This window comes from Lactuca saligna, chromosome 2 (assembly GCF_052625555.1).
Source record: "Lactuca saligna cultivar CGN05327 chromosome 2, ASM5262555v1, whole genome shotgun sequence".
Taxonomy (NCBI): domain Eukaryota; kingdom Viridiplantae; phylum Streptophyta; class Magnoliopsida; order Asterales; family Asteraceae; genus Lactuca; species Lactuca saligna.
The window spans coordinates 150071487-150143575 of NC_136418.1; the positions used below are offsets into that span (position 1 = coordinate 150071487).

The 72089-nt window shown below is 37.5% G+C and overlaps 4 protein-coding genes across 4 annotated transcripts; 2 read left to right on the forward strand and 2 right to left on the reverse strand.

Moving 5' to 3' along the window:
* Positions 1-22002: 22002 nt before the first annotated feature.
* LOC145032052 (uncharacterized) lies at positions 22003-24281 on the reverse strand. The gene is made up of 4 exons (XM_078980720.1): positions 24058-24281; positions 22689-23572; positions 22478-22559; positions 22003-22384 (listed from the first exon to the last, which is right to left on the reverse strand). The coding sequence occupies exons 2-4, from the start codon at positions 23489-23491 to the stop codon at positions 22196-22198; spliced, it is 1074 nt and encodes a 357-aa protein (XP_078836846.1). The 5' UTR covers positions 23492-23572; positions 24058-24281; the 3' UTR covers positions 22003-22195.
* Positions 24282-25980: 1699 nt separating this feature from the next.
* Positions 25981-29981, reverse strand: LOC145032053 (CLK4-associating serine/arginine-rich protein). Its single transcript, XM_078980721.1, has 13 exons — positions 29675-29981; positions 29080-29118; positions 28837-28985; positions 28581-28656; positions 27972-28260; positions 27764-27873; positions 27606-27653; positions 27318-27524; positions 27051-27152; positions 26831-26961; positions 26600-26741; positions 26375-26503; positions 25981-26287 (listed from the first exon to the last, which is right to left on the reverse strand). Exons 1-13 carry the CDS (start codon positions 29869-29871, stop codon positions 26263-26265), a joined length of 1644 nt encoding a protein of 547 aa, XP_078836847.1. The 5' UTR covers positions 29872-29981; the 3' UTR covers positions 25981-26262.
* Positions 29982-46248: 16267 nt separating this feature from the next.
* LOC145032054 (uncharacterized) lies at positions 46249-47424 on the forward strand. The gene is made up of 2 exons (XM_078980722.1): positions 46249-46736; positions 46975-47424. Exons 1-2 carry the CDS (start codon positions 46322-46324, stop codon positions 47067-47069), a joined length of 510 nt encoding a protein of 169 aa, XP_078836848.1. The 5' UTR covers positions 46249-46321; the 3' UTR covers positions 47070-47424.
* Positions 47425-58078: 10654 nt separating this feature from the next.
* Positions 58079-59572, forward strand: ACD2 (accelerated cell death 2 (ACD2)). Its single transcript, XM_078980723.1, has 2 exons — positions 58079-58458; positions 58908-59572. Exons 1-2 carry the CDS (start codon positions 58108-58110, stop codon positions 59496-59498), a joined length of 942 nt encoding a protein of 313 aa, XP_078836849.1. The 5' UTR covers positions 58079-58107; the 3' UTR covers positions 59499-59572.
* The last annotated feature ends 12517 nt before the right edge of the window (positions 59573-72089 follow it).

A 72089-nucleotide genomic window follows, 5' to 3' on the forward strand; every position in this document is an offset into this window, starting at 1 on the left:
TGGGGACCTGAGCAGCAGGCAGCTTTTGAGATGCTCAGGCAACGGTTGTGCGAGGCACCAATTCTCACTCTATCAAAGGGTGTAGATGATTTCGTAGTTTACTGTGATGCTTCGATCATAGGCATGGGAGCAGTGTTGATGCAACGGGGTCATGTGATAGCTTATGCTTCGAGGTAGCTGAAGCCTCATAAGGCTAACTATCCGACGCACGATTTAGAGTTGGGGGCTATGGTGTTCACCCTCAAGACTTGGAGATATTACCTCTACGGGGCCCACTGTACCATTTACACGAACCACAAGAGTTTGAGGTACCTCATGGATGTGTTTTGGATTTTGGTGGCAGTTGGGATACGTATCTTCCGTTAGCGGAATTTTCGTATAACAACAGTTACCACACCAGTATAGATCGGCCTCCTTTCGAGATGCTCTACGGGAGGAAGTGTAGGACCCCAATTTTGTGGGATGAGGTTGCTCATAGGAACATGGGGAGTAAGGAGGTAGTACTCGAGACCACATAGTGGATTCAGTAGGTTTGGAACAGGCTCCAGACTGCTCCGAGTCGGAAGAAGAGCTAAGCCGACAAGCGACATTCAGACTTGGAGTTTCAGGTGGGCGATATGGTCCTTCTGAAGGTGTCACCCTGGAAGGGATTTATCAGGTTCCGGAAGCGGGGCAGGTTGGGCCCCAAGTATATTGGCCCTTTCAGAGTCATTGCCCATGTGGGCAGGGTAGCATATTAATTGGATCTTCTCACAAGCTCAACCATATTCACATCACTTTCCATGTTTCCTAATTATGGAAGTGCTTAGTGAATGACACAGCAGTTATACCTTTAGAGGATATCCAGGTTGATGACAACTAGAATTACATTAAGAGACCGGTGTCGATTCTCGATTGCAAGACGAAGGAGTTGAGGAACAACAGGGTTGAGCTAGTGAAGGTACACTGGCAGCACCGTAAGAGTTCGGAGTGGACACGGGATCCCTAGGAGGAGATAACAGAACACTACTCGAAGTTGTTTCCAGATGCAGTAGAATTCAAGGATGAAGTCTAAGACAATTGGGGGAGAATTGTAACGTCTGGTTCCCTGGTACGAATTTAATTTAATTATTTATGTATTTTGAGAGAAGGACTCGACGAGTTGGTGGCTTCAAGTTATCGACTCGGCGAGGATCCCGGCCAGGGTGAAACCCTAATTTCGGGGTTTTACACTATATTTAAGCATCCTAATTCCCACCCCTTTGTCGTATTTACAGCCTCCTTGTCCTAAACTCTAATCCATGAAACCCTAGAGTGTTCTTTTAGTGTGAGAGCCACTTTTGCGTGGTTTTGTGTGTTTTGAACCCTAGTAGAAGAAGAAGAAGCTTGGAGGTTCAAGGAGAAGGTTATAGATCCATGGATTTCATTCCACCCTCTTCACTTTCTGATAATCAAGCTCTCAACTTGCCTTATAGTTAATTAGATCTCCTTGTGGTCACTTTTATGGGGTTTTTGTCCAAGTAGTATGATTTATGAGACATGGATGTCCCAAGTGGATTATACTTTCAGATCTGGAGTCATTAAGGGTTGTAAAGGCATAAAGGTGCAAAATTTATGCCATTTGAGCCTCATGAAAACCCTAAGGATGTTGTTATGGCCTTTTAAACCCCAAATGGGCCATGCATGGAAGCAAGCTCGAAACTCTACGTGATTATCTGGTATCTAGGACCTAGATCTAGGTTTTCATGCTTTAGTTTGGGATACTAAAGCTGTTTGGACAAGATCTATGTCCTAAAGGAATTAGTGTTTTAGCTAAACCCTTCAAAAAGGGCTATCAACAGGTAAAGTTGGAAACTTTACCATTAGAAAGGTCATTTCCAGTAAACAATCGAAGTATGGGCTTTAGATCTATAGAAAAAGGGCTTAATCTATTAAGATGGCCAAACAGATAGAAGGACTCGTTAAGTCCATGAGGGAACTCGACGAGTCGGGTCGTGTTGTCCCGTTTCAGTTTACATTGGAACTCGACGAGTCTGTAGAGGGACTCGATGAGCTGATTCGCCAATTCGCGACTATGAGCAGCTCGATAGGACTCGACGAGTCGGAGGACGACTCGGCGAGTTGAGTCGCGATTCCAGGATTTCTGAGTTATAGAACTCAACGAGTTGAAAGGTTGACTCGGCGAGTTGGTCAACCCAGAATGTGGACTTTGACTAGCTATAAAATGGTCATTTTACCCTTAGATGGATTTTCAGTTTTCTGACTAAATATTGTTGTATAGAGTTAGTCGGGGAGTCGTGGGAGCAACCAGCAAAGATTCCTCATGCACAAGATCAGCATCCAGTTTGAGAGGTGAGTTTTCCTCCAGTAAGAGCGGGTCGAAGGCACCAATGTTGGCCCGTTCATGAATGTTAGTATACATCGGACTTAGGTTCGATGCCATGGATAGCCCGATGCAGCATCTATGTTCCGGACTTCGGTCTGATGCCAAGCCAAGCCCGTGGAATGTTGTATGCTTGATGTCTTCGTGATTCTTGCATGTGTTTTGTTGTATGTTCCAGACTTTGGTCCGATGTCGTGGCAATACCGAGGAAGCTTTATATGTTTATATGGTATATGTTTATGTGTTATGTGCTTGTTGCTATGATATATGTATTCCGGATTTCGGTCCAATGTCGGGCGAGGCCCGATGCTGGATTTGTCCGATACCGAGCGAGGCCCAATGCAGTGGGCAAGGCCCAGTATGTGTTATTGTATGGTATGTGGTAGTTTGGGGGAGCTCACTAAGCTTCGTCCTTATAGTTTTCAGTTTTGGTTTCAGGTACTTCTGCTAGTTAAGGAAAGGGCTCGAGATGATCGCATGGCACACACCACAGTCTTCAGCCTGGGAGATTTTAGACTCTGATATTAGATACATTATTTTGATACAATATTTTTGATATGATGATTGAGATACAAGATATGTGATTTTATTATGTTGTTTTATGAGTTATGGGTTTTTCTTTAATGATTTAAAACGAAAATTTTGGACTATATTTTTGGAATGTTTCAAAGTTGACATTTTTATGAACATGGGGACTAAATGGAACCAAGATCTAGCATCGGTAACTTCTGGAGTAGATCAAAAGCTCACCTTTAAATCAAAAGTCTCCAAAGTCAACAAAATACACCATAAACTAGATCTAACACCAAAGACCATCAAGGTGAGATCTTTTTACCTCAAAATGCTTGCAAATTAAAAGAAGATCCTGGATCTACAAGCTCAAGTTATTCCTTTAAGTGATCCTCTTATTTTTCTTCTTCACAAACCACTAATAACCACTCTTTCAAGCTCAAAACTCACCAAATCACTTTAGGGTTTCGATTTTAGGGTAAAGGGAGATGGAGGCTGGTCTAAAATTTCCAAGAGATGATATAATGAAGCTTAATTAGGGTGTATACCCTAAAAATTAGGATTTTCATATGGTTGGAGTACGCCCCACGTACTCCAAAAGTGTCTGGGTCCTTTTAGCCTAGCACATCCAGCGTACAAGGCTTAGCCCTTGAACCACCAAATTTCTGGAGGCCATAACCTTTTCATTCTAAGCCCGATTTTTACGATCCTAATATCCACAAAAAGGTAAGAATAAGATCTATACTTCTATCAACTCATCTTTGTCTTAAAACTTCCCGAACTAAAATCCAAAATTCATAAAAACCCAAACGGACACTTTACATATCCTTGGGCTCCAAATAACAAAATGGGCTCCCGGATCATCTAACTTACATTACCCACACCTAAATGGGTCCAAATCCCTCTTTTCCAAAGGCCCTAAGTGTAACATCCCAAAAATACAGGCCAAAAATTTCATTTTTAATTACATTATTTTAAACCAACAGTATAATAAATCATCCATAATATCATGTCATGTCAAAACCAAGTAGAAGTAATCAAAACATGTTATCATAAAACAATACCAGAGTGTAATCCCAAAGATCTCATGTGTGGAAAACCATAGTGTGATGCTCTGCGATCGAGCCGACTCCTTTCCTTTAAAATGAGTACCTGAAACCAAAACTGAAAACCGTAAGCACAAAGCTTAGTAAGTTCCCCCATCGTACCACATACCATATAATCACATAGCATAAATATTGTCGGACAATTCTGTGGAGCACGACCTACCCGGTCTGGCCATTCTGGAGTACCGACCTACCCATGTCAAGCCATTTTAGGGTGTTGACCTACGCGTTTCAAGTCATTCTAGGGTGCTAACCTACCCTTCGGTCCTAACAACCGAACTCCGGGGAACATTTCACCCCTACTACTACTACCACACATATCATAACATAATCAAATTGTTAGGCATATCTGAGCTGCCCGACCTACCCTTCGGTCCTTACGACCAAGATACGACGACTATTTCACCTCCTACTACTACCACATAATATCATAGAATGAACATACTGTCATACATATCTGGGGTGCCCGACCTACCCTTCGGTCCTAACAACCGAACTTGGGGACTATTCCCCTCCTACGACCACTATCACATATAACATATCATGGTAGCACATAAACATATCAGGTAGTAGCAAACCTAGATGAATATCACAAAGACAATCATCTAACATACAACTCCTACTGGTGGGCCGGCATTGTGGTCGTAAACCCACCACTACTGGAAGGTAACTCACCTCACACTACTGAAGTCCCGTAGACACAACCCCACACTGTTGAAGTCCCGCAGACTCAACCCCAGCTGTTAGAAGACAGATTCCCAAACTGTCAATACCAAAATAACACCCAATTAATAATTGGGTCCCAACACATAATCATAAATACATACTTGGATAATTACTACGTTACAGCTTGGCTTATTCAAGCCCAAGACCCAATCCATAGGCCCAAAGTCAACTAAGAATCAAAGCCCAACATATGGCCTAATTTTCCAAAATTGGGCCCAAGTCTATACATGGTCTTATTCTGAGGCCCAACTGTTGGGTTTTAGCCATAAGAACTTTCCTATGTGCGCATGCAAAACCCTAATGCTTGGATCTAGGCTTTCTAATAAACATGCTTTTGAATCCAAGACTTCTAATAGCTAATTAGGCTAAATAACAATGATGAAACAGATCTAGAATCATACCTTTGAATCCCTTGTTGATCTTGTTTGTCTTGGAGCTTCTAGAGTCACAATTGTCACTCCTCTAATGGCTTACAAACACCAATAGCAAGCAAGATGATTTAGGAGAGAGGAGAGGGGAGGAATTCGGCCAGAGTATCCTTGCTTAAGGTTGTGTGTCGAATTCCCTCACCCATAGGGTCTATTTATACTTGTAGACTCCTTAAGGGTTTTACCCTAAACCCTAATTGGATAATCTTCTCTTAAGGCTATCCAAATCCATTCCATAGATAACCCTATGGACGATTTTGAGCTATCCTAAAGCTCCTAGAATCCGTCCAAGGTCAACCCTAATGGATTTACAGTCTAAAGCTTAACTATCAAACAATTGACAGTTTATACCCTCTTATTTAATTAATCTCTTTAAGTCACCAAATTAATACCAATTAATTTATGACTTATATTAATCAAATAGCTAAATATTATTTCTTATAATATTTACTCTCTCTTAACAAATCATCCTTCAAGTTGCTATGGTGAAGGCAACCCAAAAGGACCATGCACAACCGAATATAGTTATAGCCTTAGACACTATTCCAACAGTCTCCCACTTGGATATATCTAGTAACTATACAAGTACAATACGGTTTGCAATCGTAGCTCTCAAAGATGCTGTCAACTCTGATATAATCAATCTTGTCCTTTAGATAAGGGATCGTACAGTCCTCTGTTAGATATCATGCTGACAATCCTATGGAACGGTTAGTCTAGCATTTAGATTTCTCGATCTTCGATTTATTTGACATAGAACTTAATCGAACACATCAATTCAGTTCTGACCGGGCCCGGCACATAAGTCAAATCAAATCATCGAGTGGCCAAGATATCTCTTCTATCCTCTTAGGATAAAATTTACAGATAAACTTCGACTTATATGCATTTACTTATTCATTAACCAACTATACACAACAATGCGTTTTATAACATCAAGTTACTGATGCGTTTTCGCATTATCAATGCACAATCAATTAACAAATAATAAACCATATATCTAGGTTTTAAGACCATATGATATTATCGTCTCGCGATCACCTTTTATATCGTATTCCATAAGGTGATTCCAGCAAGCGCGGGTTTATTCCAATGCTCAAAACCAGTTCATAAGCACTCATGAACGTTGCAGCAACTCTTGCTATGTCTAACACCATTTAGACACTCTACACACCAATTCACGACAATCTTCATTCATATCTACTCCCAACATATGAACGATTGTGGACCATTTGAATAATTCGATTATTCCTAATAAACTCAATTATTCTGGAAGTCAAAACATGCAAAGTGAAACAATAGTTAAACAACTAACATGTGATAGTAACTTTACTCATAAACAAAACTTCTTTATTTATTCATCAAATGTCAATTACATTTATCTATTATACGTTTCTAATACTATCTAATCTATGCTAATATCATCCTTCAGCCCAATACTCCTAGCATGCTGTAAGTGCTTAACCCTACTCAGTCCCTTCGTAAGCGGATCTGCTGGGTTATCTTCTGATGATATCCTCTTCACTACGAGTTGTCCTTCTTCTACACGATGTCTAATGAAGTGATATTTTCTGTCGATATGTTGAGATCTACCATGATCCCTCGGTTCCTTGGTCAAGGCAACCGCTCCTTCGTTATCACAGAAAATCTCCATGGGCTCCTTTATGGCCGGTACAACTCCAAGATCACCGATGAAGTTCTTCAGCCATATTGCCTCCTTCGACGCTTCGCTTGCTGCGATGTACTCTGATTCGCACGTTGAATCAGCTACGGTTTCCTGCTTGGAACTTTTCCATGTCACTGCTCCTCCATTTAGGGTAAAAACCCAGCCCGACTGCGAACGATAGTTGTCCCTGTCAGTTTGAAAGCTGGCGTCACTATACCCTCGCACCTTCAAGTCATCACTCCCTCCAAGGACTAAGAACCATTCTTTCGTCCTCCGAAGGTACTTAAGGATGTTCTTCACCGCAATCCAATGTGCTTTGCCAGGGTTCCCTTGATATCTGCTAACCATGCTCAAAGCGAAGGCTACATCAGGGCGAGTACAAGTCATAGCGTACATGATTGAGCCAACTGCGGAAGCGTATGGTACTCGGCTCATTTCTGCTATCTCAGCTTCGGTACTCGGACTTTGAGTCTTACTCAACTTGGCATTTCCTTGTATCGGTAGTTCTCCCTTCTTTGAGTTTTCCATACTAAAACGTTTTAGTACCTTCTCCAAGTAAGTATTCTGACTAAGTCCAATTAGTCTCTTACTTCTTTCTCTTACTATCCTTATTCCCAAAATGTAAGAAGCCTCTCCGAGGTCCTTCATAGCGAAGCACTTCCCGAGCCAGGACTTAACCTCCTGCAGAGTCGGGATGTCGTTTCCTATGAGTAATATGTCATCGACATATAGAACGAGGAAGCTTACTACACTCCCACTGGCTTTGACATATACACAAGATTCGTCTTCGCTTCGTACAAATCCAAACTCTTTGACTTTCTCATCGAAGCAAAGATTCCATCTGCGAGACGCTTGCTTAAGTCCATAAATTGACTTCTCAAGCTTACACACTCTATTCGGATGCTTCGGATCCACAAACCCCTCTGGCTGAGCCATGTAAACATCCTCATCCAGTTTTCCGTTAAGGAAAGCGGTCTTGACATCCATTTGCCAAATCTCATAATCATGAAATGCGGCAATCGCTAGCATCACTCTAATAGATTTAATCTTCGCAACTGGTGAGAAGGTCTCATCATAGTCAACTCCGGGAGTTTGAGTAAAGCCCTTCGCAACCAATCGCGCTTTGTATGTGTGTACGTTCCCATCCACGTCGGTCTTCTTCTTGAAGATCCACTTGCACCCTACGGTCTTACGTTCGGGCACGTAATCAACCAAATTCCAAACTTGGTTATCGTACATGGATTGGATCTCGCTATCCATTGCCTCTTTCCATTTCGCAGACTCCGGGCCTGCCATGGCTTCCTTATAGCTATTAGGTTCATCAAGATTTACTAGTGTACCATCACTAATATACGTGTCCCCTTCGGTAGTAATATGAAAACCATAAAACTGGGGATGAACTCTAACTCTATCGGAACGTCTAAGAGGTAAGGATTCGTCAATCGGTTCAACCGGAGTTTCCTCCTCGGGTTGAATGCCAGCGGTAGAGGTTCCTTCATCTACCGGTTCTTGAATCTCTTCAAGTTCGATTTGCCTCCCACTGTCTCCTTGGCTTATGAGTTCTCGCTCTCGGAAAACTCCTCTCCTCGTAACAAAGATAACATTATCTTTCGGTCTATAGAAGAGATATCCAAAGGAAGTTTGCGGGTAGCCGATGAAAATACATCGCTCACTTCGAGGTTCAAGCTTGTCGTGAGTATCTCGTCTTACGAAAGCCTCGCAACCCCAAACCTTGATATGTGCCAACGAGGGAGCTTTCCCCGTCCACATCTCGTGAGGTGTTTTGGCAACCTTCTTGGTAGGGACTCGGTTAAGGATATGGGCGGCAGTCTCTAAGGCATACCCCCAAAAGAAGATAGGTAGTGAAGCACGACTCATCATAGAGCGAACCATATCCAATAAGGTTCGATTACGCCTTTCTGCCACACCATTCAATTGTGGTGTCCTAGGAGGCGTCAATTGCGAAACTATTCCACACTCCTTGAGATATTCGTGGAATTCAAGACTTAGGTACTCTCCTCCTCGATCGGATCGAAGCATCTTGATTTTCCTGCCCAATTGATTCTCCACTTCATTCTTGAACTCTTTGAACTTTTCAAAGGTTTCTGACTTTTGCTTGATTAAGTAGATATACCCATATCTACTATAGTCATCGGTAAAAGTCACATAGAAGCGGTTCCCATCCTTCGTGGTGGATCTAAAGGGTCCACATACATCGGTATGTATTAGGTCCAATAGGCCCTCACCCCTTTCACAAGTACTCGTGAAGGGTGACTTAGTCATCTTTCCAAGCAAACAAGACTCGCATGTGTCATCTTCCCTAAGGTCGAACGACTCCAACACTCCATCCTTTTGGAGTTGGGCTATGCGTTTCTTGTTGACATGTCCAAGACGACAATGCCACAAGGATGCTTTATCCATACTAGTGGAAGAATCAATATTCAAAACATCATTTCCTAAGTTATCAACAATCATAACAGTTTCATATATTCCATTACATGGTATAGCTTCAAAGTAAAAGACACCATTTAGATAAGCCAAAATAGAACCATTCTCATTATTAAAAGAAAATCTAAAACCTTGTCTATATAAACCATGAAATGAAATGATGTTTCTAGCCATTTCTGGCGAATAGCAACAATTGTTCAAATCTAAAACTAAACTATTCTTAAGCACTAAAGAATACACTCCAATCTTGGTCACAGGCGACGATCTTCTGTTCCCCATGATTAGATTGATTCTTCCTTGCTCCACATCCCTACTTCTTCTTAGTCCCTGCACATTAGAACAAATGTGATAACCACAACCGGTGTCAAGAACCCAAGAAATATCATGATTAGAATCGTTAGATTTTATTGCATATATACCTGCGAAAGATGGCTTGATCTTTCCTTCCTTGATGGCTTGCAGGTAGTCCGGGCAGCTTCGCTTTCAATGTCCTATCTTGTGGCAGTGGTGGCACTCTGCCTCCTTCGGGTTAGAGCAGGGCTTAGAAGGATCAACTTTGGTCCCACTAGAAGAGGAACCATCTCGGGCTTTCACCTTTCGATAGTTATTTGAAGAAGCTTTCCTCTTCTTTCCCTTCCCTTGACCAATAGCCAAGACAGGAGCAGCGGATGGATTGGGAGTTGGTGCAACAGACTTGTCCTTGAAATTGCTCTCAGCAACCCTCAAGAGACCTTGGAGTTTACTTAGAGTGACCTCCTCTTTGTTCATATGGTAGGTCATCCTAAATTGATTGTACATTGGAGGCAAAGAGTGAAGCACCATGTCGATCGCCAAGTCTTCGCCGAAGTCAACATTTAACTTGCGAAGGCGGTCGACATACCTTTGCATCTTTTGCAAGTGCACGGTAAGAGATTCTCCATGACCCATCTTAGCGGAAATCATGTTAGTGAAGATCTCGTAACGCTCTTGTCTCGCGTTTTGGTGGTACCTCTCCAACAAGTCTTGATGCATCTCGTATGGATACATGTCCTCGTAGGACTTTTGGAATTCGGAGTTCATGGTGGCGATCATGATGCAATGTACTTTCGTTGCATCTCGCTCATGGGTTTCAAAGGCGGTGATTTCAGCGGGAGTAGCAATTTCGGGGTTGATTTTCTCGAGCTTCTCGTCGAGGACATACTCTTTATCCTCATAGCGAGCAATGGTGCGAATGTATCTTATCCATTCGCCAAAGTTCGTTCCATCGAAGGTGACCTTTTGGCAAAGGCTCATCAACGTGAAAGAACTAGCAGCAGCGTTGTTTGCGTTTGACATCTATAGAAAGGACAAAGATAGATTAGAACAAGAATCCCTAATTATCACCCAATAAGAAAATTAGGGCTAGGATCCAACAATAACATTTACATACTAGAAAAGGGATGCCGTAGTCCAACATGCAAATAAATTGAAGGTAAGTGAATGACGATTCACTAATTCTCCATCACAAGACTTAAACTTTTGGTCCTAAGTGTTTTGAGAATTCCTAGGTTCGGATGAGATTCATTGAACTATTCAATGGCATGTTTAAATCTCGATATGCCCCTCTTGTTTGTGACTGGGATGCCGAGGATCACAAAGCGGGTGTGAATTACCATGCAAATTTACATGGTGCCTTCATTGTTACGATCACCTATTCGATGTGCCGGTAAACCACACACGCTCCATCGAACTATGATAAACAATGAATCACCCTTTGCCACCTTCGCTTAGAACCAATTAGTGTGCCGGTAAACCACACACGCTCCACTAACATCTTAGCAAGGTGCAAAGTGTAATTTCATGGGATTGCAACAATTCACTTTTCCTAAAGTAACTAAGATTGGGAAATTTAAAAGAAAGTTTAGTTACTTCGTATTTCTTATTATACTTTTAATGAGAGGATGAGGTTGCCCTATCCTACCCGTTCGGCTAACGACCCTCCACCAATCAAGCAAGCGGTGGGTGTGAGTGTACACCCATTAAGCGCCATTTTATAGGCCGCAACCTTATACCCACCTTATAGATCGGCTTCGTGAATGAGGCCTACTAGCGGTAAGACTAGCATTTAGTTATACATATATATATTATCCTAGTAATATTATATAAGTATAGGGTTGCATTTTAAACTTTTCAAAATCTAGGGTTTGAAATTTAAGTTGTCTAAATTAGAACTTTTAATCACAAATATAAATTTCAAAACTATAGGGTAGGTTTTTAAACATTTAAAACATGGAGGATCAAATAACAAATAATTTCAATTAACAATTAATATCTTAATTATCTTTATTTGATTTATCTTTGATTTCTTTGAAGATAATTACCAAAAATAATCAAAATAATTAATTAATTATCATATAAGGAAACTAAATATTTAATTAGTTGGTAATTACCTTTAACTAGATCAAGATAACACTTATATTTATCAAGAAATCGGATTCATATTGATCTAATTAGTTTATGGAAAGTTTGGATAAGATAAACACAAAGAAATCCCGAATTTGGCCCTTCCTGACGCTTGGACTCGCCGAGTGCACAAAGGGACTCGCCGAGTCAGGCATACTCGACGAGTCCACCTTGGAACTCGACGAGTCAGTGACTCAAAACCCAAAAATTCGAATTTTGCAGGTTTGTTTCAGTTATTCAAGCAACAATTTGTAGAAAACCAATCTAGGCTCTGATACCACTGTTGGGTTTTAGCCATAAGAACTTTCCTATGTGCGCATGCAAAACCCTAATGCTTGGATCTAGGCTTTCTAATAAACATGCTTTTGAATCCAAGACTTCTAATAGCTAATTAGGCTAAATAACAATGATGAAACAGATCTAGAATCATACCTTTGAATCCCTTGTTGATCTTGTTTGTCTTGGAGCTTCTAGAGTCACAATTGTCACTCCTCTAATGGCTTACAAACACCAATAGCAAGCAAGATGATTTAGGAGAGAGGAGAGGGGGGGAATTCGGCCAGAGTATCCTTGCTTAAGGTTGTGTGTCGAATTCCCTCACCCATAGGGTCTATTTATACTTGTAGACTCCTTAAGGGTTTTACCCTAAACCCTAATTGGATAATCTTCTCTTAAGGCTATCCAAATCCATTCCATAGATAACCCTATGGACGATTTTGAGCTATCCTAAAGCTCCTAGAATCCGTCCAAAGTCAACCCTAATGGATTTACAGTCTAAAGCTTAACTATCAAACAATTGACAGTTTATACCCTCTTATTTAATTAATCTCTTTAAGTCACCAAATTAATACCAATTAATTTATGACTTATATTAATCAAATAGCTAAATATTATTTCTTATAATATTTACTCTCTCTTAACAAATCATCCTTCAAGTTGCTATGGTGAAGGCAACCCAAAAGGACCATGCACAACCGAATATAGTTATAGCCTTAGACACTATTCCAACACCAACGTCATATAGTCATTAAGGCCCAAACTATGGCCCAGTTTTCCAAATTGCATCCCAACTCCTCATATGGGCCTTACCTCAAAGCCCATTAGTTATTCTAGTCCATTTGCTTGATCTTGGATGGCCCATTGATACTCAATCATCAAGGCCCACTAAAAAGGCCCAATTGAAATTACGGTTTTACGTAATATGATGATTAGGGTTAAGTTTCCTACTTAACACATTAACGGCTTAATCCATGAAGTCCAATATTGCTTAGATTAATTTCTGAAAATGATTATTATTTAATATCTCCAGTTATTAAATAATTCTCATGTGTCCCGATTAATTCCCCAAATTAGGGTTTTATTGGCATTATGGTTTTTCCAACCCAAATACTAGCCCATTTAGGCCCACTAGAATATCATTAAGCCCATTAGATTTTTAATGGGTCAATTAGGGTCCATTAAGCTTCAGTGGGCCCATTAGGGCTTACAAGGCCCACTAAGGTTTCCAGCACCCCAAACGAATCGATCACAACAATGCAAAACACACCGCCACCCGACATGGCGGCCGGTGGCGGCAGCCACCACCCTAAGGTGGTGGTTTTCAATTTCTTTTCATTATACTTTAGCTAATTACACTTTACAATGCCTTAACTAAAAATAAACACACACTAACTACATTAAACACACATAATGGTGGTTCATGGCAGCAGCCACCACCTCACGGTGGTGGTGGTGGCTATACTTGGTATTCCAACTAGACAAAACACATGCACATAAACTTCAGCTTGCATCCAACACTCCAACCACCCACCTGGTGGCTCAAGGCGGCAGCAACAACACCAAAACGGCAGTAGCAGCAGCGGTTACGACGATAGCCACCACCTCACGGTGGTGGCGGGTAGTCCTTCTTGATCCTCTGCTCAGCACACATTCACACACTCACGGATGGCCTACAAAGGGCGACAGGGCACAGATGACAGAGTGATAGCGCCTACAACCATCGTCTTCGGTGGCAGTTCTTCGAGATCGGCGACAGGAGCTTAACTAGGCGGCGACACGGTTGGAAATGAAGTAGTAGAAGGAGAAGAACGGAGAAGGTTCGATGATTCTTGGCGGCGTATCAACAACGGTGTTGGATGCTTCAGCGCTTCTCGGCTTCTCTACTCGTCAGAAATGGCGTCGACGGTAGCAGTAGGGCGGTGTGGTGGCGGTTGGACCCGACGATGCCAACAGCAACGGAGGAGGCTTCTATGGTTCACGGTCTCAACAGTGGCGGTGCGACGCCAGAAGGGGAGTAAGGAGGTGACGTCGGAGATGGAAGGTATAAGGTGGTAGAGGGTTGGCAGCTGCAATGGATCTCCAAGGTTAGGGTTTCATAACCTTTATATACCAGCTCCTTATACGAGTTTTCCATAATGACCAAAATGGTCCCTCCAACTCCCATTTATTTCGAAATAGATCCTATATTTACCATATAAACCCTCAGCATTAAATCCTTTACAATTCAGGTCCGATTTTTACTAAAACAGCTTCTCCTCTACAAATTCTTTTCAAATGAAGTCCCAATAATTACCAAGTAATCCCTGCCTTCATAATTCTTTACGGAACCCATCCAAAACTTACACTTTTACCCCCGACTTCTAAAATTGTGACAATTAGCTCCTTGAGACCATCCTTTGATATATAATTATTTATTTTAGGGCTACCATTTGCTCATTAATTAATTTATTTATCTAATAAATAAACAAGGTGTTACACTAAGCCTTATGATACCCGATCTTCGGGTCACCGTCCAAAATTAGAAAACGATTCAGAACAGGGCGTTACAGTAAAAAAATATGTTTATACATTTAAAATACATAAAAATACAATATATCTATATAGAAAACGTTAAAAATACATAAATACATAAGTCATAAAAAATAACATATAAAAATACATAAAAATATGTAAAATACTTAAAAATACATATAAATAGGTAAAAAAAAATGTTTTTACATCTAAAATACGTAAACATATACATATAAAAACTTTTAAAAATACATAAATACGTGTGTGTATATATATATATATATATATATATATATATATATATATTATACAAATTTTGATGAAATCTAAAGAAAAATCTTGAGACTTTTATATTCAAAAAGGTTAATAGTGGAGAGTTTTCTATTAAAATAATAATAATAATAATAATAATAATAATAATAATAATATTTTGTTAAAAAATTTTCCAAAGAAACTTTTTTGGATATTACCAATTATTTTTTATACTTACTTTCTATTTTTTCCTTTTTACATAAATGATCCTTGAAGTTTTGAACGTCTGTCAATTATTCGAAGTGACTATATAAATTTGAATAACTATATACATCTAAACAACTCTTTATACAACAACAAAAAAAATGTTATAGGAAAAAACTTAACATTTATAATAATTAGAAGTTTAAAGGGATACAATTAATATTAAAATAAGGTGTATGTATAACATCTTTTTTTTAAACTCTCTGCAAATGTGTAAACTCATCATCATTGGCAAGATATGTAATTTTCTTACATAATCACGTTATATTCATAGACTCAATGTTTCCACAATTTAATACTTCAATGCCAAATTCAAAAACAAGTAATGAAACTCACTTCTTACTAAAACATAATGAACAATTTTGAAACTCACTTTTTCATGATATTCTTTCTTTGATTATTGTACAAAATTTATGTAATGCTTTAAAACATGTTAAATTTAGTATACATTAGATCATGTGATTAATGTATTTAGGTTAAAAACGAGTTTCGAAACTAAAAGAACACGTCGCAACTCAATGAACAATTTTTCAAACTCGCTTATTGAGTACATTGGACTAGAGTGCGAGTTAAAAATGGGTTTTGCAACTGGACGAACAAGTTCGCAACTAACTTTCCAAGATATATTGTTGTTTTCTAAATTTATATGTTTTATTTATTCTATTATTTGTTTTACAATTTATTTTCTTACTTTTAAGGTGAGATTTTATAACATGACTTTTTATTTATAACATTTGTCTCCGCAAGGAGACCATCTCAAGTGGCACACATGGAGCACAATTAACACAATTTTGTTGGCAACTATACCTTTGACCTTTTTTCCTGGTTTATCTTGTGTATCTTAGAGACATGGTTTATCTTTATTCCCAGTTTTTATTGTTAATACATATTTTTTTTCTCTAGTCATTAACAACTACAATTGTCTACATAACTTATTGTTTACTTTTTTTATATTGTTTTATGGTGGACTGATGTTTAATTACTGGAGCTCTTATTAGATAATTAGATTCTGTCTTTTTCACTTTCTTTTTTCTTTTTGTTTGCCATAATTTTTATTTGGAAAGCGGTTAAAATTGTCCACCATCTTGCATCCCTTTACACCATTCTTATGGGGCTGGAAGGTTTCTTATAATTGTTGTTGTGTGTTGATGTAAGTTTTATCAAGTTTTGACAATTCAACAGTTAAGAGCGCGGATGACAAGAATAACTTGATTAAATCTCTCCACCCTTTCCAAAGAAAAATGTGTCAAAGAAGAGTACAACTCAAAGTCTAGTATTTTATGCATGTTGAAATATAGTTCATATAATATCCATGATGTATATTTAATTTTGAACAAATTTTTTTTTAGAAACAGCAAATCTAGTTTACTCCTAAACTACTCGTTAAATCTATATATGTCTACAACGGAACTTAAACCCTCAACCTCAAGAAGAGAGAGCAACACCAGATACTCTCAACTTCAAAAAAGAGAAAACAATATACTACAAGCCATTTGGTAATTTTGAACAAATGATCATATTTGGAAGCGAGAGTATATGAACATAGTTACATTTTCAACGTATATCTGACCACCTACCTTGCCAAAAAAAGGTTTGTCAATATATGAAATTACTTTTTTGATACGAAAAAACTTTTTCTTACATTGAAACTCGCATGTAATTATTATTTCCGTAAGTTTAATATATTTTCCACGATATTAAAAAGAGACTTTGAAATTGACTAGCATAAATATTTTGTATGGTCTATAAGACCTATGTGTTTGATTCAAATTTCATGAAAGACTTTTTTTGTTGTTACATATGGAAGTTGAATAGTATGGAAAAATAATCTTCATGGTATTTGTTACCTTAACCATTTTTTGCTACATCTTTTTTTTACATTTATATATATATATATATATATATATATATATATATATATATATATATATATATATATATATATATATATATTTGAATAGTATGGAAAAATAATCTTCATGGTATTTGTTACCTTAACCATTTTTTGCTACATCTTTTTTTTACATTTATATATATATATATATATATATATATATATATATATATATGTGTGTGTGTGTGTGTGTGTTTAGGTTATTGTATTTTAACTATCTATTGTATGAATGTAAGATTGATTGTAAATCAATCATTTTAGTTATTTTAAGAAAGTGATTAATACATATTATTTAATTAAAGATATTGAAAAATGACATATAATTCATGATAAGGGTATTTTAGTCAATTAATGTAAATTTAAAAAAGAAAAAATACAGATTTTGTGGAATAACTAATTCTCTTAACTAAATCTGATTTTTATTTTTAGATAATAATTCTATTAATTCAAACATTCTAACAGAATGTGATTATGGTTATCTTAAAAGAAATTAAAAATTATTCTATGTTATCAATATTACTAAAATCATTATATGCATTCATTCTTAAAGAATACAACTATAAATATAAATTATATTTATTCTAAAGTTATTGATTATCACATTCTTGAAATTGTGTAAGAATCATCATCTCCATCTTGTAACGACTTCATCTTCTACCAGAATCCAGAATACATTTGATCTTCTTCCAGAATCCAAAATGCGTTTAATCTTCTTTTCGAATCCAAAATACACTTGAGAAAAAATATTTTTGTAAGCTCATTTGATTCCAACCATAATAGAAAAAGTCCACATCACTTGATTTTCTTTAAGAACCCTGAACAAGTGAACAAATTTGTTTGTAATTAGAAGATTAGAACTAACGAATTATTTATATACATATAAACACATTCTGATGGAATACATTTTAAACAGACATTCTAATAGAATACACTACATACAAACTGACAAGATAGACGTGTCCATCCATAACTTGAAACATGGATGTTGCAATTGCCTATCACTTGATCTTCTTTAAGAATCATGTACATATAATCGTAAATGTCAGCAAAACACTTAAACAAATACACCTGTAGTCAAACAAGATTTTGACATAATTGTACATGCGAATGTATACTTCTAAATCAACTCATTTCACCATGCTTAATCACTTCATCTCTTTTTAAACAAAAAAATGAGTATCATTACCAAGGAAAGATAAATTAGCAGATAAATTAGAGAGAGATAGAAAGAGATATGGAAAGAAGAATAACGAGGGTAATGTTAGGGTAATATAAACCAGGTCCGAATGCTGACATAGGCAAACCACAATCATATAAGGGCAGATGCTTACAACATGTATTTGATTTTTCATGATATTTAATTAGATAAACGTAGTATAGACATGTTCTGATACACAAAAATGTTAAATAAACCAAAATAATGACTAAATCAAGGTGTAGCAATTCAGCATGTTGAAGGGTCAACTATCTTTTAGTCTCATTAACTTATAATTACCATTTTCAGCTATGGCATACACTAAGTCATAAGATTTCAGAATTGTGAGAAGATAGAGATAACGGGAAGGTGAATTACCTATTCCCAACCATGAGTAACAACCTCATTCGCAATATTTGTAGTACCAATGAAGACACTGCAGAATTCCCTGGAGAAATTTAGGATTGTGTATTCCGTTTTGAAAACAACATCTTAGTAAAGAGATAGAAGTAATATGAATTATCTTGATATAGTTTTTATAAATGCAAGGTGACAAATAGAAGATGGTTCTCATTAGTCTTATTGGCGAGAAAGGGTAGGTAATGAAAAACATATCCGAGGGTGATAAATGTGAAGTTTGACAACACTTTACTCTCTAATGGATTTAGAATATGTCAAACAATACAAGAATGTTTGTGTCATCATATGCTTGTATGTGGATGATATGCTTATAATGGGTACTAATTTGGATGTGATCAATCAAACCAAGAAAATGATGCACTCCTCCTTTTTCATGAAAGACTTGGGAGTAGTAGATGTGATCCTTGGAGTAAGAGTTCAAAGAATACCAGATGGTTATACTCTTACTCAGTCCCATTATACTGAGAGTGTACTCAAGAAATTTGGACACTATGGTGACAAACCGGTTGTCACCCCATTTGATGCTTCTAGTCATCTAAAGAAGAATAAAGGTGATATTGTAGCTCAATTAGAATATACTCAAGTTCTTGGTAGCTTAATGTATATTATGAATTAAATAAGATCGGACTTGGCTTATAGTGTAAGTAGATTGAGTCGTTACTCCCACAATCCTGGGAAAGATCATTGATATGCATTAGTAAGGGTGCTTAGATATTTAAAGCATAAAATGAATTATAGATTGAATTACACTAGATATCCTCTTGTTCTTGAAGGGTATTGTGATGCAAATTGGATTTCCAATACTTCAGAGGCAAAATCCACAAGTGGATATGTGTTCACTCTTGGTGGAGCTGCTATCTCTTGGAAATCATCTAAGCAAACTATGAATACCCATTCTAAAATGGAAGCATAGATTGTTGCTTTAGATAAAGTTGTTGAAGAAGCTCAATGGCTTAAAAGCTTCTAAGAAGGTATTCCTCTGTGGCCTCAACCTGTTACTGCCATTGGCATACATTGTGATAGTATGGTTGCTCTTACTAGAGCACAAAGTCATATATATAATGGCAAGTCGAGACATATTAGGCGCAAACATATTACAATAAGAGACTTGCTAAAGAATGGAATCATTTCCATTAGTTACATAAAGTTAAAGGAAAATATAGTTGATCCTTTGACAAAAGGCCTTAGTAGAGAGAAAGTTGTCTTCACATCGAGGGGAATGGGCTTAAAGCCAACATAGTGAGTCACCACCTGGCGGAAACCTAACCTAGCAACATTGGAGATCTCATGGTCTAGGTTCAATAGGACAACTATTTGGGGAAGACTCAAAGAAGCACTAACACAAAGGTATGCTCACTCCTTGATATTTATTTTGTGTTTTTTCGTTGATGATACAAGGATGAATTTTTTATTCTTAATAATGTTGATAGCTTTTATAGTGGAATAGTAAGGATTATTCCATATTAGCATTACCTATGTGAGATGGATGTGAGGTCACATCTTTGGGAGCTGATATGGCTTAGCTCTCTAAAAGTCTCATGAAGAAAGGATTGTTCACGAACGAAATGAACACAACGGTAAGAAATGATTTATGCTTAGATATGATATGTGTGATACTTCTTGTTTTTTATTCTACTATAAAAAGTAGTTAGTTCAAGACTCTAGTTCACTACCCACAAAGTAGATCTAAGTGGTAACTGCTATGAAAGGTTCAAGATTTACAACACCTATTCAGATGCATGTCATATCTTACTTCCCTTATTTAAATATCAAAGTTCTCTTATTTTCTATTCAAATGCGGAGTATTCTTAGAGTTTGAATAGAAAATGTGGGGTATTGTTGGAACTTTGCTTTACAACAAAACTACAATGTGAGACTTATCCCATATTGGTGGAAGAAAAAACATTTTCCCACTTTTTATGTCTTATCCCACTCATTTAATCAAATGGATCTAGTAATGGGTTAAGCATATTGGGTTTGGGTTGTGGTGTTGGACTAGCCTAATTGGTCTCAAAATAGACTAATATCAAGAAAATATTTAATGGTCAAAAGATAGGCATTGGGGCTCTTGGGGTCTTCATTATTAATTAAATATTTTTTTAATTACGAAATTAATTTTTATTTTATTAAACTCGTAATTACTGAATGACAGGTTTTTTGGGAGTTATTTTCGATTTTGGCAGTTTCTAACTATCATAATCAATACCTATAAATACATGTTTTCTGTCATTTGTGGAGGGTTACAGAAATCATCACCACAAATTCTCTTACAATTCCGTTTTCTTTGAAGATGAAGGGGACATAGAAATTTCGACAAATTCAAAATCATATCTTGGATTGATTGTTGTATCCTCTAAACAGATCTCTACCAGGAAAATTTATGTCTTGGGACACTGCAATTTGCAGGCCTCAATCTACATAATTTCGTATTTGTGTTTCTGTAAACATCAACATTTAAATATGTTTTCTGTAAACTAACTATTGTATATTACATATATTTGAATTTCGTTTGTTTTATTTCTATTAGTTTTGTTGACTGTATACTTCTGTCATAACACTTAGAAAAACCAAAAACCAAACCATTGGTTTTTCGCTTTCATTTGTAAACACCCCTACTCCTTTAGAGCATGAAGATAGCTTAGTAAGGTTACTCTTCCTTTGGAGCTTTAAGACTACGAGGGTATGTCATGTACAAATGGGTTGATAGTAGCCCATTTAGGTATCACAAAAATAAGATGTAGGTCGAAATATATGTGCTTATTCAAGATCTTACGAGTCTGCCAAAATTTATCCAAATATGAGAAATCTTGACAAAATCAACGAAAATTGTGCTTTTATTAGTTGAAAAACAATACATGAAAAAATCAACAGTCGGCTCAATTGCCTTGCAAAATTGACCGATAGATAGCCTAATGTCAGGCAGCGTGATCTACCCACGAGTAGACCCAGCATCTACATATTTATTCATCATTCCTTTAGTATCATGTTTTCCAATACATTTCAGGTCCCAAGTTATCTTAGTATATTTACTCAACCTCTCCACGACATAAACAATATCATGCATAGTACTTGTGGCATACATCAAGCGACCAATGGTCTTATAGTATTCTCGTTATGATACAAAATTGTCTGTATTTAACATTAATTTCACACTAGCATCCGTGAAAGTGATGAAGGAAGAAAATCACCATAATTAAACTTATTGAGAATTTTCTCAAAATAATGTGATTATGTAATAACAATCTCTTTGTTAACTAGTTCAATCCTTGTCCAACTATCACATTACTCACACCCACCCACCCCATGTCCTTTATGAAAATTTAGATGATAACTACTTCTTTGTTTTATATACCTTGGTTTTGCTTGATACAAAAACTAGCATGTCATCTACATACAAACAAATGTCATCAAATCTACTATAAACACATTTGCATGTATTTATGTGTTTATAGCTTTAGGCAAAATAACATGTTCCAAATCATTTCTGCAATGATTTACCCTAGATTCATTAAAAACGATGTTATTGATTATGCATATATACCATTTACCTTCACTAAAAGCTCTAAAAAGAGTCAATGGACATCCACTCATTACAAAATTTGCATTTTCCCCATGAAGAAGATGCTTATAGTCCACCATTTTCATAATGAAGCACAAACTGTAACATAGTTATCTACCCTATCACCTGATTTAAGGATGATGATGATGCAGGATTAATGAACAAAAAAGCAGCAAGTGAGAGAAATCTTTGGATATCTGTGTAAGGATATGAGCTTGCGAGATGTTCTAGGAGCCTCATTTGCTGACATTTTTTTTCTCATTTCTTGAGCTTTCATTTGTGCAATTGTAAGCTTCTTCATGATTTTCTCCATAGATGCTGATTTCTTCTTTTCCAATTTCATCTGTAAAGTAAGACATAACCAGATTTACTTCTGTTTTAAAAAGTAATTAATCTGTGGTTAATTTTGATGATGAAAATGGAACATATTACACACCTCAAGCTTTCGAATTGATGCCTCTGCTTTTGCATTTTGCAGATTTTCCCAAGCCACAATCCTTGCTTCCTCTTTCTGGAGCCTTCACGCACATTACAATAACAAAATCCATCACTTAAGTAATAATTATATTTACATACACACACGTATATTTTGATTGAAAAAAACAAGATTTTGATGAAAAATGTTAAGAGTCTTCTTAGAGACATACTTTGACAATTCCATTTCTCCTTCTGTAGGATTATTCCAAGTCAAAGCCAGATCATTGATCTCTGTTGACTGATTCTTTTCAACTCTCTTATTGTTTCTTTTCGTTTGCTTTGTCATGGTGACTCTTTTGTCCACCTGGACATCCCTGACTTGCTGGCGGCGATCCTCCACCGGTGAAGGGATTGGGGGAGGAGAGGTGGAGAGGAGCAGCCTTCCATCCGGGCTGTCCCCTGGGCTCATTTGGGTAGCCATATCTCGCCTTGAGACAACACAAGTAACATTGTTTTCATCAATCTTTTCACCAGTATGATGAAAAGAATATCCATTAGGTACCAAAACACCTGTTGAAAATGGTGAACCCATGAACACATTATTCGTGCTTCCACCTTCAAGAAACTGGAAACCAGGTGAGTAGTTTGAAGAGTATGTAATAGTCCCAGGAGTGGGCCCCAGTGGTCCGCTTTTTGACTTAGGTCTTCTCTGAGGTGGTGGTGGTGGTGCTTGAGTTTTGAATGCACCAGAACCAGAACCAGACACTGGACTTGTGATCCACCTTTCTGCATCGTCCCATTTTGAAGGTAGTGTTCTGCCATTGTTGAAGGGCATTAAGATGTTGGCACTGATACGCCTTCTGTTACAAGTGTTTGGTAATGGTATCCTCTCTGAACACCAACCCTTTTGAAATCCTCTCCCATGGTTATCCCCGTAATCGGGAGTACCTGGGCTTGTGTATGCACCAGAATTACGAAATGAAGTTGAATCCTTGTTCGTGGATCTGGATTCTGGCGAATAGCACTCTCGCATTGTTTCGGTTGATTCTTATACCTCCTAAAGCGAGTTATGATTTGGAGAAAACTACATAAACGAGCGTTGATCGAGAGAAATCTGCAGTTTAAGTAAACCTGGGGTTAGATAATTGTTGTATATCGTGTAAAACGATTATCCATCTGCTTAAATCATTTTTTTTTTAGCCAAACCATCATAATCAATCGGGTATAAACATAAATGCAAAATCATCCTAGCATCGATACGTAGGGTGATAGCTACAACAACAGTTTGTAAATTGAATTCCGTGTGGTCATCAGTGGACCAGTGGAAAGCTCGTGAAGGTACAGATACTTCAAAGTTCCAAGTACGAAACCATACAATCAAAGTAACAAACCCCACAACAGGATAAGAAAAACGCGTTTTCTACGATTAAGAAAGGGAGATTACGGAATTAAAAGCACATTAATGAATACATCAGATAGTTGACATTAATCATACAACCATAAAGCTAGGAAAAAGCTGAATAGAATTTAATTGAACGAAAATGACCAAGTAGTACACGTAACAGAAGGTGAAAATGCATATGAACGGGAAACCGTTACCTGATAAAAACGGAGAAGCTTCAGAAGTGGAGTCACCGGTGAGTAGAGTGGTGTGAAGAAGAAGAAGAAGAAGAAGAAGGGTAGATTGGGTGCAGTGACCTTATGGAAGGAGTGAGATATTATTGGTTATTTGAAATTGCAAGGAAGGTGTTTGAGGAAATGTTGATGGGAATCTGAATTTATTGGAATGGTCAGGGTTTGTCCCGGATGATGCTAAATATCGGAGCTGCTGCGATTTTTGTAAGTTGGATATTGGAGCCAAAAGCTGTCTGGTCACCATGACAGCATCCATGTGGGTTATGGCCCCATCGTTGTCCCACCGCTTCTTTTCTCTGTTTTCATACCGAGGGCAACTCCAATAGTAAGATACCCATCAAACTAAAGTTCCTACACTTCATTGCTTTATCGAATTTATATTTTATATGGCAAATTACATAAAAAAATAAAAATCAGTATGATTTTATAAGGATTTGATTTAGATACTGAGTTATTTTTTGTTTCAATTTAGTTACTGAGTTTTTTAATTTTTCGTAATTTTGACTGTTTATCCGATTACCCACCGGCGTGTCAATTTTTGAAGATGTAACATGATAACATGATATGATTTGGTTATATGGTGGTGAATTGGTATGATATGTGTCAAAATTAAAATAAAATTGCACAAAAAATATTAAGTTTTCATTTTTTTCAATTTTGACATTAAGTTTTTTTTTTTTTTTTTCAAGTTTAATATGATCTGTTTAATAAATTGGTTGGTGGGTTAGCAGGTAGGCGGGTTGAAAAACTCGACCCAACCCCATTTATTTCGTATCGTATCATGGGTCGTGTTGTAGGTCATATCGAGAACTGGCAGGCCTACTCCTCTCTGCAGAAGTCGTGATCATTTTCTGAAAATCAAAAATTCTTGATTATTTTTCTTAAAGATCTCCTTCTTTTTGGTCATTTCACAGATTTTCTTAAAAACTAACGTAAGAATAACAGCACATGTCGAGAAGCCAACCACACCATTTTTCAGTGCATCGACCACCGAAAGTAATAGTACACGTACGTTTGCTTACACTTACATACATATTGGCCATATAAAAAGTAGTTTAGCAAATCACATCAGCCTAAAAAAAACCAAACAAAAAAAAAAATTAATTCACGATTCAGGATTTTTATGATAAGCTTAGGCCGTTTTAATAATATGAAAAAGAATTTTCTTTTTTCTAATAATAAAATTTTGTTTTAAGCTTAAAGTAATACCAATAATTTCGTTAACTCATAATGTTATGTCTTCTAAAGTTTTGTTTCAACTCCTTTGTTCGGGCTGAAGAAGTGAGGACAACCTTTTTAACTGTTTTGAGTGAATGTGTTTTAACTTTCGTTATTAATAAAAATTTATTAAAAAAAAAAAAAAAAAAAAAAAAAAAAAAACCCTGTAAGAGTAGCACATTCTAAGCAAGCAATGGGACATTAGAAAATCTTTGTTTTAAATGATAAAAGAAAGAACTAAAACTCACCGAATTCGTAAATATGAATAATGTAAGATTATGAGTACTCATAAATATTTCAAATAAACAAAAAACATATAACTTTAATATAAACAATAAAACGATTACTAAAGAAAAAAAAACAAAATTATAGGTATCATCGTACTAAATACCTAGTTTCATTAATTATAAGAAGCTCATAACAAACTTTAGAATTAATTTTAAATAAGTAGTTTTTTTTTCTTTAATCCAGTGAAAGGATGATCTGTTTTTTGTTTTGTTTTGTTTTTTTTTTTTTTTTTTTTTTTGAAGTTGTGAAAATTTTCCTAGCAGTTCTCATATTAAGTATTATATTAACGTACGAACTGGTATCAATCCACCACCATTCCTAGTCTCCTTTTGAAGTTAATGAGAAAACAATCTCCTTGATTGAATCAAAATCCTGTAGACGTTAGGAATCCATACCTTCTCTTAACCATTAAGAAGTTGAAATCATTCAGCACTAAAATTTAAAGCTACAGTTTTATCAAACAGCCCCTAATGTCCAGTGAGGCAAACATCAAATGAGAAACAAGCCCTCAACATAACTACAGATTTTGTCTGTCATATATCCAAAGGCAACAATATATATCATATATCAAACAAAAGTACACACCACATAAATACCATATAATAGTCAAACTACAAAACCAAACCATTCAAACCTTCCTCAAACTTCGTTACCCTATTACTATTAGTACTTTGACCGGCTTCGCACCCTGCAAAATTTGGTCAAATCAGATTTTCCAAATTAACTTCAAAAGTAATAATCCCTCTTTAGTTTTTATCAAACACATTGTTATCACCTCGGGGAGCGAGAGCGAGAGATTGAACGAGAGCGGGCCCGCAAAGGGGACACAGACCGTGATCGAGACCGTGAATGGTACCTTCTAGAACTTCTCCCCCTACTTGGACTTCTACTCCGCCTATATCTCCTGCAAATAATTAAACAAACATCTTTACCTAACTTTATCAAAATATATATATATATATATATATAATTAATCAAATTTCTAAAAAAATTTAACAACCTTGGAGGCGAGCGACTGTAACTTCTGCTTCTGCTTCTATGCCTGTATCTACTACTTAATCTATTAGTTTCTGCAAGTTTCTCAAGCCTTTGTCTCTCCTGTTCTCGTTTCTTAGCCATTTCAGCAGCAGTATCTTTCTTAACTGTAAACACATTACATTTACAGATCATCATCAACAATCACCCCAAAATTCAAATTATGATATAAATTTAAAACAGAATAAAATATCACTTTGTTTGTTCAACTGTTTGCTCATGATCCGCTTAAGTCGTTCTTGAGGTGTTTCTTTTTTCTCTCCTTGTGGTTTTCCAAGGCTCCCGCTTCCGGAAGCTTTCGTTAACTTTGCTAATCCCGATGAAGATCTACCATATAACAACAAAAAAAAAAAAAAAAAAACATAAGAAATATGACAAATACAATGTTGTACTCAAAGCAGAAAAACAAAAAATACCCGAGGGACGGTTTTGTCAATTTGGCATTCCGTTCACTATCGAGTGATACACCAGAAGCAGGATCAATATGCAAGGCTTCAAGAATTTGTCCAGATGAGGGCCTACAAAAAAAAAAAAAAAAAACAGAGGGTCATTTTCGGGAATTATAACGAAAGTTGGAAGCCTAACAAGGAGAAAGAAAGAATGGGATTATGAAAGGAAGCTTCCTCCTAAAACAGAAAAATTCGCCGATTCGACAATGCAATAAATTAGAAGAGTGCTCCGACCGGTTTAATGCACCAACATGTGATGATGGAGGAGATGAAGGAGGCGTGTATCCAGCGAGCTTTGGTCCACCACCATCTGGTGAGCCTCCAAATTCTGTTATGTATTCTATTTTTGGAGCCCTTGGATTACTCCGGTGACTATCCTCGGAATCATCACGACCATGTCTCCTTGATTTTGATGATGGAGAGTATGATCGTGATCTTGATCTGTAAATTCAATTGTTTTAGTTATTGAATTATTGCTGTAAGTCTCTATAAGTTGTTCAAAAGAATCCTAGAAATTTATACCTTCTAGAACGTGAATAAGCTTCATATGTTGGACTTCTTCTTGACTCCCTGTGTCATGATATTGAAATGTAATAACACATTCCATTCCTTTGTGATTAATTCCATTCCATCATACCAAATAGACCAAAAAGACCCTTATTTTATTTAAAAGTATGTACCGATATGGATCATGATGAAGCACACGACTACCAGAAACCCGTGCTGATTCCCTCTCCCTTTCTCTTTCAATTTGAGAAGCTTTTCTTCTTTCTTTACGACTCAGTTTCCTCTACAATTTCAAAACACAAAACTTAAGTAAAAATCGAGTGATTTTCTACAACTATATAAAAGACAAATCAAATGTAGAAGGTGATATAGTATACATACAATTGCAGGGTCTCCCTTCACAACTTCCTTTTGTCTCCTTTCCTCTTCTTTAGCTTTTTTATCCATGTATACAAGCCACCCATACCTTTTCACTCCAAATTCTTTAGCAATTATATCCATCCCTTCATCATTGCTATCATCACTATTGAAATCATCTTCATCCTCATCCTCATCATCATCGTCATCATCATCATCTGAATCTTGATTTTCATCTTTCACACCCCCATCATATGAGAAGCCCACTTGTGAATAAGAACCCTTGTTTGCAGGAGCTTGGGTTGTTTGAGACCTATTAAATATATAAAAAGTTAAAATAAGAGCACCCAAAAAAAACTACTGTGGTGCTTTTTCATTCCAAAGCATTTTCACATTACTTGTAAACTTGCAAGCTCAGTGAATAATGCTTTTTCGTATTTTTATTTTTTAATAATGTTTTATTCATTTGCTTTATAAATTGATAATGGTAGACTGGTAGTCCCCATAAATAAGCTTTGTTGAAAAGCTGTTAACTTTTTTGGTTTGTTGATGTGACTTGACACCAAAAAGCTTAATGTAAAAGCTCTGCTCTAAGATATAAAAAAATCATGTACATGTACAAATATTTCAAACCTGTCTAATCCAAATAAAGCAGCAGTTTTAGCCTCCATCTCTTGGTTAACATGATGCAGACCTTCTTCATCACTAACTGTTAATATAGACCACAGCAGCTTGTAAAACATGGATTAAAGTAATACCAACTTATGGTAATGACTTAGAAAAAGGTTGCCTGGTGATTCTTGAAGATTTGCCTTGTCAATAACAGTAGTTATTAAAGTCAATAATTTAAAATATTTTATATGATCATGAAACCAAAAGAAGTACCGACATCCTCTACGTCGATGCTTAATTAAATCCCGGTATCGCTCAAAACTAACAAACTCTTCTAATTCTTCTTCTTCCTCTGTCTTCTCAATGACTCGGAATCTTCTAGAATCAGGATCTCTTATGAAATCAAGAAGAGCACGTCCATCAAATCTACAAAAAGAATGTTGAGAAACAAGACAATAAGGTGGATGAACCTTCATAAACTGTCCGAACTTTGAGAAAGATAGAATCAGAAATGCAGTACCTGTCAATCATAATGTCTTGTTTCCCATTCCATGGGATCCTGAAACACAGTAGAAACAGAATGTCATGATGTCGAAGTAAAAGAGAAGATAGTTTTGGCAATGGAATTAGAGATAAACAGAATCAATTCGAAAGAAAGGCCATATAATCTCTATATCCAAATTAACTCATAGCACACCAGCAACTAATCAGAATTCAGAAGTGATGTTTTGTTCGATTTGTGGCATCACCATAACCGATTGCCAAAAATGGTGATGAAAGTTAACTATGACAATATTCTAGTAATTCAACCATTTAGATTAGCTCATAATAACATCCATTTTCCTCTATTATCCCCCTTTTTTATATCAGAATTTCCTAGGTCTCTGAATTGATCTTGCAGTGCTAATTAGTACACAGGCTAATCTGGATGGAGTTACAATTGTGAAGACATATACCTAAAAAATAGAATTACTAACATCAACAAGAACGACAAATTAGAACTTCATAATCGAAGAAACAATATGACAGATTCGTAATCGAGAGCTTATAACAAAATTACGAAACAAAAAATTCACTGAAGGCGACATATAATTTACGAAAATACAGAAACATACAGGCCTTGTTGATCTTCGGTGGCTTGGTAGAGGCCATCGTCACGGTACACACGGCAGCGAGAGCCTGAGACCTGTATCGATTGCTGTGGATCACCCCGCCGCTTGGCTAGGTATACAGCCCGCCTCTGTGCCCTCTTCCGCGCGGCGTCCATCATGTCATGGACCTTCCTCTCCGACCGACGAGCTTCGTGCCACATCGTTTCACTCTCCCACGATCGATCGATCGATTGGTTGATTCGATTTCAGATAGACGAACACTGTAGAAGAATGGAAACCTACTGCCCCTACGCCGAAGGAAATAGAAAGTTGGGACCAGGGAAGGAAAGGAAGAAATAAGATAATTTGCAAACAAGTCCTTACAGAGTTTACAACTGTCTAAAACTATCTATTAATATTTTTTAGGGAAATCTGCGAAAAAATCTCAATATTTTAGGCCAGTTTACGATTTAGTCCAAATTAAATTTTGTTTACAAAAAGGACAGATTACCGATTAAAACTTCGGATTAACCCTTCGTGACCGGTTTCACATATTTGGTCCCTGTGGTATGTCCAAACTAGCATGTTTGGTCCAAAATGGGTTTAGCTTGCAAAGATGGTCCAATAGTTTCTATTTGTTGCGAGTTTAGTCCAATGGCTTAACAGCCGTTACCAAACTCCCGTTAATTTACCCATGCCCCTCTCACTTAAGGGTATTTTAGTCCATTCATCTAGCCCCTTTATTATTTTATTATTATTTAGTCCATAAAGAGACTACAACGTCTCTATTCTCGTCTCCAGCAACAAGCCCTAACTATCACTCCCTCTCTGATTTCATCTTCTCCATCGATCACCCCCCTGTGATTTCATCTTCTCCATCGACAATGGTGATGTGCGTCTGCAGAAAGTGGGCGATAGTTCGGACATCGTGGACAGATAACAACCCAGGGCGCCGATTTTGGGGATGTCCTGACCCGGTAAGTGTGTTAAACTTTATTTTGAAGACTACTCCCTGATGATCTAATGTTTCTTTCTTCTTTTTTTCAAGAATTCATCATGTGGGTTTATTGGGTGGTATGATGAACCCATGTGTGCTCGTTCCAAAGTTATAATACCAGGGCTGCTTAGGACAATCAATAAGCTACAAAAAGCAATGGATGATATAAAAGAACAAGCAAGCAAGCATGAAAAAGCAATGGAGAAGATCAAAGAACAAGCAACTATGTTGAAGTATTACCTAGTCTATAGTTGGATTTTTTTTGTTGTTGTGTTGTTGTTCTTGTTGTAAGTCCACAGGTTGATTGTGGTTATCATTTGTAATAGGATAGGGGTATATGTGTCTGGTTTGAGTATTTTTTTGCTAATGTGGAACATTGTTGTAATGCAAAGTAATGGTTAATGAAAATTTGGTATCTATTGACCAATTATGGATTTGTTCTATTGTTCATACATAACCTTCTAAAGATAACATATAATGCATCCATGTGTAGTTAACACAAAAGCATACTAAAGACATAATACCTATTACCATCTTCAAAATACATGTCATAAGTTAATTGAAAACAAAGTTATTGCAACAAAAGACATCCTGCATCTAGGAATCAAACCAAAGTTGTTCAATACAGTCAAACCAAAAGATAAAACCAACATAGACCATCAAGTCCCTCCCTGACCTTTGCATGTCCTGGAGTTGTGCCCTTTGTTTCCACACTTACTACAAGTCACACTAACAAAATTTCTTGTTAGTTTCCCACTACCATGTGGACCATGACCATGAATCTCACTGGGACCAACATCTGACCTTTGACTCTGACTTTGACTCTTGCTTTGACTTTTCTCCTCCATGGATTGCCTTCTCTTATCTTGGGTCTCCCAGGTTGATTACGGTGTGGGGGAGGTGTGATATGCATTGGACACTCACTTCTAGGCCACAGTGCCCGACCTTTAATTGGTTCCACCTTGTACCCATATGCAGTTTTCCAAGTTTGTAGCCAGTGCACCTTGTGGACATAAGTATGGAGCTCTTGTACACACTCACCATGATCTGCTTTGTTATACAACACAAAAATCACATGTCTGCAAGGGATACCTGTTAATTCCCATTTCCTGCAGTTGCATACCCTTTCATGCATATCAACAACATGTTGATCATTCCATGGGCCTTTGACTTGGTATTTTTCATCACCACACCATTCTGCAATGTACTGAGTAGCAGCTGCTTCATTCTTCTCCATGATCTTTGTTGCTGTTGGGGTGAGTGGGCCTAAACACTTTTGTTGCACCTTGAGGACATTGCATATCCTCTTCATCATATATTCCCTAATAAACTCCAAGCAGCTAATAATTGGTTTGTCTCTCCCATCAACTAGCTTGCCATTAAACACCTCACAAAGGTTGTTTAACAGCATGTCTGTGGTTGCTCTCCCTATATAGAAAAGGGTAAAAGTGTCATAATGTTATGTGAAGGGTAAAATGGTAAAAGGGTAAAAGGGTCATAATAGCTTACATGTGAAATGGCTTCTTGCCCAATGTTGTGGTGGTATTGACTTCAACCATTCATATGCTGATTTGTCATATAAACTGAATTGGTGCATGAAATGGTTAAACTCTGGCACTGTTGTAGCTGTGGCACAATCCCAAAGGTGATCTTTATATTCCTTAGTTCTCCATTGTTTCTTCATGTTCTCATGTATATGTCTGAGACAGAACCTATGCTCAGCACATGGGAACAGTTGACTAACTGCTTGTAGCAAACCCTGGCAACAAATTACACATGATTAACAAAATAAACATTAAAAATAATAAATAAACAACCATTACCTTTTGTCTGTCACTAACAAAAGTGAAATTATACATAGCATGTAGATCCAAGTCATCACCAAGACATTCAAGGAACCACTTCCAAGATTCGCAGTTTTCAATCTCTACGATGGCATATGCAAGTGGGTATATGCCATTGTTGGAATCTAATCCAACTGCAGTTAAGATGTGGCCTGGATAAGGGCCTTTCATATGAGCCCCATCTAGCCCCAAGAAATCTCTTAAACAAGCTTTGAATCCCTTCTTCATCCCCCCTAGACAAACATAAATTCTTTTGAAACATCTTGAAGTGCAATTCACCAAATTAGATTCTGAAACATCTCCAAGTTCTAATTTGACTGTGGTATCAGGATTGGTTGACTGCAACTCAAGGATATAGTCTCTCAGAACTTCATACTGTTTTTTGTAACCACCCACTACAATCTTTTTTGCATCTACTTTAGCTCTAAAAACTTTATGGATTGAGAAGCCCACTCCATACTTCTTCTGTAATTGTTCTTGGAGAGCTTTAACTGGGATAGTAGGGTTGGATTCTACTTGATCCATGATTTGTTTGGACATAAACTTCGCTGTTGCAACTCTCACCTTCCTTTTATTCATACAAGTGTGTTTGTCTTCATATGTTTTAATGTACCAACTGCTTGCATCTGTAGACCTCGAGGCATGTAACATCCAAGGACAAGAAGAATCTGCTTTTTCCTGACTTATACCACCTTGTTTGTCCTTTTCTTTACTTTTCCCTTTAATTTTCCCTTTACTTTTTTCATCTTGGGTAGGTCCACCAACTCCATCATTAGTAAATGCCACAACTCCATTACATATGGCCCTCAATCTGGATTTGTCATTTTTTTTAAATGCAATATTCTTTTTTGTTTCCAATGCATGCATTTTGATTTTCTCTTTCAACTCCTGCTTACTGTTATACTTTTGACCTATTTTAAAATGACACTTATGAACCTCACCTAAAGAACAACTTTTTTCCTTACTTAGTTGTTTCAAAACTGCTCTTCTCTTCCTGTCCTGGTCAGAATCCTCATCCATGGAATCAAGAAATAGGTGAGTAGTCTTGTTTCACCATGCTCTGTGTATACCTTCATCACTTTGTGCTCACTGACATATTGAGAAAAGTTTGCAACATCTTGATCATTTCCTAAAGGGCGAAGACCAAAGTGGAAGTCTCCACCAGGCACAAGAAAATGGTAGTATATAATAGGAGGAACCCCATATCTAAAACCCTTCATGATTGCATCGAGCTCATGAACTGAAAACTCATCTATGTCTACCATGTCAACATAGTTTACAGTTCCATCAATGTAACGAACATCAGGGTACTTGGTGAACTCACCTCCATGGTACAACTTAATGGTAAACAATGTTGGGTGTCCATCTTCAAAACAAGAAAAAAAAACACCTCAGTTGGACTTACTTAAAAAAAATCAAGAAATCAAAAGATGAAAAAGGGCAAATTACGTACCATAAACAACCTTGGGGTTGAAGGGTGTGTTTAACAACCTTACGTGCCACATTGTTATGTTCAGCCACCGATAATCTCTACAAATCGCAGCTTAACTAACAGAACTGATTTTGTGTCTAGGGCTTTTATTGATCTTGGTAAAGAACGACGGTCTACTTTATTGAGGAGGGGGAGGAGACGAACTGCTTTTATTGAGCTTTAGCGGGAACGGTTACAGGGATTAATGGACTAAAATACCCTTAAGTGAGAGGGGCATGGGTAAATTAACGGGAGCTTGGTAACGGCTGTTAAGCCATTGGACTAAACTCGCAACAAATAGAAACTATTGGACCATCTTTGCAAGCCAAACCCATTTTGGACCAAACATGCTAGTTTGGACATACCACAGGGACCAAATTTGCAATTTTGTCTATTTTTTAGGGAAATCTACGAAAAAGTCCCAATATTTTAGGCCAGTTTACGATTTAGTCCCAAATTAAATTTTGTTTACAAAAAAGGACAGATTACCGACTAAAACTTCGGATTAACCCTTCGTGGCCGGTTTCACAGATTTAGCCGGTATCTCGTCTTTATTCGTTAATTAATCAAAATTTTGGGGCTTTTTCATTAATTAATCAAAATTTTAGAGCTTTTTCATTATTTATTACCAATAAACCAAAATATTTGGACTTTTCTGAAGATTACCTTTAAACTAATATATATTATATGATCTAATTTAATATGTACTATTTCATGTCTTATTTCTTATGCTCTTCTAGGCTCACTGTGTGTTTTTATCGGTGTCGTCAAACCCAACAACAAAAATCTCACTCACAAGTCTTGTTAACTCCATCGATTTTCCAAAATTATCCATTCACAACTCTATGATCATCTTTCAATCTCCAAATAAAGAACGGAGAAAATCGTTGTTGATTATGTGGATGTCCCTATTACCTAACCATGACTTAAACCGTGGTTCCAACACTTGGATGTTCCTATTACCTAACCATGACTTGAACCCATACACTAATGGTGTTGTCCATAGTGTTGTTAACAATAGAAGACGAATCTCACATGTTCAACCACTGATACATTGGCTCAAGTCTTACTTGGCCCTTGTTTCCTTACAACACTATAGAAGCCCCGACATAAGATAAATCCCACATGGTTCATCATTTATTGATTTTTTTTGTCAAAAAGTAAAGCATTTTAGAAGCCCCAAATAGACTAAAACGTAATAATGACAATTATTGTAATATTACAATAATTGTCATTATTACGTTTTAGTTTATTTGGGGCTTCCAGAATGCATTAGTTTTTGGCAAGACACAAACCCTGAAAATTAGGGTTTTCACACTCAGCTCCTACTCGTCGAGTTGGGGTCCTCCAACTCGTCGAGTAGACTCTAGAAATTAAGCGACCATTAACACTCTTTACTCGGCTAGTTGGGGCCTCCAACTCGTCAAGTTGATCAGACAACAAGAATATAACTTAATTAAATATTATACCTGGGAGTCGGGATGTTACACCTATTGTAAGGAAACAAGGGTCAAGTAAGACTTGAGCCAAGGTATCAGTGGTTAAACCATGTGGGATTTGTATTTTGTTGTTAACAAAACTATAGACAATGCCGTTAGTGTATGGGTTCAAAATAAGGTTCGAGTCATGGTTAGGTAATAGGAACATCCGAGTGTTGGAACCGTAGCTCGTAGGTATACCAAATTAATATTTTAATAGTTTATGATGGATAGCTTGTTGACATTTTTTTAACAATTAGAGTTAACATTCTTCATGGTTTTCAATACATCATATCGAGTTGATTTTTTTACATATGTTGAGTTTTTTAAGATTAATGGTTCATTCTTCATGGTTTTCAAGCCCTATTGTAAGGAAACAAGGATCATGTAAGACTTGAGCCAAGGTATCAGTGGTTAAACCATGTGGATTCGTATTTTGTTGTGAACAACACTATGGACAATGCGACTAGTGTATGGGTTCGAAATAGGATTCAAGTCATGGTTAGGTAATAGGAACATCCAAGTGTTGGAACCACAGTTGAAGTCATGGTTAGGTAATATGAGCATCCACGTAATCAATAAGGATTTTCTCCGTTCTTTATTTGGAGATTGAAAGATGATCATAGAGTTGTGAATGGATAATTTTGGAAAATCAATGGAGTTAACGAGGCTTGTGAGTAATATTTTTGTTGTTGGGTTTGACGACACCGATAAAAACACACAGTGAGCCTAGAAGAGCATAAGAAAAAAGACATGGAATAGTACATATTAAATTAGATCATATAATATATATTAGTTTAAAGGTAATCTTCAGAAAAGTCCAAATATTTTGGTTTATTGGTAATAAATAATGAAAAAGCCCTAAAATTTTGATTAATTAATGAAAAAGCCCTAAATTTTTGATTAAGTAACGAAAAAAGATGAGATACCGGCTAAATCTGTGAAACCGGCCACGAAGGGTTAATCCGAAGTTTTAGCCGGTAATCTGTCCTTTTTTGTAAACAAAATTTAATTTGGGACTAAATCGTAAACTGACCTAAAATATTGGGACTTTTTCGCAGATTTCCCTATTTTTTATTGCTAATCAAAATAAACTTTTGAGTTAATTACAAATTTGGTCCCATTTCTTCACTTAATATATCTTTGTTTGGTCTAAAATTTGTGTTTTTTTTTGTCCCAAAATCAATTCTATGGACATGCTAATGTGGTTTCATTTGGCTGTGGATTTAGTCATGGATCATGAAACACACTAACTATTTGCCTTTTTTAATATGATCTTATTTTGTATATCTATTTTCTTTTCATTTTCATTCCATGAATCCTTAAAAATAAAATGAAATCCAGAATTATAATCATCATCTTCACTCATCTGCAGTAAATGAATCGAATAGATAATTTACATGTACACTTCAATTTTTCACTAAATATACAAAACTCATAACTTATTAAACATCTCCTTAGTCATAAGTAACACTTTTCTTACATTGGTCTAAGAAATCAAGAATAATAAATTGTTGGGTTGTGAGGTTCTTTGGCCACGAAAGCAACAAATACAGTGGAAAGAAACTTACTTTCGTAGCATTTGATTTCATCTTTCTCGCCAGTTGATCTGATGGATGAGAACCCAACATAGGATATGTCATTTGTAATCGCATCCAAGACGTAGTAGATCAGTGAAGACACCTTCTGTAACGGACCATCAACAAACCCCAAAAGGATTTAAAACGCAACAGTTGGATCAAGGGAAGCGGCGTGTCTGACGGGTTTGTTCAGGATTTAGAGATCGAACAGTGGAGTCCGATTTCTCTAGGTTTTTGCTACTAGAAATCAGGTGAATTTGGGATAATGAAATCTAAAAATATGATCCTCTATTTATAGAGGAGGTTTATGAGTCCTTATTGTATAATTAGTTATCAATTATGAAATTATTTATAAGGCAACTGCATATCCAAAAGATTTGACTTTTAATTCTTTACAATTTGACCCCTTTAATTCTACATGTTTCTATTAATTAATTATGCATATAGTAAATTAACAAAATAGATCCCTATATTTCTCTTGTGTCTATAATTTTTCAATATTGTCATTGTGTGTAACCCAACAAGACACTGTCAATAAATAGTAATATTACCTACTATTGTGATTGTAAGCACTATTTCCAACAGAAATTAGAATCATCACGTATAAAGTTCTTTATCTTTAAATCTGTAAAATTGATAATGTAACACCTAATAATGGAGCATGGGCGTCAGCTCATACAAAAAACAGACCGGTCAAACCCTATGATATAAAGAAAGGTTGCAACACATGAATGACACGGGTCAGTATTCACCTCACTATGATATATCAACCACATACAACCTATAAAATAGATCTTTCGTATAAAGCCTACAAAGTAACATCCTAGGAAACACGAAAAAGGCAAGCTAAATTTATTAATAAGTCTTACCCTTATGGCCTCGAGGCCAAAGCAAGACCCACGTGGAAAGATTATGAACCAGACAAAAGCCCATCTATAAAAGGAAGCTCGATCCTTCCTGAAGAGTAAGCAATTCCCAACAATTTTACTTCATAACTCCAACATGGCATATAATTTAGGCATCGGAGAGCAATATCGGCGTCCATCCCTCGGCATAGATATCTAACCTACTGTTTTTCTAGTCCTTGCAACGTGATATCTTGAGTGTTCATTCGATAAAGCCTCACGCGGGCTTCTAACAACGAACCAACATTTCGACATAGCAACATTGTTGATATTTGTATGTAGTCATGCAGGATAAGCAAAACAACTCGCATCCTCTTTCTCATTCGTTCTTTATCCTAGTCAATTTGATACCTTCCTTTACACCGATCACCATAACAGCACCAATAATAGGGCCCGTTACAACATATTTGTAACAACAACCTACGCTACTTACTACTCAACCAAATGTTCAACCCGGAGTAGAGGTGAATGACCATACAACAAGAAAAAATCAAGAAGACCAGGCATGCAATCTCGATCACTATGGAAACAACTAGTAATTTGAGCACAGTTGGGTGAAACATATCTAGTAGACCAACTGTAACATCCCAGAATAGCAAGAGTAGAGTTCAGGGCTAAAAGTGTAAATTTGAAGGGCAACTCGGCGAGTCCATGGATGGACTCGGCGAGTAGGGTCGCGACTTTGGTCGCGAGTCAAGTGGCCTACTCGGCGAGTAGGTGCTGAGTGGAGAAAACCCTAAATCCGGGGGGTGAGCCCTATTTAAAGGACATTATACCCTCTCCCCATCCTCTTTGATCCCCCTTGAAGTCCAAAAACCCTAGAAAGCGTGATTGTGGAAGATTGGAGTGCATTTGGAGCTTGGGGAGGTGTTTGTTGAAGAAATCTTGAAGGAGAAGAGGCTTGGATCAAAGGGCTTTATTTAGATTCGGATCTCTTGCTGTTGGAGGCTTCATTTTGAGGTAATATCTCGTTCTTGTGCTGTATTCTTCTAGATTCATCATTTTGGGGTTGTGTGGGAAGCTTAGATTTGTGGCATCTTGAGTTTGAAGGATAGATATGAGGTTGCTACCTCAGATCTGGAGTGGAGAAGGTCTTAAGAGCATTAAAGTCCTTGTTCTTGTGTTGTTGATGGAGCTATCTAGTCCCAAACCCCAAACCCTAGAGTAAAAGTGCCTAGATCTTCTTGGATTCACGTAAAGATTGCCACTATACGTGATGGATGGCATTAGGAGAAATAGATCTATGGTTTGGATCATCTGCATGGCTTGGAAAGCTTCTGTATGGATTCAGACCTGGTGGTACTCGGCAATTCACATGGGTGGACTCGACGAGTTGCTTGAAGATGAGCTGGAACTCGACGAATTGGATGAACAACTCGGCGAGTAGGTTGAAGATAGCCTTAGACTCGGCGAGTTTGTTCTTGGACTCAGCGAGTCTTGTCGAAGAGTCCTAATATTTTCTGGTTGAGTCGAGAATCGGTGAGTCAAGGGATGACTCGGTGAGTTGGGTGCGAGTGGACTCAGAGTCGTTGGACTCGGCGAGTCTCGGGGTGACTCGGCGAGTTGGTTCGCAAAGTGAAGGAGGTTCTGTGTATGAGGACTCGGCGAGTTATTGGGTTGACTCGGCGAGTAGAGTCAGTCAGGGGTAGACTTTGACTTTGACTTTGACCAAGGGTTGACCAGTTGTATTCCAGGGGTATTTTGGTAATTAAGGGTATTTGTTGAGTTGAGTGTTTTGATGTTCAGTGGAGGAGTTCGTGTCGGAGTTTGGAGCAGCGAGATCTTATCCTTTCAGCCGGCAATTTCGAGGTGAGTTATCCTCACTATATCAACAGGGTCTAAGGCACCAAGGCCAGCCCTTTATCAAATTGAGATCCGGGTATCTGTTGTTATGTTATTGCTTTGATATGTTTGCATCCTGGTAGTTAGGATGGTATTCGTTAGAGACATGGTTAAGTTCGGTATCCTGGTAGATAGGATGATGCTATGCTAGTGACCGGTTAGGTCGATATCCTGTTAGAGTATGTTGTGCTATGTGATCTGCTAGATCGGTTTGCCTGAATATGAATTGTTATGTGATTGTATGTTTATGTGCACATGGTTGTTTGGACTGGAGTTGGGTTGAGGCGGGTCCTGCTTCGTGCTGTAGGCCAAGATACCCAGGGCGGACCGGTTATTCCGAAGGCCCAGCGAGCGGTCCGGATAGGCTGTAGGCCCCACGAGGGCGGACCAGACGTGCCGAGGCTCGGAGAGTGGACTAGGCCGACTGAAGGCTCGATGCGGGCGGACCAGTCATACTATAGACTCAGAGAGTGGACCAGGTGAGTTGAAGGCCTAGTGCGGGCAGACCAACCACACTGCAGACTCGAGGGACAGGATTGGACTCAGAGAGTGGACCAGGTGAGTTGAAGGCCCAGTGCGGGCGGACCAACCACACTGCAGACTCGAGGGACATGACTGGACACGGAGGGTGGACCAGGTGGACTGAAGGCCCGACAAGGCGGACCAGTCCCACAGTAGACCCGATATGCATGGATGTTCTGTGATTTGTTATGAGATAGCATGATATGTGTATGGTATAAGTGGTTGGTATTTTGGGGGTATCTCACTAAGCTTTCGGGCTTACAGTTGTGGTTTAATGTTTTTCAGGTTCTTCAGGAGACCGTGGCAAGGCAAAGGCGTGATCGTACCGCTCCTCATGATTTTGTAGTAATGTGATTCTGGGAATACTCTAAATGATTTATATTGAAAACCTTTTTGTAATAATTTAATGAAATCGGGTTGTTTTTGAAAAATTTAAATTGGTTGGATTTTTCGGTCATTACACCAACCCGATTAACCTCTAAAAACAACACTATCGCATTACAAGCACTACCATCCTTGTTACAACATCTTACATATACTATGATCACCCAGCCAAATACACCACCATACATACCACTGTCACCACCATTCCCATGCACGCACTACCAATCATATTGTCCCCCTCATCATCACCCAGCATATGCTCCGCAAACTACATCATATGGATAGCCAATGGCGTACCCCCATCAAACCACACAGTTGGTAAATAACAACAGACAAAGCAAACTGTCTGGAAACATTAACAATGGTCGAGTTTTGAGATCAGACAGCTCACCTTTATTAAGGAGTATACGTGAGTGCCAGCTACCAGTTGGATAAAATATATAAGATATCCCAAAGTATGATGGGATAGGTGTCACACCCCAAAACCATGAATGGCGGAAACATTCTGGTGCGGGGGACGTCATGTACAGTATCACAACAATGAATAGTAGTAAACAAGCAACAACATCATCCATTGCATTAATATTATAATTTCATACATGTGTGTTATGTCAATGTTATAGACACCAAAAATATACATATCAAAATAAAAGATGAGTCTTGAACGAACTCCATCTTCTCAAAAGCCTAGCACCTGTACCTGTCTAGTGGTGACCTGAGAATACAAGTTATTTTGAAAGTGAGTATCAACTTAATGTTGGTGAGATCGTAAGTATATTAATGTCTGAGTTTGTATGAAAATGTTTGAAAGTTGTTTCTGTAAAATGTTTTGTACAATATTTTGTATAATGTTTGAACTCTCCTAGAAAACCCTATGTTTTCTACTAACTGTAGCCTTCTACCAAGGCGTCTCGTGTTCGTGTATATGTCTCTTGTTAGAGTGTGTGTTTCCCAAGTTCTGACTATCATTAACCAAAAATATAGTTACTACATTATCGTGCATCGTGTGAATATTCACGAAGTGAATGTAATGAGAAAATATTATCGTACCGTAGTATTTGTAATAAGTGACTACCGTGGTACTAACTACCTTAATACAATAAGGTGTTTTCAAATAACATGTGATCGACCTGTATCCTGCTACCGACTCTAGTAAAACGATGATGTAAGACGTCGTAAGAAATGACATTTGGCACCCGTAGACTTGCAAGTCCCACTGTAGCGAGCAGCAAGGTGTAGGATAGTCAATCCAGTATAGATCTATACGCAAACTCATACACTCTCCAATTAAGGAGATTCGGGATACACGAACGGTCGTGGCAGGAAGTGCCATGACCCGCTCAATGGTTCACATAACTGCACAAACGTATATGTAATAAATGTGCTAATTGAAAGTGTAATCTTTCTCTGTCTAGCCTGTGTGTACTAAAATGTTCTACGTGTGCTAGCTGTAATGTACGTTCTCTCTATCTAGCATGTATAGTAATGTACTGTGTGTACTACTCGAACTGACTCATGAATGAACTGACTCATTGTATGTTTCTTTGTTCTAGTTATAATATTAGTATTCTCCTGTGCTACCCCTATGGTAACTTACTAATGATGTAACTGGTACGTATGAACCTGGAAGTATACCCTTGCTACCCAAGGGTACTGAATGAACTGGAAGGACCTTTATGACTACATATGTACACATGATATATAATTAATATTTAAATGACCTTCGGACGGATACCCGATATCCCACCAGACCACATCTCAAGCGCGAAAAGGAAATAGGGCGGGCAGGTCTTCTTAAGCCTTTTAAACATTTATTATATAAGTATACATACATAGACATGCAAATGATAATAAGTATTAAAGAGTTTAAATGAAAGTATTTGATAAGTAAAAGAGTTTGTAAAACAGTTTGGAACAATACGGTTTGATAAACAGTTTGAACGGTAAGAAATCACTGTTTTGTAGTTATTAATCACATGTGATTGATGTAATAACTATAAGTATTTAACTTGTATCCCTCCATAAAGCATTTAAAAACATTTAAATCATTGGTTAAGGGGTATAAACATTTTTTCTTCACTTTTAAAATATTTGGGATGTCATTGTCAATACAGAAACATAAGCATAAATAGAACTTACATTCATTTACACTAATGATCTACATCTCTTTAAAATCTCTCAGTGTAATGTAACTTTATATCGACACCTGTGATATAGATAAACCGAGTGGGTCAAGTTGGGAAACCTGGTGAGTACATAGGGTTTTCAACCCACAATAATATAATTATTATATTTAAACATCAAACAATCAACCCAATTACCCATTCCCATTATCTTCTTAAGGATTTACCCTAAGGATCAGCTAACCCTTATTCATTCATTCGTAAGGATCATCCTAAGGAAACAACATGAAGTCCATTGTTGCCAATGACACAGTGGTCAAGCGCAGCTGCTAATATTATCGCGTAGGCACAGCTGCCATAATTGGCACATTTTCTATGAGGCGCTTTTGCCGGTATTGACCTTTAAACGCTACTGTCACGGTCATAAGGCTCCCTATTAGGCGCATCTGCCGATACTGTCTTTAGAGCGCAGCTGCGAAGATGTTTACCGTAGATCTAAAACATCTACGGGTTGTGGCGCAGCTGCCAGTGCTCATCTATAGGGTACTAGGTCCATTGCTGCCAATGTTTACTTATAGGGCACTAGGTGCATACTACTAATGTTCCTCTATTTCAGCTTTTATCCCTCATCATTCATCTACCCATGTTTTACCTAATATATTTTGTAGATATAAAATACTTTATACACTTTACATCATTTAAAACATGTATAAAAAAAATCTTTCACTAGCATAGACAACAAGTATTCATATGCACACATACCACGTAATTTATATTAAAATACTTCATATCTATGTGTAAGATGAAAGTAACTATGCACTCACCTTAGTAGGTGGTGACTCGGCACTCGGACAGCGCTTCGATACTCTCAAAACAATTCTCCTTCGATAAAACCTAGTATCAATTCCACTAGGGTTTAGTCTAACGTCAACCGTGACTAATTAATAGTCTAACTATTATTATTATATAAATGTTAAATAACACTCAATATAACTCATAATAATAGCCCAAATAATTATTTTAAGGAGCTAATAACATTATTATAATTATTTGAAAGCTATATTAAAAATTGCGTAAGCGTAGCTCACTTACAGCAGATTTTAAAGAAAACCGGGTTTTATTTGGAGCAGCGTTTCGAAACCGAAAGACTCTTTTTCTCGGGACTCCGGGAGCCTCGGGGATTCCTTAGGGTGCTAGGGGATCACCTAGGCTTAGGGGAGGGTTAAAACCCTTAGAGAGAGAAAGTTTAGAGAGAAGAAATGAAGAAAGGTGTGAGATTTTCGGAATGGCGCGCATGCTATTTATAGTAAATTTTTATGACACTCACGTCGTGAGTGTCATAAGAATCACGTCGTGAGTGTCATAAGAATCACGTCGTGAATCTCATGATTCACTCCGTAGACTTGCCATTTGCGTCCCTAGTTTCGGATGGTGACCATGACACCTCACGTCGTAAGTGTCATAAAGCTCACGTCATGAATTGGATCTTATCCTCTCGCAGCTTCTAAATTCCGAGTTGTGACAGAATTTCCTGAGCGTCATAATTATCATGTCGTGAATTGGATCTTATCCTCTCGCAGCTTCTAGATTCCGAATTATGACAGAATTTCATGAGCGTCATAATTCTCACGTCGTGAAGTAGCTAGTTTAGGGTTTTTAAAAGCTAAATCTTCGTAATGGCATAACTTTTGCATACGAACTTCGTTTTTGACGTTCTTTATATCCACACGTAGGTGGAGATGTATTATACAACTTTAATTTAGATCCACAAGGCTAAAAAGTCTTCTATATTAAATTCACTATTTACGTCTCCCGATGTCGTGCCGGTTTTGCCGAAAAACTTCGACGGGCCATAACTTCTTCGTTATAACTCGGATTTTGGCGTTCTTTATATGTACAAAACCCTTGAGAAATATTCTACAACTTGGTTAAGATTATTTATTATAAATAGTATTTTGTCAAAAAGTTGTTTTCGACCCCTATTATCTCTAAATTGACTAGCCCGGATCTACGAGCATTACATAATCCCTTAAACTCTCATTTCAATGTCCCAAAACACAAATATGATGTCTACTGGTGGAGAAATCACGTAAAGTTTCTAACTTTACGTCCATGAATGCTTGAAACGCTCCCTAAGGTCCATTTTAGGCTTCAAACTGAATATATGACAAGCATGGGACATAGGGACCAATAAAGCTTGCAACTTTAAGCTTCAAGAGGTCATTTAGGGGTTAGATCTGCTCTAACAACCCCTGGAATCCTCTTCTTCTTGGATAACTCGGTCAAATACCTAAAACCAAGCCAAAACTACAAGAGATGATATCTAATAAGCTACATGTCAAGCTTATGACTTTATACCTCCAAGATGTAGCATTTGATGTAGGGTTTCTGGATCCAAGATTACTCCTCCAAGCTTGATGTTTCTCTTTTTAATGCTTCATTCAAGGATCTCCAACAATCACTCTAAAACTCATAAAACTCAAGGAACAAGTGGAAAAACGATCTAGGGTTTCTTTTGGACAAGGGAGGCTGGTAAGGAGGTCAACCCTAGAAGTTAAGTCCTTTAAATATGGTGCAATACCCGAAAAATTAGGGTTTTCTCTTCCAGCGTCAACTCATCGAGTTGGACCACTCCAACTCATCAAGTCGATCTTCAAAATGTGTGTGCCACATATTTCCAACACGCCGAGTTCACGCCTTAAACTCGACGAGTTGACCTTTAGAAATAAGGTTTTATTTCCATAATTAACCTTCTAAATTCCGAGTGTTACATTAATGGTCTTAATATTAGAAGGAATTTGTTGATTGATAGATTGATCGACTATTCCTATACTTGGATTGTGGGTAGAAATAGGAAAATTAGTGTAGTCAGTTGTCTTGGAGGTTAAACCCGATATTGTCAATTCCTTTGTAATTTTTTGTTAGCCTTGCGTTAACCTATCTTTTTTAATATATTCGGTTGTTCTGGAAAAAAATTGAGGCTAACTCATTTGGTTAATAATGTGTCCGTGTTTGTAACAAAAATGTATTGCATTCAATCTTAGACAAACTTACGGTTCTAAAAACAAATTATCTTGAACCATATATTTAAAAAAATATATTCTTATTCACCGTCATATAATCAATTACACGGTGTGAAACTTGTCCAAAAAGTACTTGTCCTAGATTTTTATCTCACCACAAAAAAATAACATCTTTGGAAAAGTATTTAACATTTCTATTTCAATTTATTTGATTATTATTTGGTAACAAATATAAATTCATGGGTTACAAGAGACGTCATCGTTAACAAATGTTATTATTCTTTTTTTGGTGTTATGGAGACCATTAAATAATCAACATTGTGGGTCCAAACACGAATAATGACGTCACCAACCTTTATACATCAGGTGGGTCCATCTAAAAACCTTGTGCTCCACTCCTTTATATTACTCTCACGATGCAAGTTCGGACATCACTTGGCGAAATTTCGCTCCCCAAATTCAAATTCCAAAAGGTCCCCCGCCCTAACGGGGTTGGGCGACCATGCCTCCGCCTTACACCACCACACAACCACCGTCTCCGTCCAAACAGCCTCTAGACTCTCTTATCTACTCACATAAATCCTGGTCGCCGGACCTACACCGAGACGAGGAATGGATCAGGCGGAAGGGCAAACACAACCACCACCAGAGGAGCAAGAGCGTCACAGATGAGGATATCGATGAGCTCAAGGCATGTATCGAGCTAGGTTTTGGCTTCGAACATTCTCCTAAATTGGATGACCGCCTCTCCAATACTTTACCGGCGTTAGGGTTCTACCACGCCGTCAACAAGCAATACTTTGATACGATCTCCAAGTCTTCGTCAATTTCGTCGTCGGTGTCTTCATACTCTTACGCTGTCTCCGAGCCCGATTTATCTTCTCCGGCGAGCAGCCCCCACGCCATATTCGGCCGCGGTAAGTTTCCTTTTTCTTACTGCATCTCACAACATCCGATTCACAATTCGAAATTGGAGCTGATTTAATCCGATTCGAAAAACTAGTTTTTATTTGAATTTCAATTACGAATCATTCAACTGTTACAACCTATAAAGTTCGGTAATCATCATGATCTAAAACAAACATTGTCTCAATTTTGCTTTCAGTTGAATTTTGCTGGATTTCTAATGAGATGTTTTATGTTATGATGATGAAGGTGATAATCCACATACTGTGAAGACAAAATTGAGACAATGGGCACAAGTTGTTGCTTGTTCAGTGCGGCAATCATCGTCATCATCATCAAGTTGACTACAAGATCAAGTTCAAACACAAGAATGAATCAAATCAAACTCAACCCCGGTTAGATCACAAGTAACTCTAACCCAACAAACAAGTAGTCGAAAGAACTGATCTAGATTTGATGATATCAGCATCTCTAATTGGGTTGAATCCACGTAACAAGTACACGCTTTGTTGCTTTAATATTTGGTCATTAACATTATGATGATATGAATTAGCTTTCGGTTGTTTTTAACTTTTAATGTTTTTGTTTTACTTTTTTTTCTTGAGTGCAATTTTTCTTTTTTTCATGGGATTTTTGGTGATTTATTGTCTCCCAGCTTTATGTAAACGCGTTTGATGATTATATTTTTTGCTTTCCACATGGATTTGATGCATTTTTCTTCGCTTTGTCTCTGTCAAAACTTTACCATTTCCGTTTGTTAACTCGATTTGTTCATGTAATACTTTTTTGAATCTTTTGTTGAAGTGAATTTTCTAAATTAATTGCAAAATCAATCTATATAAATCAGGAAGAAGATGATATCACGACGCAAAATCCAAGGCATGATTTCAGGCCAATAATTCGGTCAATATATCTTCTTACCTAAAATTACAAATATACTTTGATTTCTTAGATTCTGGGTTGTTCTGATTTCATCACAATTGTTTTTATAATTTTTTTTTTAATTAAATCAAGTTGAGATGATCTAGTTGTAATAGAAAACATGTGGACGGCTATAAAAAAATATTAATCACCTTAGTGCAAGTTTAAAAAATTCAAATATTTATAATTATAAGCGTGTGACGTAAATATTATTTAAATAATATGACAGTATTTCGTGCGTATCTAAAATAAAATTTTAAATTATATTTTTGATATGGTTAGAATTAGAACATCAATTAGATATTTAACGCATGTTTTTGTCAGTAAAATATTTTCTAAAATGGTAAAATATTAAATTCAGAAAAATTAATTATTTGAAATTTTTAATTGGAAATTGAATCTGGAAGCGTATGAATGTGGACCGATGAATTCTTTGCCGGTAGACTTTCATTTTCAAACACTGTTTCACATGACGAGGAAATTATTCAATGGAATATTACTTTCTCCGACCGTTGAATAGAACAAATAAAATAAAAGCTCAAATGAAATAATTAAATTTTATATTCCATAAAAATTACTATATTTATTTTTATTCTTCAGTTTACGTTAATTTCTTTCTGTTAGCTTTTAAAAACTATTATATAAAAAATTGAACTCTAAAAAAAACATTACGGTTTTGAATTTGTTCGATTTAACCATTTAATTTCTTTTATAGTTTAACAATTATTTTTTGTAATCTATATTTTTTTCAATTGTTATTTGCAAGTCATTATTTTCTAGTGAATTTTTGAAAAAGAAAAAATATTAGAATAGAAAAAAAAAACAGTTACAAAAAATAAATATCGACAAAACTAGTTGGAAACAGTTATCGAGTGATAGATAGCTGGTAGCGTTTTGTTAAACGTTACGTGAGATAACTTTTAAATTTGTAATGTTTTGTTTAAACTAAAATTTAAAAGTTTGTAGTGTTAAAAGAGATTTTTTTATTAAAAACAGAACATACATTTTGTTAAACGTTAGAAGATATAAAATCTCATATGCTCCATGTCAAACATGCTCATAGTAATTTTATAGAATTTGGCTAAGTTTTTACTCCACGTTACGACCAAATAAGTTTTTTTTAATGCTTTATTTTCTTAATTATTGTAACTTATAATCAAAAGTCAATCATAAAATACTGAGAGTATATATTAAGGTAACCATTATTTATGGGTTTTAACAAAATGAGATCCGGATCTTGCTAACTACAAACGTAAGACAATACGTCCCATGGGACCCCATATTTGAAAATTTTATTTTCTTCTGCTACATGTTTCACCACGAAAAAAAAAAACACTTGTGTGTGTGGATCATCAATTGATAAACACAAACACTGGAAGTAAGTAATCAATAAAGTTTGTTCGTTTATTTTATTTTATTTTATTTTTTGTTTTTTGTTATCTGTTACTCAAACACTATGGTAAATGAGTTTTTAGTAATTTAGGTAATGTTGTTTTGTTACATGAATTTGATAGGCATATTATACCATTTTTTTGAACGAAATTCAAGTGGTCTAAAGGAATCGACACCAACATAAATGCAATATTTGAAAACTCTCGTGAGTGGTTAATGCAGTTCCATGAGACCTTTTGTTACCATCCACCAAGCATACGTGAAATCTTTATATTATTGACACTGATGTTCCAATAAATGTCTAAGCACAAATGTGCAATTGTAATTTTGTGTGTACAATTCTCTATAAATATCACTTGATCCAACTATCCATGGATATTACCCAACCCAATTGATTATCAAGCCGAAGGTGTACTTCATGACTGAAATTAGGGAGATATTGTCTCCTACTCCAGCTTGAATGTTGCCATTTAGAAATTTATGTTTTGGGTCACGAATGGAGCTTCGTAATACGGATGGCCTGGATGGGAACCTTTCATTCATCCATACAATTAGTCAAACATAAAATCACAAATTAATTTAAAAATGTGGGATTTGGTTGTCAGATAATATATAATGTTGCTAATTTGCGAGCTTTGTGGTTTATTGTTGACAATTGAAAAAAAAAATAGTCTTTAGAGGATAGATATTCTCCAAATATTTGATTTTGTCTTTTAGGCTGAACGGAGTCGTGTTCGCTAAGAAGGTCGCCATGCTCGCCAACATGAAGGAAACACGGCCCCTAGCTCTCGCTAGGGGGCTCGCCATCGTTTAGTCGCCAACATGTTAGCAAGATGAAAGAGAAAGGCAAATTTGTGTTTCATTGGTTGCATTTCTTTTGGCTCACTTTTTCAAGTATGCACAGTAAAAACAAAAATCACTACTTTATGCATCGAATCAAATCTCTATTTCACTTTTTATATATATATATATATATATATATATATATATATATATATATATATATATATATATATATATATATATATATATATTTGAATGTAAGTGTTAAATGAAGAAAAATAATGTGGCAACTAAAATGCTCACCACTTCTCTTAGTCTTATATAATAAAAATTAAATTTAGTATAGTGGGTTGGAGCAAAAAGTAAAATGGATCCTAAAATTATAAATATAATAAAAATTAAATTGAAAATAACCTTCGTTATAAAATTACTATTAATATTAAAAAAAACATAACTACTGTAAAAACATTATGAAAACAACCGATGAATAATATTTCTCTTTCAGACAAGTTAAATTTTTTCTCTATATTATAAAAATGGATGTCATAAAAATCCAAGTATATTTTATAAAAAAAATTATACGTAACAAGCCAACTATATGGGACGACCTCGGAGCCACGTCCTACATTAAAGTAATTGATTAGAACTTGACCTTATTTCCAAAGGCAACCACCTAGTTGACCATTTAAACTTACAACTATGAGAAATCATAGAAATAAAAATATCTTCTATAAAATATGTGTGTTTAACAATAAGTAATTTTTTATATTATAAAATAACTATTTATTTTGCAATTAACACTACTATAAAATATATATTTATAACTAAACACTTATTTTACTTAAAGCGTTTATAATGAGGCATGTTGCGAAATATACGTTTATTACGAAATAAACTTTTTAAAAAATCTTAGACATGTGTATTCTCCTGGAGTGTTGTTAGGTTTTAAAATAAACATTGTGAATTCTATTTTGTTGCCCGAAGGTATAGTTTGTTACATATAATCTTCATTTCAATTATTTTTTAACACGTTTTTCTTGATCAAAACACATTTATTTGATGAGACACTAAAGGTATTTTTTTCATAGTGGAGGGTCGTTGGAGAGACTCATGATATAGAGTACATGACGTTATTATTGGTGTTTATGGAATATATTTGCAGCAGTATAATTGATTTGGTGACGAGAAAGCTATGTCACTAGCTAATAAGACATGGATATATTTCCAACCTCCTTAAATAAAATATGTTGTCTAGCTAATTCACGACAATGATGTCATCCATTCGATAGATGTTTGCTTTGTCCAAATATGGTAACATCGTTCATATAGTGTTATTAGCATTGAATATGATTTCCATGTAAATCGATCAATAGGGGGAATTTATCGGCAAATCAAACTATAATTAGGTTTGAAATATGTTGAAGAAGATTTTGAGATTAAAACCATAATATATAGTAGGTATGAGGTAGTATGTGGTTTCGATAACTATAATGGCAAATCAGGGCTACGTACCCTAGCTCCAAATATTTATACGTTTAAAGTTCAAATTTTTATGGATGAACACATTTGTTCAAAAAATCGAATGCAATCCAATCATCGTTAGACTAACAAAAAGGTGATGTGCCACTTGTTGAGGGAGGCAATGCATGATAACACCATCAAAATATATCGGAGAAGAAAATTAACTAACATTCCAATTCCAAGTTTTGAGTTGACATTTCGTATGTACAAGTTTGGTAGACAAATAATGAAAGAATTATTTTCTATTTTTCAGAATATTGTCAGCAATTTGAAGAAAATAATATAAACCTCAATACCTAGATGATCATTAGACAAATATGATCTATCAGTTTGCGTACTTATTCATCGTGTTATTGGTTACGACGTAAGCATAATTTTTATTGCAACATTATAGTGATTATTTGCACATTAAAATTTGTAATTGTAATTCTAACAACAATCATTTGTAGACTCAAGTATTTATTTGATTGTTGTTAAGTTGATTGGTATGCATCATTTTAACATATTTTCTAAATAATATTGTGTATGTTTTTTCATACACAATATTAGTTTTTATTAGTTTATGCCGATTTATACAATATTTTATATTTATGTTAGTTTTTATTTATTTCATTTTAGCATGCATGTTGTATTAGTTTTTTCATAATTTACATTCTTTTTATATTTTAGCTATTATACAGCTCGTTGTCGACAATATTATCCATTTAAGTTATGTTTATGCCGATTTATACAAGCGGATGATGACCGATTAAATCATAGGAAAATCCTTGTAGAAACATTCGAGATCTAGTATAAAAGCAAAAGATTTAAAGGAATTTTCGGAATTTTGGTTGCACTTTGCAACCTTAATCAAGTGATTGGATCGAAAGACAAGCGTGACTTGATTGAGATGAAATTTTATCGATGTCTTTACAAGTCGTATATCGTTACGTGCATCGTGAATAGCAACAAATATCCGCCCAACATCAAAATTGAATGAGCCCATTTATGTTTTCAGCCCATTTTATAGGCCATTTTGCATACCAAATTCATCTTAAAGCTGCCATTTTGTGGACCGTTTTGTGATTAAAAAATAAAAATATGCCAAACACCACCACCTTGGAGAATGGAACACAGTGAGAAAAAGAAACGTAATATCCTATTTTTATGATTTTTGATAGCTTTTTTTATGCAGGTGGGCACAAAAACTGGACTATGACTTGAAACCGATTTGAGATCCGAAATTAATCCGATAGTGAAACCGGTTTGAGTTTAGCCAGTTGGTCTTCTAATCCTATCCACCAGTTTATACCAACTGCCGAACTGGTTTGAATTCGGTCTTCCCAGGAAAAGAAACGAGTTTAGAAAAGGTATATGTTATGAAATATTAGTTTGTGAATGACCATTGGATTCTTCATTTCTTCCATAACTCTCCATCATTATTTAACATTAGTAACAACCATTTCAATGTGTTTTATGAATGTAATAATACACCATCATAATGTGCATTCATATTATAGCTCATATTTCTTCTTATTTGGATAGTATAAATAGTAAGCTATATGTATTAGAAAGTTGATGATTTCATCACAAGTATTGAAATAAAAGTTCTCTCTACTCTCATGTCTTTCTTTACTTTATAATTTATCTTGTTATTTGATCATATTTTATAACACGTTATCAGCACGACTCTACCATAGAGATCTAACTCCTTATTGTTCTTGTAATTTTCAGGTATGTATTTTTTATAATTTTACATGTACAATGCTTACAACTTATTTTATGGAATTTCTTAACTAACAATTCCTTAACATACAAGTCTTTATTTTGATTTCTATTTTCATTATGGAAAACTATGCTGGAGAAAACTTTCTTTAGTTTTCATAGTACTAACATGCTCCTGCAGTAGCAATATCATGAGGAAAGTTTAAAATAAATATGAATTAATCTCATGTCTTCTTGTGGCTAAACAAAACAATGAGTTATTGATGAAAAATCACCAATTAATCCTGACCGGTTCTAGTGCATTCTCTGAAGTGAATGCAACATCATATAATCATAATAGTCATGGCTCTAACCGAGGTCGTGGAGGTTATCATAATTAGTATAAAAATAACAGTATTACAAGTAACCACCAAAAGTTGAAAAATAACAAAAATCCACATCCTAATGATAAAAGTGGTCAAGGCAAAAACAAAAGGTTGAAAATGTTTATCACTAATGTGGAATGATCGATCATTGGTCTTGTACGTGTTGCTTACCAAAGCATTTTGTTGATCTTTATCAAGATTTTCTAAAATATAAAGAAAAATATCGAAACAAAATTTATTCAAAGTGATATTCATGAAGATCAACCAGAAATGACACATTTAGATGTTGATTTTCTTGTTTACCCGGAAGGGACAAGTGGTGATATGGATGATGATTGATCAGAATAAATGTGTAGTTGTTTCATGATATTTATTATGTTTTGATGTCATATTCGTTTCATGAGAAATGATGTCGTCACAATCTTCCCAAATTAATAAAATATGAACTTATTTTTCTAAGTCGAATGTTTCTCATGTTTTATTTATTTATTGAAAAGAAACATGGATATTCGCAAAAGAAATAATAAAGATATATTTCTTGCAGACAATGCAATAACACATAGCATTTTTAATAATGAAAAATATTTTGCTTATTTATCAATTGTAGAAACAAATGTTAATACAATAATGGGTAGTGCAAAAATGATTGAAGGCTCCGGAAGAGCGAATATCATATTACCACAAGGGACAATAATTACAATTGGAGATGTATTATTTTCATCAAAATCACCAAGAAATTTATTAAGTTTTAAGGATAATCGGTCCAACGGATATCATGTTGAAACAACCAATGATTGTGATAAAGAGTATCTCAATATTACAAAAATGATATCGGGTAAGAAAAGTTTTTTGGAAAAATTATTTGTATTGTCCTCCGGATGTACTATACAAATATTACAATGATTCATGCTATTGAAAATAAAAAAAGTATGATAACACCTACAAAGTTTGGCATGACCGGTTGGGCCATCCCGGATCAATTATGATGTGCAAAATAATTGAATGTTCAAGTGGTCATTCCTTGAAAAACCAGAAGATTTTTCAAGCTAATGAATTGTCTTGTGTTGCATGTTCTCAAGGAAAATTAATTTTCTATCCATCATTGAATAAAGTTGGGTATGAAAGTCCTAATTTTTTTTTAAATGAATTCAAGGGGATATATGTGGACCAATTCATCTATCATGTGGACCATTTAGATATTTTATTTTCTTAATTGACGCGTCAACTAGATGGTCACATGTGTGCTTGTTATCTAGCCGTAATCTCGCTTTCGCAAGATTACTAGCACAAATAATCTGCCTAAGGGCACATTTTCCCGATTACCCGATTAAGAAAATTTGACTTGACAATGCTGGAGAATTTACATCGCAAACTTTTAATGACTATTGCATGTCGATTGGGATAACTATTGAACATCATGTTGCATATGTTCATACACAAATGGTTTAGCTAAGTCGTTAATCAAATGCTTTCAATTAATTGCAAGACCATTACTAATGCATTATAAACTTCCTAATCAACATAAGGGCATGAAATTTTACATGCAACATCACTTATATGCATAATGCCAACTAGTTATCATGAGTTCTCCCCTATTCAACTGGTTTGCGGCCAGGAACCAAATATTTACCATCCAAGGATGTTTGGATGTACAATTTATGTACGCATTTCTCCAACTCACTTCACAAAAATGGGTCCTCAAGAAGAATGAGAATTTATGTTAGATATGAATCTCCATCTATAGTAAAATATTTAAAATCATCAATCGGAGATTTATTTATAGCTATATTTGATGATTATTATTTTGATGAATTATATTTTTCAACATTAGGGGGAGAAATAAAGAAGCTGAAAAATAAAATCTCTTGAAAGGAATTATCACATTCAGTTTTAGATCTTCGTTCAAGTTCATGTGAACTTGAAATAAAAAAGATAATTCATTTACAAAATGTAGCAGATCAATTGCCACAAGCATTTACTGACCCTAAGTGAGTAACAAAGTCTCATTTAAACTGTAAATGCTCTGGTTAGAATTGATATCCCAAAAGGAAAAAATACAACTACAAATGAATCAAAGGCACACCTGAAGCGTGGAAGACCAATCGGTTCCAAAGATAAAAATCCTCGAAAACGAAAGGGAGCAAATATAATTGATGGTCCAAAAGAGAAAACAGAATCTTTTGAAAAGATTAATGAAGCTCTAGAAGAGCCCAATGACATAACAAAAGAAACCGGGGTACCTGGAAATTATGAAAATGAAGAGATCTCAATAAATTATGTCATGGCAAAAATAAGATGGAACCGAAATAAGATAGATGTCAACGATAAATTTTCATATCATGTTGCGTGCGAGATTATGGAATAAAATGAGGATCTTGAACCTAAATCTATAGATGAATGTAAAAATATAAAAAATTGGCCAAAATGGAAAAATGCAATCAACAAAGAGCTTAATTCTCTTACTCAACGAAAAGTTTTTGGACATGTAGTCCGTACACCAAATGGAGTAAGACCAGTGGGACACAAATGGGTATTTGTGCGCAAAAGAAACGAGAAGAATGAAGTTGTGAGATATAAAGCAAGACTAGTGGCACAAGGTTTTACCCAAAGGCCCGATATTGATTATGAAGAAACATACTCTCCTGTGATTGATGCAATTACATTCCGTTATCTAATAAGTCTGGCAACACATGAAAAATTGGAGATACGTCTGATGGATGTAGTTACCGCCTATTTATATGGTTCACTTGAGAATGATATTTATATGAAAATCCCATAAGGGTTTAAGGTGCCAGAAGCACAAACTCCTAATTCTCGTGATGTATATTCGGTAAAATTAAATAAATCTTTGTATGGATTGAAACAATCTGCCTGTATGTGGTTCAATTGTTTAAGTATATTTCTTTTAAAATAGGGCTATAAAAACGATCCATTAAGCCCATGTGTATTCATAAAAAGATCCGGATCAGAATTTGTGATAATTGTTGTTTACGTAGATGATTTGAACATAATTGGAACTCCTAGAGAATTGGAAAATGTCACTTCTTGTTTGAAAGAAAAATTTTAAATGAGAGATCTTGGTAAAACGAAATTCTGTTTGGATCTTCAAATTGAACACACCAAAAATGGAGTTTTTGTACATCAATTTAGTTATCTAGAAAAAGTGCTTAAAAGGTTTTATTTTATATGGATAACTCACATCCATTGAGTACCCCGATGATAGTAAGGCATTTAGATGCCAAAAAGGACCAGTTTCGGCCTTGTGAAAAACATGAAAAACTTCTTGGTCCCGAAGTACCATATCTTAGTGCTATTGGTGCACTAATGTATCTTGCTAATAATACGAGACCTGATATATCTTTTGCTGTAAACTTATTAGCAAGATATAGTTCTTGCCCAACAAGAAGACATTGGAATGGAGTCAAACACATTCTTCGATATCTTCAAGGTACAATGGATATGGGCTTATATTATTCAAATTCATCAAATGCGAAGTTAATTGGTTATGCAGATGCTGGATATTTTTTTGATCCACACAAAGCTCGATCCCAAACAGGTTATTTATTCACTTGTGGAGGTACCGCAATTTCTTGGCGTTCTGTTAAACAAACTTTATTTGCTTCTTCTTCTTCTAACCATGCAGAGATTATAGCAATTCACGAGGTAAGCCGTGAATATATTTGGTTAAGAAATTTAACTCATCACATTCGTGAGAGTTGTGATCTAACTTCTAGCAGGGACGTTCCAACCATACTATATGAAGATAATGCGGCTTGTATAGCCCAATTCAAGGAAGAGTTTATCAAAGGAGACAGAACCAAACATATATCACCAAAGGTTTTTTTTATTTTTTTATTTTTTTTATTTTTTACTCATGGTCTTCAAAAAGAGTGTGACATCAACATCCAGACGATTCAATCAAGTAATAACTTGGCAGATTTGTTCACTAAAGCGCTCCCTACATCCAAATTTGAAAACATGGTACAAAATATTGGAATGTGGCTTTAAGAAAATCAAGTGATGTGATGATCAGGGGGAGTTGGAAACACATTATACTCTTTTCCTTAGCTATGTTTTTCCCACTGGGTTTTCTTAGCAAGGTTTTTAACGAGGCAATTGTTCCAAATATCTATTATTAATCATGTATTTTTTTTCCTTAACAAATGGTTTTTCCCATGAGGTTCTACCTATTAAGGTTTTAACGAGGCATGACCACTGGATTCTCCATTTCTCTCATAACTCTCCATCATTATTTAGCATTAGTAACAACCATTTCAATGTGTTTTATGAATGTAATAATACACCATCATAATGTGCATTCATATTATAACTCATCTTTCTTCTTATTTGGATAGTATAAATAGTGACTCATATGTATTAGAAAGTTGATGATTTCATCACAAATATTGAAATAAAAGTTCTCCCTACTCTCATGTTTTTCTTTACTTTATAATTTATCTTGTTATTTGATCATATTTTATAACAGTATATAATTTTTTGGGTATATTTTAATAAATATGAAGAAATATTTAAAAATTAAGGAATTAAATTATTTTTTAATGTGAATTAAAAACTAGAGTTTAAAAATGGTTCTAACTTCTAAAGGCAAAACTGCAGCTGTGAGCTGACACGTGTCTCATAGCTGTTGTCACTTTCTTATCCGCTTCTATACAGTCCACTACTGATCGGGAAAAAGATGGCGACTATGGCAGCCATTGTCGCTCCCTTCTCCTTTTCCTCATTGTTATACTCGTCTCCTTCCTCACAAACTTCTTGCTCTTTCATACAAAGACCTCGATTCTCTTTCTCCTGCCGCGCCTCATTATCGTCACCAGCGCAACACGGTGGCCGAACTAGTTTTATGGACTTCCCATACGTCTCCGCCCCACACAAAGATCTTATGGTAGATCTAGTATCCACCGTCGAAAGTCGGCTCGGTTCTTTACTTAATCCTTGCAGCCTCCCGCCTGATGTACAGTCTTATCAGAATGAAACCGGAACAGCTCATGCTGCTCTCCATCTCAGATCCGGCGTTCAATCCTCTCAGGTACTTGTTTACTTCTGCACTCCGTTTCTAATTTTACTTAAGTTAACAATAGTGATGGTAATCAATGATCGATGCGATGCTTGAATCAGCTTAGGGTTCTGATTCTCGATTCCAATTTTGAATCTGTTGGAATAAGTTTGAAGTATAAGAAAACAGAGAAGACGTTGATGTTGCTGATCAACCAAAATTGCATCCTACAATATCTCAACAACTTGATCCACTAAGCTAAGGACCAGGAACAAGTGAGTGAGATGCTTATTGACTCGATCAAACAAGACCAACACTTGGAATTGCCAAACTTTTAACAGAATCAACTTAGGGTTCTAATTCTCAATTCCAATTTTGATCAATTTAATCAATAGTCGATACTTAGGGTTATGCAATGGCTTTGATTCAGATCTCGAAGAACATCTATGGAAATTTGTTTCTGATCTTTTCGTGCGTTCCAGATTGATTTCATATTGGGAAGTTGGCTTCACTGCGAGTTACCAACAGGAGGAGCTTTGAACATCACAAGCCTGTCAGCCTATCTAAACTCATCAACCGATGCACCCAACCTGTTAGTAGAGCTAATACAAAGCACTCCAACATCAATGGTTCTAATTCTCGATCTCCCTCACAGAAAGGAACTCGTATTAAACCCTGAGTATCTCAAAACATTCTATGAAGACACTCAACTGGATCAACACAGACAACATCTCGAGAAGCTCTCAGAGGTAACACCTTACTTCTCTTCATCTCTTTACATCCGTTCAGTTGTCTCTCCCACTGCAATCCTGGTGCGTATAGAAACAGAAAAACTAGACGAAATGATTGAAACTCATGTCACTCCGATTGCAAAACAAGTGTTGAAAACATGGTTAGATGTTTGTGCTTTTGGGGAGAGAGTAGTGGGTGAAAGTGATAGGGTTTATTTGAAAAAGAGAGATGAAATGAGCAAAAACAAGACCATTGAAATCGATCTGGGTTCAAGCTTACCAAGGCTGTTTGGCCAAGAAACTGCAAACCGTGTTCTAGAAGCTCTCAGGGAGGTTTTCTGATTCTGTTAGGAATTGTTAGTATCGGTTTGTGAAAGATTTATTTATTACTTTATAAAAATAAAAATTTATGAAAATGTCTAATAGTCTCTATATTTTGGGCAATTAGTAAGGAAATAATAGATTCAAATATAATTACTACAGTCTTTAGTATTCAAGCTTTCATACTGAATTTTGCTCTCGGCAGATGTTGATGGATGAACTTAAACAAATTCATTATAACTGATCTGTGAAAATTTTTAATATCTTTTGTTGTTCAAAATTGATTTTTGAGAAGGTGTATATACTCACAATCATAAGTGCATATGTGCATAAAACAAAAGTGCATATACATTTTTTTTTATTTAATACAAATGGTACCATAGTGTCATTGGTTACAATATTGTAATATCGAATAAATAGTAACAATCCCAATGCCTTTGGGTGAACTTTGACATACCCATGTAAAAATAGTTGGTCATTCTTTAGTACCAGTGCTACGATTAAAAGAGTTAAAACCACAAATCGAACCGCCTAACCGAATTAGATGGTCATCCGAGCAAAAAACCGAACCATAACTGTAAACCCCAACACGCAAAAAACTCATTAAGGTGCGTCTGTGGGTGGTTTTCGGTTAAAAACACTCCTAAATTCTCAACCTATTTAGTTGTCACGCAACTTTAATAATTTACTCTGTTTGTGTTATATTATCTTCCGGTCAATCCATTTCATAAATTTTTTAAATTAAAAGTATCTCTAGTCTCTTTAACAACTTTTACCGTTTAAAAAATAAATAAATAAATAAAAATTAAGCGGTTCAATTATATTTGCCTCTTCCACTTCCTCTCTGCCTTCCTCTTCTCCTTCCTCCAACTACCTTTATCTCTACCCTTCCTCTGTCTCCACCGGTATAGTGTTGGTCCTCTTGTAGTAAGTTTATAGTGACTTGTGGAGTTCATACTATATAGCAAGCCCGCAACACCGTACACATACCCCTCCTCCATAGTCATCATATGCTATCTGTCACACTGCAAAATTTGAATGAAATGTAAGCAAATGACTTATTTAATAGCAAAACCGAACCAAAGTGAAGGCAATGTTACATTTCGTTATCGGGTATATTAGGCAGAATTGTTGATTGGGCATATATACATATTTTCTTGTAAATTCGACGTCATCCCTATATATAAGGAATTGATCGAGTCCAATCTACAAAAAAAAAAAAAAAAATTTGTTATTAACCGGTAAAAAGGCTCGTACATTGCACAAGTCACATTTTTTTTGTTGATGTTTGATGGGTCAGGTGCATGAAAATCCAACAACATGTTTTTTATGTTTTTTCATAAGAAAAAAAGTCAACTCAACCAAAACATCTGATCATAACAAACTACTTAGAACACAAAATATTTAATAACAAAAACAACATAAGATTTTTTATGCGAAGGAGACATCCACAAAGTTTATGATTTTTGTAACATCTCAAAAATCATAAAAATTTTAAAATTTTCAAAAACAACTCATTTCATCTATAAAGTGTTTACAAAAACCGTTGTTTCAAAAATATTATTCAAAATCAGAGTATCCCAATATCCGATGTCATAAAAACAGGAAGATATGCACGATCACGCATTCACTTTCCCACGATCATCAGAAGTACCTGAAACAATAAACTGAAATTGTAAGCCAAAACTTTGTGAGTTTCCCCAAAGTACCACCACGCAACACATAACATATACAATTCAACATGTTCGTTCCGCAAACCTCTCGGTTGGATTACCCTGGCCCACAACATCCTGTTGGATTGCCCTGCATATCACGTACTGGGTCCACAACCTCCCGGTTAGATTGCCTCGGTCTGTTGATTGACAACACACAACATTAGTCTCAACCCAAACATAACATGTTGACATATAAAAGACAACAAACGTATTCAACAGACAGATAATCATACAACCACTAATCATAAGTAGTCATACAGATCTACCAGTCTAACGCATATCAGTAGCTATCATACAATCATACCAATCCACAACACACTCAGCATATCATTAATCCTTATATAACAAGATATCAATCCAATGAACCGACCTTGGTGCCTTCGACCTACAAGTATAGTGAGGAAAACTCACCTCTCAGTCTGAAGTGATTGTTGAACTGGACACAGCTCTGAATATCATCTCTACAGTCACCTATCCAATAAAATAGTGACCAATTCTCAATTACAACTCAAAATATCCAAAATACCCTTAGGCCAAACCTAGTCAAATTATGGTTAAAGTCAAACTTGGTCAATACAGCAAGTCGCCACACCGTAACCATCCATGGCCACGTCGTGGTCGCAATGCGACAAAACAGGCATGCTCAGCCCAACTACTACGTTGTGGTGAGGCTTCACCATGCTATGGTGATCAATAAGAATGACTTAATTCCTTAAGCCGATTCCAGTCCATTCCAGGAGTTCCCAAACTCAAACTAGGTCCAAACCATAACCTTGATGGATAAAGTTTTCAACTTTATCCTTTAAACCTTGCAAATAAGTCAAGATCCAAAACCCTAAGTCCTCAATGGAAGCATAAAGCACATACCACCCATTAAGAACCTAATCCTTAGAGTAACTTCTCTAAAGTTTCCATAAGGGTTTCCAACACCTTCTGGACCATAAAAATCATAGCTTTAGGGACATGCATGTCCTTTCCATTTTTAGGGCAAAATAAGGGCAAAAAGGACCAAGATTCCATGTATGGCCTCAAAACTCAAGTCAACTTCGGATCTAAAGAGTTAAATGCCCCAAATGGCCTGGAGATTCGTAAAGTTGCAAGCTTTATAAGATATTTCCTTCCCAAACCCACTAAGCTTGAAGAAAGGTGTAATATCGCAAAATTTTCATTTTAAATTCATTTCAAAACATTTAATAATCAAGTCAAAACATTCGAATGCGTATTATAGTGAAATAACATCAGAGCACAAAATCCCAACACTACATAATGTGGAAAACATGAGTGATTGTTGTGCGATCAAGTCAGACCCTTCCCTTTCGAGTTGTAAGTATCTGAAACATAAACTGAAAACCGTAAGCACAAAGTTTAGTGAGCTCCCCCAAAATACCGCATACCATTCGGCCTCTTTTAACCGGTATCGAGTCTATTTCACCCTAAAACTAGCATATAATCATAACACTATGAGTAACAGAGACATCAAACATGTACAAGTACTACATGGAATTGTCACGAAGACAACTGTCATCCTACTACATAATCCAGTGGGTCCGTATTGGTGCTTTCGACCCACATGTATAGTAAAGGAAACTCACCTCGGATTGAAGATATCAAATCACAATCGAGTTGCTTAATCATGAAATCCTTTCACTAAATCACAAATAATAACACCCAGATTAGAAATTAGGTTATAAACCATAACCGGGGTCCCAACTCATCATCATCAACCTCTAGGGTGAAAGACTATTTTGCCTTTTCCCATATTGGGCTCAAATAGCTTGGCCCAATAACTTTATAGTTGCCCAAGACCCAAAAATGGCCTAACCCATAAACCTATGGTCCAACTATGGCCCAACGGATATACAAACCAAAATCCAACTAAGACCTAAAGCACAAAAGGAGTCCAAGACCAAAAAGAAGGCCCAAACAAAGAAAGTCCACTTCACACGTACACCTCGTGTACTCCTCGTATGTGTAGTGTACGAGCGTAGACTCGAAAAGCGAGGGCTTGATCTATTACACCCAACGTACTAGGATGTACGCCCATCGTATTGGCCAAAAGAGCAAATCCTCAAGTTTTGACTTAACCACTTAAGTTCTTAACGTCCATACGTCAAATCTACATCATTTTAAGGCGTTAACACATTAAGTTGGCAACTTTATAGTTTTGCATGACTTAATGGGACCCAATACTCGTTTTTTACCATTAATACCCATAATACCCATGCATGGTCCAATACAACACATCGATATATCGTTATTATGCACAAGGAACATCAGAGAGGCTAAGATCTAGCTTTCTAGCTTCTGGAGTAGCTCATACTCCCAAGCATGACTTAAGGTACCCTAAAATGCACAAATCAAGCCCTAAACTAGATCTATCAAAAGAACCATCAAGTTAAGAGCTTTATACCTCCAAAAGCTTTACAAGTTGGTGATGGTTCTGGATCTATGAGCTTCAACTACACCAATGCAACTTCCAATAGCTCTTCTTTCTTCAAGATCACTAAAAACACCCTCAAAGGTCACTTCCATGCTCAAAAACACTCAAATGACAATTAAGGTTTCGTTCTCAAGGCTTGGAGAGGTGAGGATGGTCATAAGAAGGTTCAAGAGTGACTTAAGGTGTTTAAAAGGGCTCAAACCCTAAAAATTAGGGTTGTTCCAGGTGGCCGTATGTCGAGCGTACGTGGATGCCTCTGCGACCAAGATATCGACCCAGTACTCCCAGTGTACTCCTAACATACACCCAATGTACTAGCCAGGGACCAAAATATAATAGATTTTAAGTTTGAGGGCAAAATAGAAGTACCTGAAAATGCGAATGTTACAAAAAGGGCCAAAATCCAAGATCTAACAACCCAAAAAGATTACCAAATTCCAGAAGAGAAGTTATACGATGAATATGCTACTCGCAAGATGATACTCCTCACCAAAGGCTTCCTTCTCCTTCACAAATGGCAACACAAAATGAAGAATAAACTTCCAAGAGTGATGGTGGCTAGGGTTAGGGTTTTAGTGCTTGAGAGGATGATATAGGTTGAATGGCCTCGTAACCCTAGCCATAATGTCCTTTAAATAGGGCTCAAAGCCCAAAAGATTAGGGTTTCACCAAAACTGGCTGCCACACCATGGCACCTCATGATCACACTGTAGAGGTCGATGAAACCCCGCGACCCAAAAGATAATGTCACACCATGGTGAGGCTCCACCACGTCTGTAACACCATAAATTTCAAAACAAATTCTTCAATTTTTATAAAACATAATTCCATCGATATTCATAAAAACAACCATTTAATTATCCAAACAAGACAATACAGCCTACTCTAGACTAAGGCATCACAAATCAGGCCACTCTAGTCCTATTAGCAATATCTAGCCTACTCTAGCATGCAAACACATCATATTAATATTAGTTATCACATAATATAAAGGTATTTTGGGAATTCACCGTTCGGGCACTGACTGATCGTACACACGTTTCTTCCTGGAATCTGTTTCCTTTTCAAGAAAATCTTTTACTCTTAGAGAATTTTGGTTTTATTTTGAAAATACTTTTCCAATTCCTCAGTTTGAGTTCAAATACCCCCAAAGGTGTACCCGAATCCCTCAAACCAAGGCTCTGATACCAATTGTAACACCGTAAATTTCAAAACAAATTCTTCAATTTTTATAAAACATAATTCCATCGATATTCATAAAAACAACCATTTAATTATCCAAACAAGACAATACAAAATCCCAAGATCATAATATCAAACTCCGAGCGTGTGTGTGTACGGATCAAGCCGGCGCCTTCCCACGATCGTCACTAGTACCTGAAACAATAACATCAAACACTGTAAGCACAAGGCTTAGTGAGTTCCCCAAAATACCACATATAACACATATTAGCCACTCGAGGCTATAACTCTGTGGGTCCGTGCACCCAAACTCTGTGAACCCTCAGGTTCTAGCTCTGATAAATAAGCACCACATAAATCACATAGAAATAATGCAGTACAACACGTAACATACATAGCATACCAATACTCTATCACATAACTCTGGTTACCTACTCAAGGTAAAGTATAATGAGAAGACTCACCTCGTGTGTCTCGGTAAGTCGTAAATCTGAAATCGCTAATCACTCGATCTGCCGAGCTATAGTCCTCCTATAGCATAATACATCTCTAATTAACACTTTCCCAACTAGGGTTGACCATACTATAACAAGTCAACTTAGGTCAACGCTAGTCAACGGTCAACTTTGACCGGACTCGGCGAGTACGCTATAGCGACTCGGCGAGTCTGAGCGTATGCACCAATTTCCCTGGGATCCTCCCTTGACACGTCGAGCATTCTCCCAACTCGACGAGTTCCACCTAGCATGAGTTGTGGGGCCACCACGACTCAACTCGCCGAGTCTCAAGAACAACTCGGCGAGTCCAGTTTGACTCAGTCCACCTGTCCACTCTGACTCCCCCCTGACCCACTGAGTCCACCCTTCCCAACTCGGCAAGACCACTCACTGTGTGGTCGGGCAACATTCATGCTACCCGCCGAGTCTGTTCTTCGGACTCGGCGAGTCCGTTCCATGCAATGACTCAAACTTGCTCATAAGGTCAGATCCAGTCCATTAACCCATAGATCCAGTCCTTCCAAGCTCATTTAGCACGTAAAGTTACAATCTTGATGCACATACAACCTCTATATGACCATATATGATGTTTTTGACTCAAATACTACAACACAAGGTCATGAACTCCATTGCCATACAAAAAGCTTGATGAGTGAGGCTCTCTGGACCTCTATGGATCCAGATCCAAAACCTTAGCACAAGGAGGGAACCATTGGGCATCAAATCATCCCATAAATGTCCATAATAAGCCCTAAATCGCATAATACTTCACCAAACAGAATATAAACCGAAATCATACCTCTAGATTGATGATCTAGGCTCCAAATCCACGAAATAGCAACCTCCTTTGCTTCCTCTTGCCTAGGATCACCTCCTTCTTTGCTAAATGGCACCCACAAGGTCAAGATATGCTTCTTTCTCTCTCAAATCGTCCAAGCACTCAAGGGTTTCTCTCTAAGGGTTGGGTGAGCACAAATGACGGCCATAAGGCCCTTTAAATAGGTCTCAAACCCGGAAATTTAGGGTTTCACTACACAGCGCAGACTCGTCGAGTCCATATCCTGGACTCGCCGAGTCCGGGCGCGATCCATCGTTCAATCCGCGTCTCTACTCGGCGAGTTTGAGCTCCAACTCGCCGAGTCCCCCTCACAATTTAACAAAATTCAATTTACATGATACCTGGCAAAAGTCCGGATGTTACAACTCTCCCCCACTAGAACTAGACTTCGCCCTCGAAGTCTCGCTCTAAAACAGCTCCGGGTACTGCTCCCGCATCATATGCTCTGGCTCCCAGGTCATTTCTGATCCCTTCCGATGTTGCCATTGAACCAAAACCAGAGGTACCTCCTTGTTTCTCAAAACCTTGATCTTCCGATCCCTGATGGCCACTGGTCTCTCAGCATAATTCAGGCTTGCATCAACCTGAATATCCTCTAATGGAACCACTGCCAACTCATCGGCTATACACTTCCTCAACTGCGATACGTGAAAAGTGTTGTGAATCTGCCCCAACTCTGCTGGTAACTCCAACCGATAGGCTACCCGGCCTACCCTTGCAATCACACGAAATGGACCTGTAAACCGGGGCCCCAATTTGCCCCTCTTCCTGAACCGGATCACTCCTTTCCAAGGAGAAACCTTCAGGAGAACGAAGTCGCCGACCTGAAATTCCAGCTCGGACTGGCGTCTATCCACATAACTCTTTTGTCGGCTCTGGGCGGTCAATAACCTCTGTCTGACCTGCTGTATCTGCTCTATCGTCTGAATCACGATCTCTGTACTGCCCATTACCCTCTGCCCAACCTCTCCCCAACAAATGGGAGTCCGACACCTTCTACCATACAACAGCTCAAAGGGCGGCATACCGATGCTCGAATGATGGCTATTATTGTAGGAAAACTCTGCCAAGGGCAAATACGTATCCCAACTACCCCCAAAATCCAATACACATGCTCGAAGCATGTCCTCAAGTGTCTGAATCGTCCGCTCACTCTGGCCGTCGGTCTGGGGGTGATATGCGGTACTAAAATGCAGCTTAGTACCCAACTCCTCATGAAATTTCTTCCAGAACCGGGAAGTGAAACGCACATCGCGGTCTGAAACAATCGAGATCGGCACCCCATGCCGAGATACAACTTCCCTCACATAAATCTCCGCCAACTTTTCCGCCGAAGAACTCTCACTGATGGCAAGAAAGTGAGCGCTCTTTGTCAACCTATCCACAATCACCCAAATTGCATCGACTCCTCTGGCAGTCCTCGGCAATTTGGTGATGAAATCCATAGTGATTTGTTCCCACTTCCACTCGGGAACCTCCAATGGCTGCAACTTGCCATGCGGTCTCTGGTGTTCGGCCTTTACCCTTCGACAGGTCAAACACCTCTCGACAAACCATGCGACATCCCTCTTCATACAAGGCCACCAATACTCTTTCCTCAAGTCCAAATACATCTTCGTAGCCCCGGGATGGATCGAAAATTTCGATCTATGAGCCTCCTCCATCAATGTAGTACGCGTACCGCCCACAAACGGTACCCAGATCCGGCCCTGATAAGTCATAAGCCCTCGACTATCCGATACAAACTCAGAAACCAACCTAACGACCCGTTCTCTCTTCTGCATCTCCGGTCGCACAGCCTCGGCCTGTGCCCCACGAATGGCATCCAGAACTGGAGCTATCACTGTCAATCTCAAACATACCTCTCGCAGTGGAGTATTCTCCGCCCTGTGACTCAACGCGTCGGCTACCACATTAGCCTTGCCCGGGTGGTACAAGATCTCGCAATCATAATCCTTGACCACATCTAACCACCTCCTTTGCCGCATATTCAGGTTAGGCTGATCCATCAAGTACTTCAAGCTCTTATGGTCCGTGTATATCGCACAACGAACCCCATACAAGTAGTGCCGCCAAATCTTGAGGGCGAACACCACTGCCCCCAACTCCAAATCATGTGTGGGGTACCTCGTCTCGTGAGGCTTCAACTGCCTCGATGCATATGCTATCACATGTCCCTTCTGCATCAGTACCGCTCCCAGTCCTAATATTGATGCATCACAGAATACCACAAAACCTTCCATCCCTACCGGAAGAGCTAATACCAGAGCTTCACATAGCCTCTGGCGAAGCGTCTCAAAGGAGATCTGCTGCTCGGGACCCCATAAAAATGTAACGCCCTTCCGGGTCAATCTGGTGAGTGGCACTGCAATCTTGGAGAAATCCTTAATAAACCTCCGATAATACCCTGCCAACCCAAGGAAGCTCCGGATCTCCGAAGGTGACTTTGGCACCTCCCACCTCATCACTGCGTCAACCTTGGCCGGATCGACCAATATCCCTTTCTGATTAACGAGGTGCCCCAGAAACTGGACCTCCCGCAACCAGAAATCGCACTTGGAAAACTTTGCATAAAGTTTCTCCGATCTCAAAACTCCAAGAACCTCCCTCAAATGCTCCTCGTGTTGCTCTCTAGATCTCGAATATACCAAAATATCATCAATGAACACAATCACCGACCGATCCAACATTGGCCGACATACCCTGTTCATGAGGTCCATGAACACAGCCGGGGCATTGGTGAGCCCAAAAGGCATCACCACAAACTCATAATGCCCATAACGCGTCCTGAATGCTGTCTTCTGGACGTCCTCGTCCCGCACTCTCACCTGATGATAGCCCGACCTCAAATCGATCTTGGAGAACCAAGATGCTCCCTGTAATTGATCGAATAAATCATCGATCCTCGGCAACGGGTAACGGTTCTTGACCGTCAGCTTATTCAATTCTCGGTAGTCAATACACATGCGATGCGAGCCATCCTTCTTCTTCACAAACATAATGGGTGCTCCCCACGGCGAGCTACTCGGCCGAATAAACCCCTTCCCCAGCAACTCCTGAAGCTGCGAGGATAACTCTTGCATCTCTGGAGGCGCAAGGCGATAAGGCACCTTAGCGATAGGCGCGGCTCCCGGAACCAAATCGATACCGAACTCCACTTGCCTCACGGGAGGCACACCTGGTAACTCTTCGGGAAAAACATCTGGAAACTCACGCACCACCGGAACTTCATCCACTGAACTCGGTCTCTCGGAGATCACTCGCGTATCCATCACGTACGCCACGAAACCCTTACAGCCCTGCTGTAAACACTGCCTCGCCCTAGCGGCCGAACAAAAGGCTGATCCAGAACGTGTACCCTCGCCGTAAACCGAAAGAACTCCCCTACTAGGATCTCGTATGGTCACCAGCTGACGCTCGCAATCGATAACCGCGCCGAAACGGCTCAACCAGTCCATGCCCACTATAACACAGACATCACCCATCGCAATAGGAATCAGGTCGATCGGGAACTCAACCCCAAAAATCTCCAATACGCATCCCCGGAGGACCTCCGTGGCACAAATCACTTTGTCGGCGGCTATGGAAACCCGTAGGGGCCGACTCAGTGCCCCACGACTAACACTGATATGCTGACTAAATGTCAAAGATACAAAAGATCGACTCGCACCCGAGTCAAATAACACTAAAGCAGGTACAGAGTTCACGAGGAAGGTACCTATGCATAGCATAATATAAGCATAATATCTCAACACCAAAAATAAATAATAAAAAGGGAACGTACCAGCCACAACGTCGGGTGCAGCGCGGACCTCTTCCGCAGTCAGCTGAAAGGCTCTCCCTCGAGCTCTCGGTGCCTCGGCCTTCACGGGCCGACTCTCTGTAGCTCTGATGGCGGCGGGAGCAGATCCCTGAGACGCTCCGCGCAGCAGCGGACACTCTGCCTTCCGGTGTCCGGTTTGGTTGCAGTGGAAGCACACTGCAAACCCCTTGGGGCAGTCCTTGGCCATATGCCCCTCCTTGCCACATTTGTAGCAAGACCCTGCTCGACAGACTCCATCGTGACCCTTGCCGCACTTCCCACAAGTGCGGCCCTTCTGGCTCCCGGGTTTGGGATCAGCGGGCTTGGCCCGCTTGGCTGCCGGCTGGAACTGTGCCGGCCGCCGATCCCTCCCTAGAGACTCCGCCTCCTCCCTGGCCTGAGTCTCAAGCTCAATCTCCCTCTTCCGGGCATTTGCCTGAAGCTCAGCAAATGTCCGATACGAGGAGTTCGCAGTGAACTCCCGAATATCCCGTCTCAGAATGCTTAGGTAACGGCTCATACGTGCCTGCTCGGTGGACACGTGCTCAGGGCAGAACATCGCCCTCTCATGAAACATCCTCGTAATCGCTGTAACTGACTCGGTACCCTGCTTGAGGGTCAGAAACTCCTGTGCCAGACGCTCCCTCTCTACCTGAGGAACGTACTCATCTCGGAACATGGTAGTGAACCTCTCCCAAGTCACTGCCGAAAGCTCAGTAGGCGTGAAGTGCGCCGTCACAAACTTCCACCAGTCCTTCGCTCCCAAGCGAAGCTGGTTCAGCGCGAACCGAACCTTCAAATGCTCAGGGGACGAGCAAGTGAAGAAGCATCCCTCCATGTCATATATCCACCTCATAGCTGCCACCGGATCCTGCGTACCATCAAACTCTGGTGGTTTGGTGTTGCTGAACTCCCTAAACAGTGACGCATCACCTCCCTGGGGCCTCGCCGCAGCGATCACTGCGGTAGCCGCTGCGACAACAGCCTCAGAAAGAGCGGCATAGCGCTCGTCAAATGTCTCAATCAACGCGGTCTTAATAGACCCAAACATCTCTGGTATCTCAGCTCTGATGACCGCAACCACCTCCTCATGAATGATCTGTCGAATCTCCTCATCACTAGCTCCGGCATCCTCTGGCATGTGACGTGTCCTCACCATGATCAACCTTTGAAATACAACATGCGATAATTAGAATTCACTCGAACACTCTTACATTCGACAATCCACCCCTCCTTGATTCTTGGTATCCCAAGATTCTTATTTGGGCCGTGTACCGCACCGGTACTTTCAGTAGTACGGGCCCAATACTACTGTCCGCACCGTCTCAGTACACACCCCAAATCTTCCTCTTCGGATCCCAATCCCCAAGTACTCTATTATGCTTAAATCACTTTCTAACAGATCTCTCACAAACCCCTAGCTGCTATCTACTCACTCTCAGCATCTCATAGCAGCTCACCCCTCCCTAGACTAAGGCATCACAAATCAGGCCACTCTAGTCCTATTAGCAATATCTAGCCTACTCTAGCATGCAAACACATCATATTAATATTAATTATCACATAATATAAAGGTATTTTGGGAATTCACCGTTCGGGCACTGACTGATCGTACACACGTTTCTTCCTGGAATCTGTTTCCTTTTCAAGAAAATCTTTTACTCTTAGAGAATTTTGGTTTTATTTTGAAAATACTTTTCCAATTCCTCAGTTTGAGTTCAAATACCCCCAAAGGTGTACCCGAATCCCTCAAACCAAGGCTCTGATACCAATTGTAACACCGTAAATTTCAAAACAAATTCTTCAATTTTTATAAAACATAATTCCATCGATATTCATAAAAACAACCATTTAATTATCCAAACAAGACAATACAAAATCCCAAGATCATAATATCAAACTCCGAGCGTGTGTGTGTACGGATCAAGCCGGCGCCTTCCCGCGATCGTCACTAGTACCTGAAACAATAACATCAAACACTGTAAGCACAAGGCTTAGTGAGTTCCCCAAAATACCACATATAACACATATTAGCCACTCGAGGCTATAACTCTGTGGGTCCGTGCACCCAAACTCTGTGAACCCTCAGGTTCTAGCTCTGATAAATAAGCACCACATAAATCACATAGAAATAATGC

Coding starts and splice junctions, on each gene's coding strand:
- ACD2 (XM_078980723.1), top strand. CDS start 58,108: ATGGCGACTATGGCAGCCATTGTCGCTCCCTTCTCCTTTTCCTCATTG. Junction 58,459..58,907: donor CCGGCGTTCAATCCTCTCAG/GTACTTGTTTAC, acceptor CGTGCGTTCCAG/ATTGATTTCATATTGGGAAG.
- LOC145032053 (XM_078980721.1), bottom strand. CDS start 29,871: ATGTGGCACGAAGCTCGTCGGTCGGAGAGGAAGGTCCATGACATGATG. Junction 28,986..29,079: donor CAAGACATTATGATTGACAG/GTACTGCATTTC, acceptor TTCTTTTTGTAG/ATTTGATGGACGTGCTCTTC. Junction 27,874..27,971: donor TGAAGGGAGACCCTGCAATT/GTATGTATACTA, acceptor TTGAAATTGTAG/AGGAAACTGAGTCGTAAAGA.
- LOC145032054 (XM_078980722.1), top strand. CDS start 46,322: ATGCCTCCGCCTTACACCACCACACAACCACCGTCTCCGTCCAAACAG. Junction 46,737..46,974: donor CCACGCCATATTCGGCCGCG/GTAAGTTTCCTT, acceptor ATGATGATGAAG/GTGATAATCCACATACTGTG.
- LOC145032052 (XM_078980720.1), bottom strand. CDS start 23,491: ATGCGAGAGTGCTATTCGCCAGAATCCAGATCCACGAACAAGGATTCA. Junction 22,560..22,688: donor GGAGAAATGGAATTGTCAAA/GTATGTCTCTAA, acceptor ATGTGCGTGAAG/GCTCCAGAAAGAGGAAGCAA. Junction 22,385..22,477: donor CATCAATTCGAAAGCTTGAG/GTGTGTAATATG, acceptor CTTACTTTACAG/ATGAAATTGGAAAAGAAGAA.